At 42.5% G+C, this 71,255-nt stretch overlaps 5 protein-coding genes, 1 non-coding gene and 1 pseudogene across 6 annotated transcripts; 5 read left to right on the forward strand and 2 right to left on the reverse strand.

Moving 5' to 3' along the window:
• LOC8079990 (F-box/LRR-repeat protein At3g59190) lies at window positions 24,840-29,468 on the forward strand. Its single transcript, XM_002448834.2, has 5 exons — window positions 24,840-25,296; window positions 25,621-25,724; window positions 27,542-28,378; window positions 28,465-28,617; window positions 28,705-29,468. Exons 1-5 carry the CDS (start codon window positions 25,236-25,238, stop codon window positions 29,089-29,091), a joined length of 1,542 nt encoding a protein of 513 aa, XP_002448879.2. The 5' UTR covers window positions 24,840-25,235; the 3' UTR covers window positions 29,092-29,468.
• On the reverse strand, window positions 29,886-34,375 carry LOC8067594 (RNA-directed DNA methylation 4). The gene is made up of 10 exons (XM_002450078.2): window positions 34,193-34,375; window positions 34,005-34,106; window positions 33,619-33,713; window positions 32,784-32,855; window positions 32,313-32,354; window positions 30,972-31,120; window positions 30,772-30,890; window positions 30,508-30,589; window positions 30,353-30,423; window positions 29,886-30,261 (listed from the first exon to the last, which is right to left on the reverse strand). The coding sequence occupies exons 1-10, from the start codon at window positions 34,311-34,313 to the stop codon at window positions 30,116-30,118; spliced, it is 999 nt and encodes a 332-aa protein (XP_002450123.1). The 5' UTR covers window positions 34,314-34,375; the 3' UTR covers window positions 29,886-30,115.
• On the forward strand, window positions 34,314-35,753 carry LOC110435626. Its single transcript, XM_021461372.1, has 2 exons — window positions 34,314-34,703; window positions 35,297-35,753. Exons 1-2 carry the CDS (start codon window positions 34,314-34,316, stop codon window positions 35,432-35,434), a joined length of 528 nt encoding a protein of 175 aa, XP_021317047.1. The 3' UTR covers window positions 35,435-35,753.
• On the forward strand, window positions 35,737-36,780 carry LOC8079991 (annotated as a pseudogene).
• LOC8067595 lies at window positions 38,162-41,789 on the forward strand. The gene is made up of 6 exons (XM_002448836.2): window positions 38,162-38,773; window positions 39,055-39,123; window positions 39,213-39,317; window positions 40,874-40,993; window positions 41,213-41,302; window positions 41,402-41,789. Exons 1-6 carry the CDS (start codon window positions 38,231-38,233, stop codon window positions 41,516-41,518), a joined length of 1,044 nt encoding a protein of 347 aa, XP_002448881.1. The 5' UTR covers window positions 38,162-38,230; the 3' UTR covers window positions 41,519-41,789.
• TRNAP-CGG lies at window positions 42,303-42,374 on the reverse strand. Its single transcript has one exon. It is a non-coding gene; the product is annotated as a tRNA-Pro (tRNA).
• On the forward strand, window positions 44,908-46,439 carry LOC8067596 (transcription factor bHLH61). Its single transcript, XM_002448837.2, has 3 exons — window positions 44,908-45,065; window positions 45,370-45,507; window positions 45,812-46,439. The coding sequence occupies exons 1-3, from the start codon at window positions 45,006-45,008 to the stop codon at window positions 46,133-46,135; spliced, it is 522 nt and encodes a 173-aa protein (XP_002448882.2). The 5' UTR covers window positions 44,908-45,005; the 3' UTR covers window positions 46,136-46,439.

Here is a 71,255-nt window from a genome sequence, read left to right on the forward strand (position 1 = left end):
ATTAGAACTAGAAGGAGTCAATCTTCGATTGGTTTCCGAAAAACCCTAATACATTTACTTTTTTTTACTACCTATGAGCATTGAGTGTGGTCAAGCTGTGTAGACCCTAAGGAGCTTGTCATGCGGTTAAAATGAAGATTCACTTGCACGTTCACTCATATATGCTATTTCTACTCTGAAAGTACGCATCCACATACATCCACTCATTTTCATCTCTAGATTCACCCAAAATTATTCTACTCCTATCTAGGAAAGAACAGCCAAAAACATTATCATATCCCTGTTATTCCCTGTGAAATAAATGCTCGAGATATTTTGGTTACTACCACTTGCTACATTATTCCAGGAGGGTGAGTGCTCTGGAAAAAAGTGAATACGAGGAAATAAAAAGGGGCAAGTGCCCGGAACCTCGAAGAAAAGAAAAAGTGAGACGAGAGGCAAAAATGGACAAGTGTTTGACAGTAGAATTAGGGGTACAAGATACCCACCTGAGAGAAAAGAAAATATAGAGCATCTCATTCTCCTGAAAAAGCTTCAAAGTGCAAGGAAGGTATGTATCCCCTGAAAAGAGCAAAAGTAGAATTAGACTTTCACCATTGTTTTCACTATTGTCACCATCATCACCATACATCATTCATTCGCCACACATGCACATCTTGATATTGACTTATTGACTTGTTTCTCAAGATCTATGGTTTGACTATGCAATAAATGTCTTGTAAGTATGTATACTTTATCTCCCACCTATGAGCTCCAGATATCAAAGCCTTATTAGAGTAGGATGAGAGAGAAGGCAATGTCATTATGCCTCATACCACAAATACTACATACTTTGAGAGAAGGCATATACCATCACTGCCTTGGTAAGGATCCAGAAATACCACAAAAGAGAGAATTGAGAGAGTCATACAAGGAATCTCTGAGTTTTATTTTGAAAATCTGCAAAAACTCCAGAGCTATAGTTGATCAAAGAACAAGAGACATGGCGCTTGACTTGACCATTCTATCTTTTAACTGCTCAAGACATAAGTGACGGTTGCAAGCCCCATGGTGAAAGGTAAAATGAGTAAGTTTTAAAGTCTTAATAGCTTACTCTAACTCAGAGATGAGACCTTATTTGAAAGCATGTGTACCGTCAACATTCAAAGGCATTACAACAACTTCTGATCCATCACTGAGTCTATCCTTGCTCAGGGACGAGCAAGAGGTAAGCTTGGGGGAGTTTGTTGATAGTCCTTAAGTATCAAATTTAATCATCAAATAAATAAAGAAAAGGATCCAAATGCTACCAACACCCAAACTTAGGGTTTTATTTGACAGAATTCCACAAGTTTTGGTGTGTCTATTTCTGCAGGGGGTTATTAGGAAATATGGAGGAAAGGCCCACACGATTTGCATAGAGATATTAACGTGTGCGGCAATTTTCTATCATCTAGAAGACTCTAGAAGCCACGGGAACGAACGGGAGGCCGAGCAGGCCCGGGGGCAGGGCGCCCGCCCTCCCCCCTAGGGTGCCCGGCCTATTGTCTCGGCCAATCAGGCCCCACCTCGCGGATTATGCTCCACCGACCTAAAGGATTAAGGAAAACCGTGCGATTAAGGTCGGTTTGATCCGACGACCCACGTTCAGTTGGAAGGGCTATATAAGCAGGCCCCCTGGCCCATGGAGGAGGCATTCTCATTCTCAAACCCTAATTCATTCATTCATCCAAGGAGGAGAGTCTCTGATCAAGCCCTAGAGCCACCACATCAACTAGATCTCTAGTTTAGCATAGCTACATAGGATTAGAACTAGAAGGAGTCAATCTTCGATTGGTTTCCGGATCTGTCAAGAGGATTCTTGGTAATTCCTCTACTGTTCTTCATTTGTTCATCATTGATTTTCAATATTATGAATATGACTTTGCTCTATTTCAATATATTGATTATGACTTTGCTCTACTTGTTTATATTTGCAATTATATCGTTCTTAGTTTATCATGGTTATATACTTGGCTTAGTTAGATTAGAATTATATACATGTTTAGGATCGTATAGCATTTATCCATCGGGTCTATGGGTAAATGATAAGTATTGTGTAGGCATGGTGCCTATACCGTATTTATTTGCGATTGTACCCTATATGCCAGATCGTGGGGTAGTTCGCGGTGGTGACAGCTCCGTTGATTCTTATATAGTCCCCCTCCTGTGTATAGGGCAGACAGAGCAACATTATTACAGGGGAGTGATTGCTATGTTTCTCATCTTCCTTGATAATATCACTATGCATGATGCGTAGTCATGTCTCGCAATGATTGCCAAGTATAATTGCACTAACTATGATATGCTAGACTTTATAGTCACGGCCTCGCCGGTCCCCATATTGCTTCCTTTGCTTCCAATTGATCATGTATGTGTGCACTTTGAACTGAACTTTGGATATATTTGGTCAGGTTATCAGGTTCAACGGAGGAACTGGATCTGAGCAGGAGCAGGAACATAATTGCAGCTCTCCATCAGGTTTTACTGTCATTTTCTCCTGTTTTTCGTCTCAAGACAAACCAAGCTTTCAGAGTTGAGGGATGTTACATATTATCATTAGCTTTTTTTCTCATCGTTAGTTGCTGTCACCATTGTGGGTTGGATTATTCATGCATTGAAATAAGACTTGGATCTTAATTTGCATCATGCACAATTGTAATCATAGGACCTACCAATAACACGGTGGTAGTTTGCATCTGCAGTAAAGAACATTGTTCTTTTTCCACAGTTTGTAGTATTCTGATACACAGAAATAAACAAATCAATAAACTCATAATCTAAGATAACTTTCAGATCTAGAGATTTACCTGATAATGTGCACTGATGCACCAGTCCAATCAACAATTGTACAAAGATCAGAACTTGTAGTATCATCCTCTAACTAAGCATTCGGTAAAGGCAAGATAAAGATTAGGCAAATAACAAATTACTCCATATGAACGCTGGTTTTTAATCTGTGGTAATTTATCGTTGCTATGGTCTGTCAGGCTATTTGAGGAGATGTCGTCGTCGTCGTCATCCTTTCTCTCTGGCTCCAATAGTGCAAGTTCTGAGCTTCCTCGAATCCCTTGCAAGATCTGCAATGGGGCGGTGAAAAGTTTTTTCTCCAAACAATTAGAAAGCAAACGGAGGAGGTTCTACCGGTGCATGGCCAAGAAAGCGGTAACTGTCTCCATTTTTGCTCAATTGTGAGTTATATATTGTTTGGGAATTTGGAGGACCAGCCAAGAAAGCGGTAACTGTCTCCATTTTTCTTCTATACAGGATGGGAGGTCATGTGATTTTTTCCACTGGGAAGGGAGCTATGCTATTTTGTTAATCAAGGATGGGATTATCTCTGATCCTCCCCATGTCACTCAGTTGTTAATGATAGCACTTAATGATTATGAGCAAGCCATCGATTCTCTTACCAAATCCATCAGAGAGACGAAGGAAAACCTGGAGCTCAAGATGGTAGAGGTGGGTGCTGCATTAGAACTGATGAAGACTGAGCTGCTGGCAGCCATGGATCAACACAAGCAATCGACGGCTACTGCATTAGAACTGATGAAGACTGAGCTGCTGGCAACCGTGGATCAACATGTGGAATCGACGGCTGATTCATTGGGACTGATGAAGAATGAGCTGCGACTGATGAAGAATGAGCCTCAAAAGCTGAAAATTACAGTGAAACCTGGGAGTGTGGCACTGTGTGTTCTTTTCGCATTGATTGGGTGGTTTGTAGTGGGACATATGAATGGGGCGGATGAAGCATTCAGCCGACTTATTCTGGCCCCTTAGGCTAATGCACTTAGGATGATGGACTTCTGCTAATGAACTTAGGGAGGTGCTGAAGCCATAATATAGAGGTTGCCCATGTGTCAACCTCACTCCACCTGGTACTCTGTTTCCATGCCATCTGTCATCGAAGCTGCTCCTGTGCCTGAGTCGTCTGGTGCCTTTTGTTGGTGTAGGGTACTAATGAACTGTGTAGGGTACTAATGAACTGTGTAGAGTACTGGTATGGACTAATGAACTATTATGTGTTAGCTGAACCAAGGATCCTTCTATGAATATATGCCTGAGATGTATGCTACTATTGTAACTGCCAACCTGGTTCCAGAGTTAATTAGTTGTAGATGATGACCCTCTAAGTGGAAGCAATATTTCTTTGCAAGGCTCCACTCAACTAATTAACTTTTTTTCCCTCCCCCAAATGGATGTCTGCATAGAGTAGGTAATATTAACTGAAACTTTGTCTCCTTACAACTTATTTCATACTAAATAACGTTGAAAAAAAGCAGTCATCACACTTTACCGACGTCTCATATTTACTTTTGATATGGATACATCTATTCAGTAAGGTTTTAGCACCCCAGAGACATCGAGTGAAACCTGAAGTGCTCATCTGCTCGACGGTATAATAAAGCCGGTTTTATAAAGGAGATTTTAGTAGCCCAGAGAGAAATAGTAAAACCTGAAGTACTATCTCGCCAGAAAGCACAAAGTTCATACTTAATATTTAATGGTCTGCTCGACGACATAATAAAACCGGTTTTACGAGGAAGGTTTTAGCTTCAACAAGGGGTTTTAAAGTACTCCGTTTCGGCGGCAACCTCGAGCTAAAGAACTAGGCATTAACAAAGACGGTATTGAGGAGTTTCATGGCAACCAGCCCTCTTTCTAGATAACAGCCCTGCAGCATTGCAGCTTCAAAATATACATCTACTACCGCCAGCTACCAGCTACCAGCTACCAGCTACTGTATGTACAACCTATCATGCATTAGCAGCAGGATCACTTCTTCCTTCTTTCAGGCGTGCCTTCTTCCACTAGTTCTGCAACCAGGACAAGCTCCTGAAATCTGAATGTGAAGAAAAAAACTAGCAAGTCATGGCTTCAACGTCAACAAGTTTTAACACACACCCACAGCGGGGCAAAAGAACAGCTCAAAACACAGCAGAGGTGACACACTGACACCCTGCTGCGTCATAGCTAGGGAGCAACTTGCAGTAGCACGGGGAACTAGGCTCATCAACGTTCTTCTTACTTGTTTTTGTTTTTTTTGGCTAGCTTCTTAATTGGTGACTTAATTGGTGAAATTACATCACCGGGCTCAACAGCAGCATTGGGCTCAACAGCAGCAGCATTGAGCCTCGCGCTCCTCCTTGTTGGTAGACTAGGCGTCTTGGTAGCACGGCTTCTTGACTTGGCAGCTTTAGAAATCCCTTCTTCATGCACAGCTGTGTTGGCAGCTTCAGGCACCGCAGCAGCAGCAGCCTTCTTTGTGTTGTCAGAAATGCTGCAGGAGTCACCAACATTGCTGCAGGAAGAGCCAACTGGCTGCAATGCAATGGTCTCTTCTTCATCAGCCTTCTTTGTGCTGGTAGCTTCAGCAGCTTCAGAAATGCTGCAGGAGGCACCAACATTCCTGCAGGAAGCACCAACTGGCTGCAATGCAGATAATCCAGCTATGCATGCATCAAGATTTGCTCGGTCAACTCCAAAAGATTCAGGATTCTGCACTGAAGAAAGGATCTGAACTGCGGACTGGATAGCTTCTTGAGACTCAGGCAAAGTTACCACGGCAGAAGTCACCATAGCAGATCTTACATCTTGGGAGTCAACTGCGGACTGGATGCAAAATCTTGATGATGGCGCATAGCAGATCTCCTCTAGAGATTTCAACTGAAATGGGAAATTGAAGAGAAGATGTAAGATATGAAGCCAAGTACGGCATAGTATGCTTTCAAGATAAAGAGATGATCAATACCTCAAAGTTCTCGAAGGAGATCCTGCCATTGACCTTAGCCTTACGAATAGTATCCATCAAAGTCGCCATATCATACTCATTGAGCCGAGGACGATTCTTGTTTACACTATCCGTCAGTTTCAAATTATCGACAATAAATCCCTGACAACCGAATATACAGTTAAACAAGTTAACTGTGAAGCAGGCACATCAAATCCATATGAAGCAGGCAACTCAAGCACGATAAAAAAAAATCCAAAGATGACAGCTAGCTGGGCAGGTAAAAAAAATCCAAATCCGAATATACAGCTAGTAATTGATGAGAGCACCAGAATGCTTACCAGAACTATGATTGGGCAACCAGGCATAGTAAGTGATGCCTTGTTTTTTGCATTCTGCCTCTGCTCCTTCCAAATTTTGATAGAACCCCTGAGATGCTCATACACTATTTTACACATGTTATATTCCTTGAGGCTTGCCAAATTCCTTGTGTACATCACTGCATGTACGTTTATACTTTGTGAAGTGGTAGGCATTAGAAATCTTGAAAAGAGAATGTTGAAAAAACATTTGACCTTCAAATGTTTGTTCTCCTCTTTTTTCATAAACTTCAATATATTCGCAGTGTCCAACAACGTTTCACCCAATTCAGCCTTCAATCGAGCAAAGTCCTCATGTTGTTGCGAATTGTACTTGAGGGGGGCCTTAGTACCTTGGGGCAGCATCAAGAGATCATAGATCTCATCTGGTCTGATGTATACAATTACATCATTTTGTAGCTGCACCTTGATCGCATCCTCTTCCAGATCAACTAGCTCCATACACAGATAGGTTTCCTTGCGCTGGCTGATTGGTCCCAACTTTAGGTTTAGGAAAGCTCCATACCCAAGTTGCTTAACTTCATCTCGCTCTGCTTCATCAAGACAAGCCGCTGCTTCCATAACCTCTTGGGCCTTAAAGCCAAAGTCAATACACAAGCGCTCATCTCTTTCTCCTTGTGCGCCCAACTTCTGACTCTTCATCTGGGGACCTGCTGTCCTACAATAGAGAAAACGATAAGTTGTGTCAACTTGCAAGTCAACTATCATCAGTAGAATATGCTGAAACCAGCAGCCAATTAATTTTTAAATGTATAAAAAAATAACAATCAAGAGCAAATCGAACGATCTGCTTCAAAGCGTATCCTAGACTTGTCAAATTATGCACTGCAAGTGAATTTTTTTGTGTCTAAGATACTGTCACTAGTACACACCAACGTGACTTCAAAAAAGAAACAACCTAACTATAGATAGAACAAGATAAAAAAAACAAGATACAAATTAGAACAAATCCATATTCAGAGATAGAAATTAGGATAGATAGAAACTAACATTTACAGAAGCATCTGAATATGACCACAGAATATGACCATGACTCCTAATCTGAATACACTAGCTAGGACCATGAACTTGACGACCTTAACATTTAGATTTTCCGTGAGATGCAGATTCATCACAAAAATAACGAGTTCATGGTTCAGAATGAAATGAATCACCAAGTGCACACGTTTATAAATTAAACAAGTGCATGGATAATGCCTGGCATACATCACTAGCCAACTGAGTGCTTCATAATGTGAATGTGGACAATCTAATTGCAGATAAGTATACACAATTACTATGAGATATAGCAACCTAAAGAATTTATGCGATAACACTAGAGCTACACCATATGGGCCCTGAAATGAGGCTAGATACAGAAGTAGACGATCATACTACAGCGCACCCGGGATGTTACAGTGAATGAACTTAACACATACAAAGACATAGTAGAGACAATATAAACTAGATCTGAACGACTAACGGAGCGTCAGATATTTAAACATATAATGAAGTGTTCATAGCAAAATCCAAAGCACAGCCAGATGCACAGTACACAAGGAACGAGGGGAAAAGGGAGGAAGAAAGAGGAGACAGGGAGGAAATGCGTACCTTCCAGCTTTCCTTGGACAGCAACAGATGACCGTGCCCTTGCTCTCCTCGGACGAGACCTGCAGCGCCATATATCAGTAATGCTACAGCAATTTCAGCACCATATATCAGTAATACTATTGGACTATTTCAGCACCAGATGCATTAACACTTGAAACTATATTGGACAATATCAGAACCCTATATCAGTAATACTAACGCAAGAAAAGGACAAAAACTACCAAACAAACTATACAAATTTGATTATATTTCAGCACCATATTTCATACACGTAATTTTGAAGAAGCAACCAAGTGAACAAGCACAACAAAATTTACCACATCATCTTGAACATACTAGTTAAGTGTACAAAGTGAACAAACAACTGAAATATTGGACAATCATACCACAAGAAAGCAGGGGCGGGCCTAGGATTTTGAACATGGGTATTCAAATTTTTAAATAACAGAACATTTTTTTTATAGACGGGCTAAATTATTAATGCACAACAAAAAATCGAGTACAAACATCATCGATTAATAAAATTACTTTAAATTTGAAGATATTCAACACAACATATCAAAGCTTCAATGTCTGAAATAAATAGATGATAAAACAACCAATTTATAAGAAAATTTGCATCCTATAGATTTGAACCTAAAATGCCTTCCTTTGCAAAAAAATTGCCTCAAATCAGTAGTAGTAGCACTACTGTCTTCCTTCCTCACCTAAAATTCGTAATCACGCAACACACAAGTTGCAATCAGAAACGGATTACGGATGGAAATCAAAATTCGTAAATCACCACTAGCACTAGTGGTCTAACAGCAGGTCCAACGACTCTTATTCTATTTTTCAGATCCAAATCGGCTCACGGCTCACCTTCCTGGAGCCCAGCTCGGAGTCCTAGAGATGCACGCCGCCTTCCCGGACCTTGCTGGCCTGCCGCAGTGCCGCGCCGCGTGCCCGCGCCGCCGCCTTGCTGGGCTGCTGGCTAGTACGACCTATACACCAAGGAAACGAAATCATCCATCCTGATTTCACAATGGGGTAAGAAACAAACAGATGACCCAACGAATGAACCAACCAAAGGCATCTCGGCGAAAAACAAGTAGAGTTGCGTTTCTGAAGTAGAAAGTCAAATATCCGATCGGCCTTAGTGATGTCAAACGCGAACTTCTCTGGCTCTTTATGTCCGAAAGGACAAGACATCGGCTTCTTATTTTTCACCAATTCTGCCAAGCCGATGACTGGTTCTTCATCAGAGTCCGAACTTACAGCTTCATCCACAAATGATACCTTTTTATTCCATGCCCTCTTGGGCTCGAAAGGCCTGATATCTTGATCAGAAATTCTCTGAACCAAATGACTTAAGCTTTCAAACTCCTGAGATGCATACTTGTCCCTTATGTGCGGCAATAAACCCTGGAAAGCTAGATCGGCTAGGTGCTGATCATCCAGAACCAGGCTATAGCATTTGTTCTTGACCTCCCGGATCCTCTGCACGAAACATTCAACCGATTCATCATTGCGTTGCCTTAATTTGACCAAATCGGTGATCTTTTTCTCATGGACACCAGAAAAGAAATATTTGTGGAACTGCTTTTCTAGATCGGCCCAAGTAACTACTGAGTTGGGAGGTAATGATATAAACCAGGTGAATGCCGATCCAGACAATGATGACGAGAACAACCGAACCCTTAACTCGTCCCGGTTCGCAGCCTCTCCACATTGGATGATGTACCTATTGACATGCTCCATAGTTGACGTATCATCCTGCCCAGAAAACTTAGTAAAATCTGGCACTTTGTACCGATTTGGAAGCAGGATCAAATCATATGCCGAAGGATACGGTCTCCGATAACAGTAATTGTTGACTTTGGGTTTTATCCCAAATTGGTCCCTCATTACTTCAGCAATCTTATCGGCCCAATAAGCATCGGCACCTTGCCGATGAGGCAGTTGCGGATCTGGCACCTGTTGATAAGCTTCCACGTGTCTGTGTGGCACACGATCTGCATGGAACATGGGATTGATCATCTGGCCACCCATCTGCTGACCACCGAGCTGCTGACCACCTAGATGTTGACCACCAAATTGCGGGCCAGCGATCTGTTGGCCGAGATTCATCGGCTGATTGACTGCCCCTTGGTTCTGAAATCCCGGGTAGATTTGGCCTTGCTGATACCCTGTAGCCTGATGATGCTGTTGGGACATTTGTGGAAAGACCGGCTGCTCCATCCATCCAGAATTAGCGTTCATCGGCATAGGGCCTGCCGATGACTGGTGATTGGGCATGATCACTGAATTGCCATACCCTGGCTGAGTCACAAATCTCTGTTGCATCAGCATTGAATCTGCCGATGCATCAGGCATCCGGAACGTTGGAGCTTGAGAATTCCCAGTGTAAGGTCTTGCAGTAGTGGTCGTAGTATACTGGGACTCTGATTCATCGGCATACTTGGAGGTGCCGATGCCATAGGAGCCTTACCTCTCATATCAGCTGCCTGAGATGTGCCAGGTGTCTTCAACGCGAACTCTGGGGGCATACCATAACCCCACCAGTTAGGAGGAGGAACCTGTCCTGACATTGCCGATGCCAGCAGATCCGTAGCAAGCTTGATCCCATATGAGGTTGGTGGATTAGTTGTCATCGGCGTAGATTGCGCATTAGTGACTCCCAACGTGCTTGGAGGAACGGTGGTTTGTGTACCCGCAGCGGCTGTAGCAGCTGATGGAGCTGTGACCACCGGTGATCTTGGCTGATGATGAGAGGGGCCCACATAATCTGGTGGCAATTGTCCTTCCTTGAAAGTTCTAGCCACGGCATTGAAAACCATATTGGATAGCACACCAACTTGGTTGATCAGGGCACGGTTGATGGCACTATCGACCATCTCCTGAAGTTTACCAGGATTGGATTCAAAAGTAACCTGCCGAGGCATCGGCAGCGCATCCTTCTGGATCACTTCGCCGCTCCTGTTCATGCTGAAGGACCTCAGGCATTGTTGCTTGTAGTCCTCCATGGCTTTAGCAATAGCTTGCTTCTGCTCATCCTTAAGATTGGCTTCCGTCACGGGGATGACGTTCTCTTGATCAAACTCAGAAGTCGACATGTTGATCTTGATCTTGAATCTGGTCCCACTGGGCGTGCCAAAAGATGTGTTGATGCAAAAGCTAATCTGCAAACACAAACGGCTAATACCCGATTTAAACGTTAAGGCGTGCCAGCCGATTTGACCTTACTATCGGCAAAGGTGGTAACTCGAATACTTTGGTCCCGACAACAGCGATGCGCCCGGATGCCACGGCCAAGAGGTATTCACGTGAAACTTGAGAATACGCCGAGCTTAAGTCGACGAACTCCTAAGAACTCGTAATGAAAAAGGAAAATGTGACGAAGTCGTCGAAAAAGTAGATACTAGAATATGAGTAAAAACTGGTGTTTGATTGATTGATAGATTGATGTGATTACAAGGCCCTAGGGTCCACATTTATACCCTGCTCAAAGAGCTACAACCAGATACGACTAGAATTCGAATTCTAAATTTAACAGAATCCGTGTACAAAACAATTTAAACAACTAAGGAAAACATAAAACTATCCTGCCATGACAAACTGGGACACCACCTCGGACCAAGTAGTAACCTCCAAGTCTTTCTTCCACGCCATCGACAGACTCCCCATCGGCAACGATCAATACTGACCATTGGCATCGCCACCCACATACTTAGCCATATTCAGCTATCTCCTCGTCGGCAACCATCCTTATCGGCAACTCTCCTGCAGACCAGTCACTTCTACCCTTTCTTGCCGATCTACATCTTACCGATCCTGGGTACGTGTCCAAAAATGGTGTCAACACCTTTCCAGGATTGGAGCAAGAAGATCGGATGAATGACAAGCACAAGGTATGTCCAACCAATCATCATACAACATTGAATTAAATTCATCCAAACTTGAATTTTGCAAAATTAAAGCTTGGGGGAGTACTTTATATAAAAACATCCTTTGCCATGTTGCTATGTTGGTTCTCCCTACCTTTGAGACATGCTCAAGTTGTTAAATACTAATCACACTACTTCATCTCCACTTGAGTAGATCTCTATAAATGCTCTCATGCTACCAGGGCCGTGCACAAGGGCGTGCAGGCTATTCGACGGTACATGGCCTTAAATTTTTGGGGCCCTCAGAATTAGAGTTTATTAATAATTAATATTTTGTGCTAACTTTTTTGTGTAGAGTTCATGATAAATGCTTGTGTCAGCTATAAAATTGCTATATTATTTCTTCTTATTTGGCACCATATAGTTTCATCTAAGTCATTTGTCTGTCAGTCTGACTATCCTGATGCAACTTGCTGACTCACGTCTTCATTGACAATGGACACTAGAAGAAGGTGTGTTGGCAAGTGCCAAATTATATATTATTATGTCATGGATCCATAAAAAAATTGAGATAATTGGTACTTCGAGGCTAGAAACCAACAAGTACCCTAATTCTCTTAGACATGTCTATAATTCACGGCTTGGGTAGAAAATATTCTTAATTACTCAGTGTGATAAATTAGTGCTACATAATACTGCATATGATTATTGTTCTATTTTTTCTAGATAAATTGAGCCTATTTTAGAGGTTAGAACAGGGCCTTATTTTTCGCCGGCACGGCCCTGCATGCTACCTTTATTTGCTTTAGTATATGTCTAGGTTTGGAGTAGTTTCATTTATCTCTTAATTAAGCATGGTGCTTAGTTTAGGAATGATGATCTTATTTCCAAGGGATTTTAAATTAAGCATGATGCTTAGGTTAAAATGCCCTCCTAAATCAAATTAGACATGGTGTCTAGGTTGATCTTTGAGCCGATAGTATGCTATAGTAGATATTGGATATTTTGTTAGACTAACCCCTGCAGGAAAACTTTCAATATTGACCTGGGAAGTCCTGAGATAAACTCACATTGGAGACAAAGAGAGAGACACATAAAGTTTAACAATTTACACAAGGAAGGCATAGCTCACAAGAGATGATCCCTGGAGAGTGCCACAAACATGATGCACAACCGCAAAGAAAGGAAAGCTTCCACAAGGTGATACTGTACCATCACTCTTCAAGTAAGGTAACATCTTAAGATACTTGACTATCACTTTTATAAGTTTCTCCTTGGTTCTAGCGTTCACTTGAATAAAAGAGACAAACATGTATGATTCACAACTCTAGATTAACCAACCCAATTGATTCAACATGTTTAGTCCTTCTACCTTTGTGATCCCACACTCCTAATCATATGAGCTAAAATGATGCACACTCAATCTTTGGAAGATATATAAAAACACATAAATATAGATAGATTATCGTTCCATTAGGTCGATCGATCTGATCTGATAAATGTTTTAAATGCTACACTCATGATCTTATTATCCATCAACTTTATCTTGCTCACTATGCTTAAGGTTAGAGAAGTACAAATATACTTTTGGTTCTGTTGGTGTTTTCCACCAACAGGGCCCATGCACTTGATCTCTGCCTTGTCTCTATAAGCAGGTACACTTCAAGCAAAATATAAAGGACTTTTACAACTCCTAGACTCCACCAAGTGAAGAACCTAGATCTATGAGCACAAACACACCGGAGATACTGGATACTCAGGCAATCACTGCCCTGAGATGCTTGAGGACTTAACTACTGGAGTAACCCCATTGTGGAAGTAATTACTGACCTTCTGCCGGTCAACAGAGGCGATCTAGGACGCCCCGTCATCCCAATCTCCATCGACATGGTGGACTTCCAGAAGCACTCTGCGACTTTGGCTCCAGCGTCAACATTATGCCCAGGGTACTCTATGAAAAATTCTTTACACATCCTTTACTAGAAACAACTATGTGTTTGCAGCCTGCAGATCGGACACTAAGTTTCCCAAAGGGAATATTGAAGGACCTCTGCGTTCGAGTTGGTACCTTGTACGCTCCAGCAGACTTCTTGGTAATAGAGACTGGTACTGATGAGAGGGCATCCATCATCCTAGGGAGGCCATTCCTAAACACCCTGGGAGCTGTCATCCATGCTAGTGCTGCCAAGATCAGTTTCTACATCAAAGGGAGAAAGGAGACGTTTTCCTTCAAGAACAAGACTACACAAATCTCAGAGCAATCCCGACATGAACCAAGGAAGAGGACCAACAGGAGGAACAGGAACGAGCAAATGTGGACAAGTTAGCTAAGATGGTCACTGCAGTTCAAGGAGGTCAAGCTCGTCGACTTAAGTCATCATTCCTGACAAAAAGGACGACCCAGTCACCTATCACCTCCTATTCGGAACCATGCCCCTAAAACCGACATACATTCAACTCCAGATGGCTGATCAGACATTCCGGAAGGTTGAAGGTTATTGACATAGGAGAAGACGAGTACGATCCACCCATCATCCTTGGGAGACCGTTCCTCAGCACCGTTAAAGCAATCATCTACATTGGAACCAGAGAAGTCCACATACACTTCCCCTCTGAGAAGGACAAGAAGAAGACGACGCAACCGCAACCAGAGGAGGCAAATCATCAAGGACGGATGGGCAGACTACGAAGGAAAAGTAGTAAGGTCTGAAGCCATGCAACTTGAACAGAACTGTCCTGAGGAGACCGTAGCACCGAGTCAGGTGTGAGGAGGCGCCGCCGGAACCACCGACTACGCCATCCAGCGAATCCCAGGACGACTCAGAAAACGGAGAGTCCCGTTCGGAAGACTTAAAAACACCAAACGCCTTGCCAAGAGGTAAACTTGGTAGTTATCCTTTTTCCTTTCAAGTATTTAAAATAGTTTGCTTAGTTAATCAGGTTCATATTATCTCAAAAAGAAAATAAAAATGTTAAAAATAGTAAGCCCCATGTGAGTATGCTCATGGCATAAAATCCATAAGTACATTCACTCTGGTGGCGTAAAAATAAAATAAATATATTCCTATCCTATAAAAATAAAGTTATAAAAATAAGATTGTGATCCTACTAAAGAGAGTAATATTTATTAGAGGAGGCTCCACATGATAAAGGCTAGATACTTATGCTAACACTTAACTAGTTCCACAAACCTTTGTTGTCTATTTGAGCTCCACAGAATTCAAGGATCAAAGAAGACTAAGTAGACACATCCTAATCGCTGTCAGGGTGTTGCCGATATTCAAATACACCTCCGCCACCTGCTAGCTGCATCAGAAGGAATTACGTCAAAATCCAGCTTGGGGGAGAGCACCCCCATTTATCTAGCTAAGTATTTTACTCATGTTTATACTTTACTCAAATAATAAAAAGATACATAATCATAAAAATCCAAATAAAGATTTTGTGCTTATATATATATATATATATATATATATATATCTTTGCTTAGTTTGATAAATAAATAAAGTTTGCTATGAACCCACATGATAAGCTCTCACATGGAAATGATGAATAGTTGCTCTACCATGACTAGTTCTCAAAATTGAAATATCTCTCAAGTTTAGGCATGACTGTTATTAATTAAGATTTGCTCTAAACCTAAACTTGTGGGAAGAGTACTTGATCTAAAGTCTAAGTCGTTAACGGATACGATATGGGAAGGTTGAGCTGTTGTTTATCTGTTCCTAGAGATGCTAGAATTCTGGAGAATTTTATCTTTGAAAATCTTTAAAATGTTGCATGATGAGTTCCTGTATGATGAGAGTTTAAAATCCTACCACAGCCATATATACATGCTTATTAGACTATGAACCATACATTTACTTTTTACTGCTTATGAGCATTGAGTATGGTCAAGCTGTGCAGACCTTTAGGAGCTTGTCATGTGGTTAAATCAAGATTCACTTGCACGTTCACTCACACAAGCTGCTTCTACTCTAGAAGTACGCATCCACATATATCCATCCATTTCCATCTCCAGAACCACCCAAAAATATTCTACTCCTAATCCGGGAGAGAATAGCCAAAAACATTCTCCTATTTCTGTTTACCCCTATGAAATAAATGCTCAAGTTATTTCGGTTACTACCACTTGCTACATTATTTAAAGAGGTGAGTGCTCTAAAAAAAGAAGATACAAGGAAATAAAAAGAGGCAAGTGCCCGGAACCTCGAAAGAAAGAAAAAGTGAGACGAGAGGTAAAAATAGACAAGTGTCCGACAGTAGAATTAGGGGTACAAGATACCCACCTGAGAGGAAAGAAAAAGAAAATATAGAGCATCTCATTCTCTCCAAGTTTCAAAAGAGCAAGAAAGGTATATATCCCCTCAAAAGAGCAAAAGTAGAATTAGACTTTCACCATTGTTATCACCATCATCACCATACACCATTCATTCGCCACACATGCACATCTTGATTTGACTTATTGACTTGTTTCTCAAGATCCATGGTTTGACTATACAATAAATGTCTTGTAAGTACGTATACTCTATCTCCCACCTATTAGCTCCAGATATCAAAGCCTTATTAGAGTAGGATGAGAGAGAAGGCAATGTCACTATGCCTCATACCAAAAATACCACATACTTTGAGAGAAGGCATACACCATTACTGCCTTGGTAAGGATCTAGAAATACCAAAAAAGAGAGACTAGAGAGAGTCATACAAGGAATCTCTGAGTTTTATTTGAAAATCTGCAAAAAAACTCCAAAGCTATAGTTAATCGAAGAACAAGAGACATGGCGCTTGACTAGACCGTTCTATCTTTTAACTGCTCAAGACACAAGAGACGGTTGCAAGCCCCATGGTGGAAGATAAAATGAGTAAGTTTTAATCTTAATAGTTTACCTTAACCCAGAGATGAGATCTTGTTTGAATGCATGTGTACCTTTAAGGCATGAAACCACTGTAGAAACTCTTAAGTTCATCTTTGCTCAGGGACGAGCAAAGGTTAAGCTTGGGGGAGCTTGTTGACGGTCCTTAATGCTCACATTTAACCGTCAACTAATCATGGAAAAGGATCCAAAAGCAACCAGCACCCAGACTTAGGGTTTTATCTGAGAGAATTCCACGAGTTTTGGTGTTTGTCTATTTCTGCAGGGGGTTATCAGGAAATACGGAGGTGCCGCGCAATTTTCTATCATCTAGAAGACTCCAGAAGCCATGGGAACAAAGCGAAGGCAGAACGGGGCTTAGCCCAGGGCGCCCGCCCTAAGGACCAGGGCGCCCGCCCTCCTATAGTGTACAATTTGGACCCGTCTCGTGGATCACGCTCCACCGACCTAAAGGATCAAGGAAAACCGTGCGATTAATGTCGGTTTGATCCGACGGCCCAGATTCATCTGAAAAGACTATATAAGCAAGGCCCCCTGGCCCCTCGAGATCATACCTCTTCTACAGAATCAAAGTTAGGGTTTCAATTCTTCATCCAAGTAGAGAGGATCCCTTTAGTTCATCTAGTTCTAGTTCTAGTTCCTCTAGTTCTAGTTCTAGTTAGTTCTAGTTGTAATCTAGAAAATAAGGAGAGAGAAGAGGAGAGCGGAGGAGGAGCTGGATCTGTCGGATCTTTCTCAACATTGTACTTTTGCAGCGACGGGTTCGTTCTTCATCGTTCTCCAGGTTCTTCAATTCATAATTCCTAAGTTCTTTAATTACTTTTATTTACATTCAAGTTATTTATTGGATTCCCGCTTGCATCAAGTGCTCTAGTCTTTATAACGCTAGAGTAGTAATTAATAGATTAGACGTGGTGTTTAGTCTTGCAATTACCTGGAATTGCACCCAGTCATGCGGATTGTTGTGGTAGCCCTAGGGTAGTGACAGCCCTAACGGTCGACGTATTCCAACTCGTCCGGATTGGTGTTTGTAGGACCGTAGTCAGAGCTTCCTAGCCCCCTTCTCATCTCTTTCTGTGGTTAGTGTTTTGATGTCCCGAAATAAATAATCTTGAAGTAATTCTTGATTCTTAGATCAACTAGAGAACTCTTAGGAAACTTCCTCTCTTCCCACCAAAAATAATTATATAGTTATCCTTGGGTGATCTTGAATCTTAATTAGTAGACTCACGTTCCCTGTGGAAAATCGATACTCTGGAATACTCCCGGGTGAAGGCTACATCGGTATCCGTGCGCTTGCGGATTTTTCTGTTTGCGTTTGAAATACCCAACAACCCCCACAACAAAGGTCATAAAGGAATCTTCGGGACGATTAGTCTCCAGTCTTGGAATTATTAACGTCCTACCTTTATTGGTAGAAGGCTCCATGGTTCATTTGAACTTCTATATCTTTGATATATGGGACTTTGACCTGTTGATAGGACAACCTTTTAGAAGACTCCTTTATGAAGGTCATACTGGAAAGCTACACATTTCTTTTGGAAAAACTTTTAAATTTCCCATAATGATTTCTCACTCCTTAAATAATAAGGCCGAGTCTTATCTTTTGCCTGATCCTATGGAGGAGGTAAAGGCTGCATCTCTAGAGCTTTTAGACGAACCAGACTTAGAAGACGAAGCTCCTTTCTTCACAGAAGAAGAAGCTGAACCTTCTGAACCTAAACCCTTAGATGACTTTACAGAAACACCTAGACCTCCCATAGAGCTTAAAACTTTACGACCCGGTCTTATCTATGCTTTTCTAAACAATAATCCAGAGTTTCCTGTGATCATTAGTGATAAACTCACTCAGGAGCAAACTCTGCGATTAATGACCATTCTTGAGAAACATCACTCAGTTTTCGGCTACTCACTCCAAGATCTTACAAGAATCAGTCCTATGATTTGTACCCATCGTATTCCAACAGATCCTTCTGTTTCACCTTCTCGAGAACCCCAACGTAGACTTAACAACACGATGAGAGAGGTAGTTAAAAAGGAAGTTATAAAGTTGCTACATGCAGGGATTATATATCCTGTGCCGCACAGTGAGTGGGTAAGCCCAGTTCAAGTTGTGCCTAAAAAGGGAGGCATGACTGTCATTATGAATGAAAAGAACGAGCTAATTCCACAACGCACCGTCATAGGATGGCGGATGTGCATAGACTATAGAAAATTAAACAAAGCCACGAGAAAGGATCATTTTCCTTTACCTTTCATAGATGAGATGCTAGAGCGATTAGCGAACCATTCGTTCTTCTGTTTCTTAGATGAATATTCAGGGTATCACCAAATCCCGATCCATCCCGATGATCAAAGCAAAACCACTTTTACATGCCCATACGGAACTTATGCTTACCGTAGAATGTCTTTTGGGTTATGTAATGCACTAGCTTCTTTTCAAAGATGCATGATGTCTATATTTTCTGATATGATTGAAGAGATTATGGAAGTTTTCATGGATGATTTCTCTGTTTATGGAAAAACTTTTGATAGTTGTCTTGAAAACTTAGACAAGGTTTTGCAAAGATGTGAAGAAAAGCACTTAGTCCTTAATTGGGAAAAGATGTCATTTTATGGTTAGGGAAGGAATAGTGCTGGGACACCTAGTGTCTGAAAGAGGTATTGAGGTAGACAAAGCTAAATTGAAGTAATTGAACAACTACCTCCACCTCTGAATATAAGAGGAATTCGAAGCTTTCTTGGCCATGCTGGTTTTTATCGCAGATTCATAAAAGATTTTTCATTTATTGCTAGACCACTTACTCTCTTGCTAGCCAAGGATGCTCCTTTCGAATTTGATGATGCATGTCTAACATCTTTCAATTTATTAAAGAATGCACTCATCTCTGCACTAATCATTCAACCCCCTGATTGGTCGTTGCCTTTTGAAATTATGTGTGATGCTAGTGATTGTGCTGTGGGGGCAGTTTTGGGACAAACTAAAAATAAGAAGCATTATGCAATTGCTTATGCTAGTAAAACTTTGACAGGAGCTCAACTTAATTATGCAACCACTGAAAAAGAGCTTCTGGCTGTTGTCTTTGCCATTGATAAATTTAGATCTTATTTAGTGGGAGCTAAAATAATTGTTTACACTGATCATGCTGCACTAAAATATCTGTTCACTAAAAAAGATGCTAAACCTCGCCTAATTAGATGGATCTTATTACTTCAAGAATTTGACTTAGAAATAAAAGATAAAAAGGGAATAGAAAATTCTGTTGCTGATCACTTGTCTAGAATGTATTTTAAGAGTCCACAGGAAACCCCCATCAATGATTCACTCCGGGACGACATGCTCCACGGGATTAACAGGTCTGACCCCTGGTATGCACATATTGTTAATTTTATGGTTTCAGGGTATGTACCACCAGAAGCAAACAAGAAGAAGCTTATTCAAGAAAGTGGTTCACATATATGGGATGAGTCATACCTCTTCCGAGTATGCTCTGATGGCTTACTCAGGAGATGTGTGACCACTGAGGAAGGATGGAAGATCATCGACAGATGTCATTCATCACCATATGGAGGTCATTATGGAGCATTCCGTACACATTCAAAGATCTAGCAGTGTGGATTCTACTGGCCTACAATGTATGAAGACACAAAGCAATATATCAGAAGATGTGGGCCATGTCAAAGGCACGGAAACATAAACACAAGAGATGCCATGCCACTCACTAACAACCTTCAGATTGAGCTCTTTGATGTCTAGGGAATATACTACATGGGTCCATTTCCCCCATCAAAGAAGTGTGAGTTCATCTTGGTGGCAGATGACTACATCTCCAAGTGGGTAGAGGCATTACCTTGCAAGCATGCCGACAACATCAGTTCAAAGAGGATGTTTGAAGAAGTTATATTTCCAAGATTTGGAGTTCCTAGAGTAGTGATAAGTAATGGAGGAGCACACTTCATCGACAAACGCTTCAAGCAATATCTATCAAAACATGGAATCCGTCACAACGTCGCTATCCCCTACCATCCTCAAACAAGTGGCCAAGCAGAGACTTCCAACAAGCAAATCAAGAATATTCTTCAGAAGACTGTGAGTGAAATGGGAACGACATGGAAAGACAAGTTACCCGATGCACTCTGGGCATACCGGACAGCATACAAGACCCCGATTGGAATGTCCCCATACCAATTGGTGTACGGGAAGACTTGCCACCTACCTATTGAACTAGAGTTCAAAGCACACTGGGCCATAAGGAGATGAAATATGGACCTAGATGTCACTGGAGACCATAGAAGAATGGAACTATCAGAATTGGAAGAATGGCGAGAGAAAGCATATCACAATTCGAAGATCTATAAAGAAAGAGTCAAAAGGTGGCATGACAAGAGGATCAAGAAGAAGGAGTTTGCACCCGAAGATAAGGTATTACTTTTTAATTCGAGGGTGAAGCTTTTCGGGCATGGAAAACTCCAGAGTAAATGGGAAGGACCATTCAAGGTAATCAATTCATCATCCCACGGAGCTATCACACTTCAAAATGACGAAGGTATGTTATTCAAGGTAAATGGTCAATGTCTTAAATTATTTTTAGAGCCCAATAAAGAATTAGAAGAGATAGACGTGATCCATTTTTACCTTCCCATGGAGATTTAGAGCCCGACCTTTTTAATCTGACGTTTTAGGGCCATGTATATATTTTCCTAATAAGTTTTGCATCTAGAAGCACGCTCGAGGAAGCGGGCCCATAGAGGGCCAGGCATAGGGCGGGCGCCCTGATGAAGAGGGCGGGCGCCCAGCCCCTGCCCCCCTCTCGGTCTCGATTTCCTCCGTCACGGAAAACACATTTACGGTAAACCAAATAATCCTACAGATGGAAAGTTTCGCATGCACGGCGACGGGAGTAACCCGAACAACCCCTAGAGGCACTTTTTGACCCTTATATAAACAGACCCCTAACGTCAGTTTTTAAACACCAATCTATTCAAGCCTTCTCTCCTTTTTCAATTAGAGCTTGCTTAGCCCCTCGCTGCTCCAATGGCCGAAGAGTTCCACAACGATTGGAAAGTCGTTCCCTACGACCTCAACAAGAAGCCTAAGGAAGACCCCGACGCCCGTGCTCTCGTTCCGGCCAACACAGAGCGATAGCTAGAAGGCATGCCTTTACGTCAGCGCAGCTCCGCCCAATCCTACCATGCTCAACCAGTTCTCACCGCACCGCCGCAGCCCCTACTTCTCAAGGGACCGTTAGCCAAGAAGGAAACCACTGTCGAGGTGCCAACCGACACGAGGATCCTGCCACTTAGACCCAATGAGAGGGTCGTTGGAGTCAAGACCAACCGGAGCGGCGAGATCAGCAGCATCCGCTACACTACGGAGGAAGAGAGGCCTTACTTTGAAGGGATTAGAGCAGCCAAAGTCCGTTTCATCCCTCCGAAGGCAGCTCCAAAGCACGCCCTCAATGCTCTCGAGACACCTCCTAAGCGCCGCAAGACTATAGTAGATATTGATGAGGACGTTCGTAGGCTTGATAGGATCATCATAGAACTTCAGTCCTCGGTTAACTCTATCACTAGGCAGCTCTCTAACCACAACACCGTTATACTAGGTCTTAGGCATGATCTCGCTAGTGCCAATAATAAGATCAAGGAGTTAGAGCGCCGCTAAGTTATCTAGATTAGATCTTGAGGCAATGCATCTTAGTTATTTATCTTTAAATTCGGTTTAGATTTACTATTAGCTTCAGTTCATTACTAGTCATTTATAATAAATGCCTCAAGATTAATAAAGATTATTATTATTATTATTATTATTATTATTATTATTATTATTATTATTATTATTATTATTATTATTATTATTATTATTATTATTATTATTATTATTATTATTATTATTATTATTATGTCTTGTGTGTCTCTAATTTATTTTTATGCAAGAAAGCAGAAAACAAGTATGGGGGAGATCCCTCGACACGCAAAACACACTTCGACTACACCACTCCACGATTCAGGTACATACTCTGTACACTTTAGGCACACATATATATCTTGGATTATGCAGAATATTGTCTCCGACATCATAAATTAAAAATATTAAAATGTCTCTAATCATGATTAATCTCACTCTGTGATATTTTCTGAAAACTTGCAAATTATTATAAAATCATTTTAAAACCCTGTGCTGCTTAAGTCACTGTGGAATGTGAGATGGTAGAGTATGAGTACCTTATTCTTGATATCAATATTGCTTGGAGAATTTATTTTAAAATCTTCAAAATTCTAGCTACCATCCTCAATGTTTTATATGTCTGATAAACATGAAAATATTAATTAAGATAGTTATAAAAGCTATCTGCTCTGTATTGAGTTTGTTTAAAAAGAGTTAGACCCTTGTTGAGAGATTTATCATACTCCTAAGATCAAGACATCTATTCAGAAAGATTCACTCTTCCGAAGTATTATTGCATTAGAGGCATGGGTTGTGCAAAAATAAGGATATTTCGAGGAAATAAAAAGAAGCAAGTGCTCGACAACCTCGCAGAAAAAACGAACAAGTGTCCGGAAGTAGAATTAGGGGTACCTCGGTATCCACCTGAAAACGAAAAAAAAGAAAAGAAAGAAAATGATAGCCATGGTCCCTCTAATAAGCAATATGCCAGCAAGAGTTGACAAGTTTTTAATTTCCAAAATCTTTGATCTAAGAGTATGGCATTCTTCTCCTCGGATCCCGTTTTGATCAGGCAATAAGTGCAAGGTAAGTATGCTTGAGAATTTTTGAAAATTAAAACAGCCTCAGTGAGATATACAAAAGATAATGAGTGACCTGAGAGAACCTATGAGGATAAAGGTATGCTAAATTTTTTTTCAAAAACATACAAAAACTCCAAGTAACAGGATTGAGAAGAAAGGATCTCTACTCTTGACCATATATTTCTCTGACTACGGTACACAGTGAATTTTTACAACACCTGCAGGTATGAAGAGAATGCTTTACAATGTTTTAACCTCAGATATTTTTCTTAACCATCCTTTTCTCGAGGACGAGTAAAAGCCTAAGTATGGGGGTATTTGTTGACAGTTCTTAAGTATCAATTTTAATTATCAAATAAACAAGGGAAAGGACCAATATACAAACAACACCTAGAATTAGGGTTTGATCTGACAGAATTCCACGAGTTTTGTTGTTTATCTATTTCTGCAGGAGGTTATCAGGAAATAAGAAAGAAAGACCCACATGTCGGGATTACATAGAGATATTAACGCACCGCGCAATTTTCTACCATATAGAAGACTCTAAAAGCCATGGGAACAAACGGGAAGGCGATCGGGCCCGAGGGCAGGGCGCCCGCCCACCCCCCTAGGGCGCCCGCCCAGGAGTTGTAGCCAAACATGTCCAACTTCGCGGATCACGCTCCACCGACCTAAAGGATCAAGGATAACCGTTCAATCAATGTCGGTTTGATCCAACGGCCCACGTTTACCTGAGAGGACTATATAAGCAGACCCCCTGGCCCCTGGAGGAGAACAAGTTCATCATAGAGTTGAGAGGAGCCCTCGAAGGATAACCTCTCCTCTAAATAGACTTAGGGCTTAGCATCCAATGTGAGTAGAATTAGTTCTTCTAAGTTCTATTAGAGTGAGAGAGATAGAGTGGAGGTGTAGATCGGAGTAAGCCCGGCCTATCGGTGTCTACTCCGAGGCTGTACCTGCGGGATCAAGTTCTCCTAACCCGAAGCTTGCTCCTAGGATTCTTCAGTATTTCGACTTCTAAATTCTAGTAAGTTCTTGTTTTATTGTTCTTTGGTTTATGAGTTTACTTTAATCTCTTCGCGTAGAGTTTAGAGTAATCATCTCTAGCATAGACGTGGTGTTTGGGCTAGGATACTCATAGATATTTCCTGACTAGCTGGACCGTGGTAGTAACGAGGAACGTGACATTTTTGAGTTACCTTTGCAGACCATATCTCGTTAGCAGGAAGAATAGGGTTTATAGGTGCGGGTTGAACATATAGAAAATAAAAATAAAAAATAAAATTACTAAGAAAAAAAATAAAAACAGACATAAGTAACAAATGATAAAAAGTGCATAGAGCAAATAAAATTAATGAATAATTTAAATAAGAATAAAAATAAAATTAAAAGGAAATAAAATATAAAATAAGAATGAAGAAACATAGAAAATCTGAAAAGAAAAATGAAAAACAAATAGAAGCAAGGAAGAACAATAAAAATAAAACCAAAAGAAAAAAATAAGAGGTAAAATTAAAACAAGAAAAGAAAAAGGAAAGATAAAATCGAAAAATAAAAACTAAAAAGAAATGAAACATAGAGTATGTGGATTTTAAAATCCGTAACGACGTACTGGCGTTAACCTAGTAACCCTAATAAGCTATATACCCCCGGGTAGGGTGGGGCGGCGGCGCCGCCGACGCGAACTCTCTCTCGCCCCTCCACCTCCGTTGTTCCAGACGAAAAGGGAATGGCACCGGCAGGATTGGATTTGTACTTGCCCCCCAATCCGAATAAAACTCTTGTTTGCAGTCTGGCTGGATTCCCAATCTCAGACAAATCTCCTATCCCCTATTCCCCTCCCTCAAATAAACAGTCCTCCTTCACTAGCCGAAGGAGACGCCGGAGCCGGAGGCGGAGGCTGGAGGGGATTTGAAGCAGGCAGGAAGAGACCGCCGTGCCGTGGGTCTGGATTTTGATTGAAATTCCACTGGAGGGAGGGAGAGAGATCTAGGTCTAGGTAGGCACGGGGCTTGTGGATCTCATGTACCACATGTCCATGGAGCGGCAGCCGGACCGCCGGCGACGGCAAGCTCAAGCCACTAGTAAGCCTCTACTCTTCTCAGCTTAACTATTTTTTTTTCTTGATTTGTTGATAGAAATTCTATCTTTTTCATGTTTGGGTAGGCTTAGGTTCTCCACCCATCTCGTCCTTGTACTTTCGATGTTCGCACGGCAGAAAAAAAAAAGCTATGACAGGAGATTTCTAGAGGAATACCAATATAATCTACTAGTAGTATTCAATTAAGTTTTTGGTGTTGTTGGACAAGAGAACAAATGTTCTCCTTCGTGTGTGTTGGTGTGCTTGCTAGTTGCTGCTTTATGCCTCAAATTCTGAATTATTTGTAACAATGTATGCTGTGCTCCAGATGGATTGGTTGCTTCACAGGCCAAAACAAATGTCTTGCCCTGTCAGCAAGATGATGATTCTCAGGGTGGTGAGCGTGACATACAGATACCAAACCTTCCAGAGGTACGCTATGACATTTTGCTAATTGTAGGCTTAGTGCAAGTAAAACTCCAGTGAACCATGTGTCATGATGGCTCCTAAGCCCTCGCTTTTTGCTAATTATAGGTCCCTACTCGCTTTGTCCTAGAATACAAGGTATCCTAGGAATTCTAGGACATATTATGTGGTAACCAAATGTCCCATCTAACCTATCCTGCTTACTATATATGTGATTGTTGCCTTTTTAAACTGAGTTGGAGGCTTAGTTCGCCTAGAATCCCTTACATTTTGAAACAAAATTTTGAGTGCTTGGATGTTTTGTATTTCAGGACAGGGGGAGTATAATAATTTATAATTTAAAGACAAATGGCTGCTTAGGTCATAACTTGTGTCTTTGTGGCATCATTAAGTTCCACACTTCCACTCGCTTCAAGTCTTAACAAGTGTGGCATGTTATCTGCACTAGACCATAAGGGCAATAACATTGTAACTTAGACCTGTATATTGTAGTTATAGGATTATATTGTTTTATCTGACCTGCTCAATCCATTATCCTATAAATTCAGTTATTAAGGTTTATATCACATTTCTTAAACTATAGCTGCCAAAGTTGATCAATATTACACAATTACATGAACCTCCTGTTTGTATATGATGCACTATGGGTACCCTGTCCAGAAGTGCATTTGGCGAAGAAGCGATTAGGACTGCGCTAAACAGTACCCAGGGTACTAAATATTATTTAGTACCCGACCTCCTTCTCTCACCTGCGTGTACAATTGGATGCCGGACGCTCCACGTGCAGTCGTTTCCCAACTAGTTTTTTTTTCCTTTTTTTATTCTGATTTTGGTTGACCTGAAGGGGCCGATAATGATATGCTTTTTTTTCTTTTGGATATTTTTTTTTCAAACAAAGCAAGGCAGTCGATTGTAAAAAGCATCATTGACAAGACATCAATACAACACAAACTTCTAGATTCTCTCACACAACATTGAATCACATAGAACTAAATTCTGATTGCTCACCTCAGGGGCAGTGCTGGGCTGGAACTGGTAAATGACAGGGTTCCACATTGGCAACGATGACACCCCATTAAATTACAAGCATAACTGTTTGTTGCCGATGGTGGATTGATGAATCCTCATCTGGTTCGAGTCTGAGGCGGCGAACGAATAGGGATGGGCACCGGCGGGGGTTGGCTTGAGGATGGGTGTTGACGGGGGTAGGTTGAGGGGCAGCGCCGGCGGGGGTGGGTTGAGAAGCAGCGCCAGTGGGGGTGGGTGGAGAAGCATGGCCGGCGTCGGTTGAGGAGCTGGATGGAGTGTCTTGGAAGAGATGGCAGACACCGATGCCAGCGCCATTGTTAGGGCAAGAGGAACAGGACAAAGGGGAAAGAGAGGGGAATCGAGGATCCGAGGAGGTGGATTCGGGGTAGGGTTGGACGGAGGCAGCACTGGAGACACTACCGCCGGGGAAGAAGGAGTTGCCGTCGGGTGAGGAGACGAGCTGGATTCATGCGTCGGAGGGGGCGGCGAGCTGGGTGAAACCGCCACTTCCCCACGATTCTGGATATTATTATAGAAAAAGAAAAAAAGATATTATTCAGCTGGGGCGGCGAGCTGGGCGAAACCGACGCCAGAGGGGTGCGGTAGGGGGGACGGGGAACACGCGTGGGTTGGCTCGGGTACTCGTCATTATTCAGTACCCAGGATATAATATAGAGAAGATATATACTTTGTAGTGTCTAATCAGGTCTGGCCACTGGCAGTTTTTTGTAAGCTTCCACTTTCCTTTATTATAGTTGTGATGCTGAACTTCTTTTCCATGCTTTTGTATGCAGGACATCTGGTGTCATATACATTCCCTGATGCCAATGCGAGATGCTGCCCGAGCCGCGTGTGTCTCTCATGCTTTTCTACGATCCTGGAGGTGCCATCCAAACCTCATTTTCTGCGGTACAATATTGGGTATGAAGAAAAAGGCTTATGGAAATGATGATGAAATTGCCAGAGACTTTTGTAGCAAGGTTGACCACATCCTGAAAAAACACTCGGGCATTGGTGTCAAGAAACTTGTGATTGACATGTGTGGATGTTATGCTGCCAATGATTCTTGTTATATCAACAGTTGGCTTCTGACTGCTGTTACACCAGGAATTGAAGAACTTTTACTTGCACTGCCAGTGGGGGCAACATACAAATTCCCATGCTCACTTTTGTCTAATGGGAGAGACTCAATCCGGTATCTCCTACTTTCTGGTTGCTCCTTGCAACCCACAGCTGAACTTCCTTGGTTAAAAAGATTGACAAAAGTGGAGCTTCATGCTCTCTGTTTTACGAAGGATGAGTTAGGGTGCCTTCTATGCAATTCTTTTGCTTTGGAGCGGTTGGTAATCAGGCACTGTGATGAGATAGATTGCTTGAAGATCCCTTGCGTGCTGCAGCAGCTCAGGTACCTAGACGTTATTTGCTGTGACGATCTGCAAGTGATAGACAACAAAGCTCCAAATATATCCAGCTTCTTCTACTGCGGAGGTTGCATTCAACTGTCACTTGGAGACACATTGAAAATGGAGTACATACACTTGATGTTCTCAGGTGCACTTAATTATGCTTGTGTTGAACTTCCATCCAGCATGCCAAACCTCAAAATTGCTACTATACAATCGAGAAGTGAGGTAAAGTTTTAGCCGGGCTAGTGGTGCATATCATGATACTGCAGCAGTCATACCTTGAGTATAACTAACCTGACATCTTTATGCAGATGGTAAATACGCCAGTGCTGCGCAGCAAGTTTCTCCACCTCAAGAAGCTAACTATTTCTCTTAGCGCACCGACCTTTTCTCCGGCCTATGATTATTTTTCTCTAGTTTCCTTGGTTGGCGCTTGCCCCTCCTTGGAGACACTGGTCTTGAATGTAAGTAGCTGTTCATATTTCTGTGATTTTAATAGCTACTATCACAGTGGAAACAGTACTACAATTTTTTTTTCTTTCTCATCTTAGGTATCCCAGGAGAAAATGGAGCATGTCTCCATATTCACAGATCCCTCGGATCTGAGGAAGATGCAAGGACAGCAGCATCACAAGATGAAGAGAGTGACGATCCAAGGATTCACATCTGCAAAGAGTCTTGTCGAGCTTACTTGCCATTTTGTTGAGAGCATAACATCACTTGAACACCTTACCCTGGAAGCCTTTCAGAGTAGTATAAGGTGTTCTATGCCTGCTCGCAAACGTCGCAAGTGCTTCCCACTGCCCATTGATGTTCTCAGGGAAGCTCAACGAGGACTCTTGGCCATCAGGACATACATTGAGCCTAAAGTTCCTTCCATGGTAAAGCTACGTGTTATTGAACCTTGCTGCCGATGCCATGCTGTTGTTGAACTTTAGATGTGTAACTCATTACTCAAGTTTTGTTATCTAGTCTTTGGTGTCATTAGTTCTTCAAGTTCAAGCTATCAAGAAGTGTCCATTTTGTAGCACTAGTACTTGAGAGCGCCTGTGCTGCGGTTTCTAGTTAACTGTATCGTTTAAGTCGCGTCCAGCGTTGGGGGCAGGCACTTTTTTTGAGGAGGGAGGGGTGAGTGGATTTAGGAAGTTGATTTTTTTTTTTTTTCCGGGAGCGATTCACCGTGCCCAGGCGATATTTTTGGAGTGGAGGCTTCCCACGGCCAGGTAATAACTGCAAGCGGAGGCGAGCAATGGCAGGCTGTGGACGATTGATGAGTAAATTTTTTAGATGTAGAGAAGAGAAATGACCTTGTGCTTCTTCTTGTCTCCTCTTGAACTCAGACGCACGACCCGTACTAAAAAACATGTTACATATACATTGAAACAAATGACATGACCATCACACAAATCTCCAAGCCATAAGTCTCCTAGATGATTTGCAACGAGGTATACGTTCTCTTGTAACACATGAACAAAAATATGACCCTCTCTTTGGCGGGGCTTTAGCTTCTCCATAAATAGTAAAGCTAGGAAAAGCAACATTTTCATGGCTCCGACTTTTAGTTTTAGGCCGAAATAGCTTCGACTTCGTCATTTTTTACTTTGTTTTGGCTTCATAGCCGTTTTCAAATGTGACTGTTTAACAAAGCTTCCTAAACGAACAGAAGCCATAGGTGAAGCCTCTCTAAAAGCCTTACCAAAGACGCCCTACGCAATAACCTAACAAGAACAAATAAGAAAGCACATCCAAATATTTTTTGAATTCTTCCTTCAAGTGACGCACGCGATGTACAATGCTAACTGTTACACAGCTCCATTTCTCCTCTCTTTTTTTTTCAGCATTAGCAACAGACATTCATCAGTCAGCTCCGAACCTATCTCATCGTCAAACATTACATTCAGTTCACAGGCTAGTCTCCCCAGCATCTACAATCGCGCGCTCCATTGCAATTCCTAGTCATCATTATTCATCCTCTTCCGCTTCTACTTCTTCCTTCTCATACTCAGTGTCAGAACCTTCTTCGTCTCCAAAAGGATCCTCATCATTGCTACCATCATCCTCATCCTCGGACAATTCATCGGGATAATCAAAAAGTGGATTGTCTTCGGCTGCATATTCAATATGGAAAGAGTTTCAGATAGTTCAAGTAACTAAGGATCTCATTGATTAGTTAAGGGAGTATAATGATGGTAACATTACCATTTGAATCATCCGTGTCATATGGATAGTCATCGTCGTAACATTCATCTTCTCCATCGTCCACTTGTAGCCTTATGTAACAAGACCAGTCGTTAAGAAGACACTCACAGGAACCCAATGGAATAAGACCACGCGATACATATTTAGTTATTTACCTTGGATATGAAGCTGCTGACGTGGCCTCCATGTTTGTATCATCCACCTCCTTGACAGTATAGATATCATAAACTTCAGAATCTGCTAAACAGCAAATTTAGACTCGTCAAAACTAGTGGTGGAGCTAAACTGCTCACTGTTACTACTTGGGCACTAGTACTACTACTAGAGTTTGAAATCACTTTCTATTACAGTCAATAAAGAAAGCACCAAGAACCTTTCCAGTACTGTTGCGAGCATCTCAAGGCAAGAAGCTTCAATACCTTCTGATTGTGCCAGTGAAATTATATCTGACTCAATTTCCTCTGCAGCTGATGGCAAGTACTCCCGTATAAGCGGAAGAAAGTTGCATAGAACAGCACCCTCTTCGAAAGAGGTAATCCTGCAGGGAATACAGGAAACATGCAACTATACAACTCTACATCCCAAATGGCTTGATAAATTGTAAGAAATCAAGACTAACCGTGGTTCTGCTGGATGCTTCTCGTCATCGTGATCTACTTGGACAGCATCATAAAGATGGCATATTTCTCTCAATGAGTCATCAGCATCATTATTTTCTCCTTTTCGACTCTTCCATATTTGTGCAAAGCGAGCATTTCTACCCATATCCTAGGGTCAATGAACAAAACCATGCATAAGAGTGCATGAAAAAGAACACTATGGCATTTATAAATAAATAAATAAAAATAGATCCTATCACAATTTTCTAGAATCAGGATAATTAGGGAGTACCACTTCCCTCATGAAATCCTAATACACAATCTAACACTACAAGGCCCATGCTATAGCAACTCCTGGGGACTAGCCATGTTCTGTAATGGATTAAACCTGCTCACTTGCAACAATAAAATATGCTGCTCCTAAAGAACTGACAACCACATAATTTAAAATACTAACACAAGTAGTGTCCAGCACCATCCATCAATATACACAAGTGCACCCAGGCCTGCAGGTTTGGTAGTGTGTACCATAGAATAGTTAATTTAGCATGCAATCCTTTTACTAGCTAAATAGGCACAATAACTATTTTGGTCCCTCAACTATTACTTGAGGCTCAATTGAGCCTTGAGTGATAGTTGAGGGACTAAAATGGCTATATTCTGCCAGCTAAATATGCATATCTAGCTTCCATGTGCTTGTGGCAATGGAATGTTCACAGAGTCGAATTCCCAACCAACGACCTTATTTGGGAATTGGGATGCAACACTGTTAGCATAGATTGGTTAACATGGTCATTCCCGCAGCATTATGTTGAAATCAGGCTCAACATGGATAAGTCTGTGTGATGTGGAGCTAAAACAAATTCGCATATACTTGCAGGTGAGGTCAAACTAGAATGCAGAAGTAGCTATGATGTAAGCACTTAAAAATCCAAACTAAATCATTATTGTGGGAGCACTCCTCTACTAGTCAATAAATTATGTACCAATCAGAGTATGGGAAACAAACTTCACACTAGATTATGTGGAACAAAAAAAATTACATAATAGAAAATACAATTTTACCCTGATGAAATAGAATAGGCCAATAGGGAAATGTTTTGCAAGTTAAAAATGGTTATTAGTAAATGGCGTACTTAAAAATTTTTGAATGGAAAATGGTGTACTTAAAATCTGCATAGCAAATTACATGAACAACTTTTCCTCCTATAGATAACCTTATGCTTGGTTAGTTGGTTTACACTTTACAGCCATTTCATCATATACACCAAATATCAAATTCATTTTCTCCTTAGTACTTGCAGAAACTTGAGAAGAAGAAATTAACTGCAGTCAGAAACTCAGAATAATATGACGTGTACCTCATGCCTCTGTCTGGCTGCTGATCGTAGCTCCTCTGGTTTCTGTTTGCACAAAGAGTGTCCACTTTAGTATTTAACTAACTAAATTCATTTCAACAGCTATAAATACGAAAACACTATTTTGCTAAATGGTAAATGTTGGTGTCAACAATGTTCCAGGAGAAAATTAAAAATAATCCTAGTGGGAACTAGTGAACACAAAAAAGAATGCAGTAGACACTATCAGGCCTTGTTTAGTTTCCAAAATTTTTCAAGATTCTCCGTCACATCGAATCTTGTTGCACATGCATTAAACATTAAATATAGATAAAAACAAAAACTAATTACACAGTTTGTCTGTAAATCGCTAGACGAATCTTTTGATCCTAGTTAATCTATGATTGGACAATATTTGCCACAAACAAACGAAAGTGCTACAGTAGCGAAATCCAAAAATTTTCACGAACTGAACCAGGCCTCAGTTTTGCTTACTTTGTCTTGCTTGATTCTGTCATTCCACTCCTTTGTCTTGCTCTTTATCTCCTTGGAATTCAAGTCAGCAAGCTGCAGAAACAAATGGAGTTGTTTACATATAAGCCTTGTGCATCTGATATAGAGAACAAGTAATGCCCATCCATTGTGTAACCATGTTTTTTCTTCCAAAACAATAACAAATATAAATTGTTATGACCGGCATACCCTATGCCAGGCGCCGGCCATCTAGTGGCTAATAGGATTAGATAGATGGGCCAATGGCCCAATATTATTATTATTATTAAGAGTCTTATAAATAGGAGTTGTAATCATTGTGGACAATTTTAAGCGAGAGCAATCATAATTGCTCGGAATCCTTTAGGGAGCCGGGAGATCCTAACCTGCCCTAGCCACCCCCTTCTCTTCTTCCTCGCGACCAGCAGACTACGGCACCCCAGCACCGTAGCCGTCCTCCTCCCCCAGTCAATCACCCCTACAACTTCGCCGCATACACGGTAGGATCTGTAATCCTATCATAAATACTTAAGGTGCAAATGACAACATTTTTTTTCTATTTCAAAGACTGTTCAGTTGCAGTATTTTAACTCCAGAAATGCATAAAAGATGCCGGTAAAGATTAATCGTGATTTATATAGAGTCCACAGAGAAGAAAAATAACAAAGTCATATAACGCAGTAGTACCACTGGATACATATGAGAAATGAAATATCAACTGGATTTAGACACAGATTAAGAAATGGCTATGCTGTGCTAAATGGCAAATCTAAGTGCTAAGCCTGTATAACAAGAAGGAACTAAGAAAAAGGACAAATGAAAAGGAAAGAAGTATTACCAAAAGTGAGTGTAACACATCTTCAACAGCCTCAGAATGGTGTACTGTCTCGATGTGCTGGACAAGAAGTTTCTTAACTCGTGGTTCCTCTGAAGCTGTGAGCATGGCAAGCAAGTAAATCATATGCAGGTGAAGGAGGCACTATTCTCCCTCCCTCCCTCTTTTATTCTGGCCTATAATTGTTTGTCTGAATAAAGCAGAATTTGGTGTTATATCATGTATAGTATCAATGGAAGGTGGCAAATTTGAAGTCTTGCACCATCATCATTCAGCAGGCAGGTTACTCTCGCATTCTTGCGGGGTAACTTGCATATACAAGTTACTGACACTGTAAGAACCAACAGTACCAGTGACAAGTTAAATAATTTTCAAGGGGGCTCGTGTACCTTTAGCACTGGCGGCGGAGGAAGAGGAGGGTGGGTCGGAGATGGAGAGGCTGGAGAAATCGAGCATGGCCTTCTTCGCCGGCCTCTCATTAATCTCTAGCCCTGACAACACAGCAGCAGGGAAAAAAAAACGTCAAAACCCTCCTCCTATCGAGTGGAAATTCAAGGGGGAAGGAAAGGGAGCTCACAGAAAGCGTCCGGGCGGGTCTGCGAGGGCTTGCGCTTGACCCGCACGACGATGGGCTTCCCCTTCGCTGCGGGCTCCGAGGTGGACGCCTCGCCGGCGGGCGCCGCCGCCGAAGACGCCATATGGCCGGCGGTTGGGCAGTCACGAGGGCGGCTTTGACACCCACAAGGCCCACAAGGGAGTCCCTTGTTGCAACTTCTGCCCGTGCTTTACGATTCGTGCGCGCCGCATCCGCATCCGCGGAGGGAGACGGGAACGGGACGGGGGCCCGGCATCTCTTGCCTTGCCAGTTGCCACCCACCACCCCCGTTGGTCTTGGTCTCGGTCTCGGTCTCGTCTCGTCGGCCACCGCCACCTCCGCCGCCGATGCGGGTCCGTCTCCAGCACCTCCTTTTTTGGATTCAAATCCCAACTCCTCATTCCCTCGCCAACACTTGCCTCCTTGTTGGATTCCTCCTCGTCGATGTAGCATCGAAGCCATCACGCCTATGGAGCGGCGGCAAGCTCAACTGGTAAACCGCCGCCACCTCCTCCCTGTGGCTTCCGCAGCCTCTTCTCTCTCTGTTTTTTTTTCCCTCGAAACACCGCAGCCTCTTCTCTGATGCTATTTACTTCACCATGTGTGTGTGTTTTGTTCATAAAAAGTAGTAGGAGAAGATTGTTTGGGTGGGACTGGGAGGAGATTTCAATCCAGGGCATATCAATCTAAGTGGTCGATGGCCCATAACCGTCTTGCTGCTTCTGGCTTCATCAACCAGATTAAAAATCTTGGTGTGGACTGTAATGTGCTTGCAGAATTGTATGTTCAATTGAATTATTGAACTGCTCCCCTTCAAACTCGCGACTTGGTCTTTCTTCTTTGAAAAAAAAAACAATAATATAAGAAAACGAACTGCTAGCCTCGAGGGGAGGGAAGCTGCTAGGCTCTGCATTGAGAAAAAAAACGCTTACATGCTCAATTTGAAGTTGTTGGTATTGTTGCACTAAAAGTTGGACAAGACAAACAAATGTTCTTCTCCGTGTGTTGTTGGTGTGCCTGTTAGTTTCTGCTTTGTGTCCCCAAATTCGGAATTATTCATTCATAACAATGTGTGCTGTGCTCCAGATGGTTTGGTTGCTCCACAGGTCAAAACAAAGGTCTTGCCCTGTCAGTGACATGATGATTCTCAGGGTGGTGCCATCCGAACCTCATTTTCTGTGGTACAACATTGGGTATGAAGAAAAAGGCTTATGGAAATGGTGAAATTGCCAGAGATTTTTCTAGCAAAGTTGACCACATCCTGAAAAATCACTTGGGCATTGTTGTCAAGAAACTTGCGATTAGCATGTGTGGATATTATGCTGCCAATGATTCTTGTTATCTCAACAGTTGGCTTCTGACTGCTGTTACACCAGGAATTGAAGAACTTTCACTTATACTGCCAGTGGGGGCAACATACAATTTCCCATGCTCACTTTTGTCTAATGGGAGTGGAGACTCAATCCGGTATCCCCTACTTTGTGGTTGCTCCTTGCGACCCACAGCTGAACTTCCTTGGTTAAAAAAGCTTGACAAAAGTGGAGCTTCATGCTGTCTGTTTTACTAAGGATGAGCTAGGGTGCCTTCTATGCAATTCTTTTGCTTTGGAGCGGTTGGTACTCAGGCATTGTGATGAGATAGTTTGCTTGAAGATCCCTTGCATGCTGCGGCGGCTCAGGTACCTAGACGTTATTAGCTGTGGCAATCTGCAAGTGATAGACAACAAAGCTCCAAATATATCCAGCTTCTTCTACGCCAGAGAACGGGCTCATACTCAACTGTCACTTGGAGAAGCATTGAAAATGGAGTACATACGCTTGATCTTCTCGGGTGCACTTCATTATGCTTGTGTTGCACTTCCATCCAGCATACCAAACCTTAAATTTGCTGATATACGTTCGAGCAGTGAGGTAAACTCTTAAAAGATTTAACTGGGCTAGTGATGTGCATATCATGAATCCTACCTCAAGCAGTCTTACCTTGGAGTGTATATAACTAACCTAACATCTTTATGCAGATGGCCAATACGCCAATGCTGCACAGCAAGTTTGTCCACCTCAAGAAGCTAAGTATTGCTGTTACCGCATGGAGAAGCTTAGTCTTAGTGCAGTGACCTTTACTCCGGCCTATGATTATTTTTCTCTAGTTTCCTTTCTTGACTCTTGCCCTCCTTGGAGACACTGGTCTTGGATGTAAGTTGCTGTTCATATTTCTGTTATTTTAATAGCTATACCACAGTGGAAACAGTGCTAGATTTTTTTTATATACTTTCTCATCTTAGGTAGCCCAGGAGGAAATGGAGCATGTCTCTGTATTCACAGATCCCTCAGTTCTGTGGAAGATGCAAGGACACCAGCATCACAAGATGAAGCAAGTGAAGATCCTAGGATTCACGTCTGCAAAGAGTCTTGTTGAGCTTACTTGCCATTTTCTTGAGAGCATAACGTCACTTGAACACCTTACACTGGAGTCCATTTTGTAGGACTAGTACTTGAGAGCGCCTATTTGGGATGTGCTGAAACTATGTTGCTATAAAACTCAATAAATAGCAGGGAACCTCCTATTGATAACTTTTGCTATGTTCTTCTGAAAATGTTGAGAGATGCTGGGCACCAGTTTTTCCTTGTGTCCAGTGAAGTATAAACTGTATACCATTGGATGCTTTCTCTGTTCCCTTTTGTTGAGCCTGGTACAGGTCAGGTCAGCCACCGCTGCATCGTGTGGCCGTGCTGTGGCTCTGCTTGCTCAATGGAATATAAGGGAGGAGCTTTGAGAGGTATGCGGCATGTATAGTTGGGCGCGTTCCTCATTCTGAATGATACAGATGTAAATTGTTTTAATATTGGTGGGGTGGTTTTAGATCAAATGAAGGAATTGAACCGATTGGTTCTCACACGGTAATCGTTTCAAAAGAAGAGTTAACACATAAAGAAAAGATTGCATTGTAAACTGATGCACATTCTTGTCTCCGGTTCTAACGAACAGAAATCATGCACAGTTTTTTTTTTTGAGCAAAAGAATTCATGCACAGTTGGAAAAGCATAAAAATCCATACCGAAGTTCCATTTAAATAAGTAATTAACTGCTAGCCCAGCAACCTAAAAAATCGCACATACAGTAGGGCAAAAATAAAATAAATCTCATGACAGAGTTTGTTGAGAAAAAAGTTCATTTCACCTATTGTTGTAGTCTGATTTTTCTTCTCGAACATTAAAATCAGACATCTAACCACTGAATTTCCAAAACAATTCAAATTAACTCCCTGCACGGCTGCGCTGGTTTGGACTTTGCAATGGTTTTGAAGACGGCTTTGTTTTTTTTTAATTAAAAAATTAGTAAATAGTTGATAAGATTTGTAATCCACAAAAAGGTCTCTAAATACCAAAGAAATCTACATATACAGAATAGGATATGATAAAACCAAATAAAATATTTAGAGCTCATGATAGCATCATTAGAAACTTTAAAAAAATAGGTTTAGCTCTAGGAAAATGTGAAAAGTGTACCAAAAAAATCTCGAAAATTTTCAAACCACTAAAAGAAGATGATAAAACCACCTTCAAAGCCACTCCAAACCAGAGGGATGTAATTTGAACGGTTTTGAGAGTTTAGGGGGTAAGACACCTAATTTAGTGGTTTCCGACCATGAGAGGAAGTATTGGTATATTAGGCCAGTCTTAATGGTATTTTGTCATAGTTTCATATACATTAAAATATGCTGATGTGACACCATATTAAAAGAGAGAGAGAGGGTGGTAAGAGTTTTATGAGAGTAGAGAGAGTTTTATGGAAATACAATTCTTCTATATTATTTTTAAAATATGGATGAGTTGAAAACTGGATTATGAAACCCAGGATGGCCTTGTTACTTGTTGCACTGATTGTGTTGTTTGCTGGTTTAGGCTAATGGGCTGAATGGGCCTACCCGCGGAACGAACCAGGCGGGCATGGGTATTGGTATGTGAAGGCCTCGGGCCTCCCCGACCCCTCCGTCGATCCGCCGCAGCAGCAGCAGCAGCCATGGCGACCTCCACCACCACCACCACTCCACTCGTCGTCTCCTTCTCCCGCAGCTGCCGCTGCCCCTATCCACACCGCCACTCCCCCGGCAAGCCCAAGCCCAAGCTGCCCCCTCTCCGCTCCCTCTCCCTCTCCCTCTCCCTCCGTACCGGCCCCCTCGCCGTCCTACCGCGGCGCCGGCGCGACGTGTCGGCGGCGTACGGCGATGGCGACATGGACGACGACTTCGGCGACTTCGACCCGGACGACGCGGACGGGGTCAGCGAGGACGACGACGTCGACAACGAGCAGGACTACGACGTCGACTACGACCGCCTCCTCGCCCCCGTCGTCAAGCCGCCGTTGGGGCCAGCGGCGGCAGAGGAGGGCGACATCGCCATGGTCGCCGCCGACAGCTTCGTCTCCACCCGGGAATCCGCGTCCGATACCGTTGTTGACTACACTGTGGATGAGGACGAGTTCCACAAGATTAGGCTGCTCCACTGTGACTTCCTTATCCGCAAGGTGCCTGACCCCGACGACGACGTTTTCGACTTCAGAGAGGTATAAGTAGCCGTAACACCGTAACCCATAAGCTACCCTCCTCATTAGTCAGTACTACTACTACTACTACTGAGCTGCCTAGTGCGTTTTGTAACGACTGCCTGCGGCATTTCAATCTCACCAAATCTGCTGTCCATAATTATGCTTCTGGTTATCAAGTGCGACATTTCATCGAACACGTGCCTAGCGATGCTATCCAGCTTGACAGCATCACAGAAACGGTTCTTCTGAGTCAATTGTGCGGTGCTTATTTTACTGAACATGTCATTTCTGTGCAACAGATGTATGTCACGCCACCGGACACCGATATCTACTCCATTCCAAGGGTTCTTGCCCCAATGCCACAGAAGGTGGGAACACGCGTTTCAGCTATTTTTTCAGTCCAGATGAATGTGAATGTGCCCTGATGTGTGATTCTTGTTTCTCTTGTTGGGATCAGTATGTGAGGTGCACGAAGAAAAACTTTGGCCGTTACCACGTGAGTGAGCCACCAGTTGAGCATTTGCGTGACCCCCTGTACAAGACAGAGAGGGAGATCATGAAGGTATGCTGAGAATTTTTTCTGCTCTCTTTAGTCTTCTTTTCCCTGCCACCCCTGTTATGCTTCTTTCTGCCAAATGCCAAGATGGAATGTGCTTTGCAAGTTACTATCCATATTTAGCACTTGTGTAAGCTACTACTCATGTGAAGTTGATTTAGTCAAGCATCTTATAAAACATTCGGCAGATCTTCGAGTTCCAAATGAAGCAGATTATTTTCTGAATTTTTATATTGTTTGTTTGTCCTTGTGGCGCAAATGCTGTAGATCCTAAAACAGGAATATTTGAACAGTGAATTACCTAGGTTTCTGTTTTTACTTCGACAAAAGGCAATAGCATGATTTTGCATGTTAATTAGGAAGAAAGTGGAAACATGACATCTTCCAACAAAATGTACTATCAGGGTGCTATGAGAGATTAGCATCCTGTTAAATCAGAGAAACAAGACATATTATGGGCTAAGTTAGGGGATAACGCTATAGCAGCATTATATTGGGTAACCCAGCTTGCACCATAGTGAGAATTTACTTCTAACGGTAGTAGCAATCTAAGATTTTATGCATCTTTGTTTCTGAAAGACCCTAGATCTCGTGTCTCCTTTATTCCAGAATGTCCCAGCCCAGCCGAACTAGAGATGTCCACCCATGTTTCTATATTATCCTGCCTTGCTTACCCTTAACGAATGAGCTTCTGTTAGGTCAGTTTTAACTTGATTCTACCCTAGAATGTGAAGCGTGACTGCTAATGCATAATGCTGAGAATTTTTTCTGGTCTCTTTCGTTTTTTCCCTGCCACTGCTGTTATGTTTCTTTCTGTCAAATGCCAAGCTGGATTTGCTGGATGCTCTCTGCAAGTTACTTTTCATATAGAGCTTATGTGTAAGCAGCTGCTCATGTTAAGTTGATTTAGCGAACCATATTCATTCCAAATGTAGCCGTTTATTTTTGGAAATTTTAGATTGTTTGTTGCTCTAGTGGGCCAAATACTGTAGATATAAGTCAGGAAGAGTTGAACTGTGATGTTTCTGCCTTTACTCCGACAAAAGTCAATGGTGTGCCTTTATGTGTTAATTAGGAAGAAAGTACAAAAGCTGACCTCTTACAACAAAATTTACTATCAGGGTTTTACAAGAGATTAGCGCCCAGCAGAGAAATAAGACATACTACAGACTAGGTTAGGGGATAGCAGCATTAGATTGGATGGCCTAGCTCACTCCATAGTGAGTATTTACTTCTAACAGTAGTAGCAATCCCAGATTTTATGTATCTTTGTTTTTGAAGAACCTAGATCTCATCTATTGCAGATTGTCCTAGTCAGCTGAACTAGAGATGTCCACCTATGTTTCTGTATTATCCTGCTTTGCTTGCCCTTAGTCAGTGAGCTTCTGGTAAGTTAGTTTAACTGAGTTCTACCCAGGAATGTGAAGCTTGACTTCTAATGCATAACATGTTAAAGCTTTATTCTTATATTGTTTATGCGCATTATAGTTTGGCACTGGTATGGCCTTATGGTTTTTCATATTTAGAATATATGTTTTGTTTTGTTTTGTTTCGTATTGCAGGTTTTCTTAACCAAACACTATAGAAACAGGCGCTCTGATGACCCAGAATTTTTTCTTGATTTTGAGGAGATTTATGTTATCGACTCAAAAACAAGGTCAATCACAAGAGCTAAAGTTGTGGTAAGATATTGAAAATCTAGTTTTCTTAAGGTTTTTAAACAGTATTTGTCTTAATACATTTCAGTTCCATGAGTTGTGTTATCAAGAATTTAGGAGTATTTCTCCATCTGTTTAATGATCTTTGAGAAAATTCTACATGTCAGCAAGTACAAAAAACAAAGTAAAGAAAATACCTACTTTTGTGTTCCTAGATCACTGATATTCACCCATGTGTGACAGGTTAGTGTTCCTGAAGGAAAGAAAAGAGATAGGCGAAACGACCTACTACTGATACGTGATGGAGGAGAGTCTTTCAGAATTATCGACAAGGTAGGGTGCTTGCTTTTAATCTATAGCCTTCTGTTTTGTTGTAGTGGGCTCCAGTAGTAATTTTGAGTCTTTTGACTAATGAAATGATCACTGTACCAGACTAAAAGGGACGACGCGACCACTGTCATCCAAAGAGAAGAGTGGGCAAAGTCAAGACAAGACGTGGAGAAGCATTTTAGGAAGCTTAGAGACTTTGACTACTCGAATTGGTTCTAGAAAATGATATGCTGTGATTGTGCCGTATCTACTGTTGATTCTTTTAGAGCTAGCCACTTGTTTGATCAACTGAGAAATACAATTTTGAATTTAGATAGGTTCAGTGTAACACTAGTTATAGCAAGTACGCCATCTAGGGAGCATGTAAGCTAAAAAAAATTGTGAATCTGTTGAATGCCTTTTTTTTTCCTTTTCTTTTTTTTTCTTACGAAATGATTGCACTACTTGTTGAGTAGCGAACGAATTTGTGGCGCTTTTGAGATTGTTTCCAGGACAGTCTTTTTTCACAGTTGATGACAAGGGACGTGTTTTTGGAGCTTGCCAATCTTGCTGCAAACAAAATGTGAAAAGAGAACCTGTGTAGCGCATGAATTTTTTGTCAAGAGAGAAAAAAAATGGCTCAGAGATTTTGTTACAAAATGTGAAAAGAGAGAAAAAAGTAACGGCTCAGAAGGAAAAGAGAACCAAAAAAGGTTGCAAAATAGGAAAACACAGAGAAAAGTGTGAAAAACTGAGAGAAAAAAATGTGAAAAACTGTTCAGAAGAAAAGATAAAAAATAAGTGTTGCAAAATATGAAAACACAGAGAGAAAAATGTGAAAAACTGAGAAAAAAATGAAAAACTGTTCAGAAGAGAAGATAAAAAAATGTGAAAAACTGTTCAGAAGAAAAGATAAAAAATAAGTGTTGCAATATATGAAAACACAGAGAGAAAAATGTGAAAAACTGAGAAAAAAAAATGTGAAAAACTGTTCAGAAGAAAAGATAAAAAAAATAAAAAATTAGGGGTGTTGCGAGAATCGAACTCGCGACCTCTCGCACCCGAAGCGAGAATCATACCACTAGACCAAACACCCACTATGCTTTTGGTTCTACAGTTATAAATATAAGAACTAATATACCACCGTGGTATGTAATTATACAAGTTTTTGAATTAGACTAAAAACATAATACCTAGGTGCCAAACATGTTGTCAACATAGTTAGAGTCTATTTGGATTCCCTTCTCTAAATTCTAGAGCTCTAAAAACTTTAGAGCATTTTAGCTCACTTTTGAGGTTTAAAGCTCTAATGCCAGGTGAGACTAGAGTTTAAAGCTAACTTTGTAGATCACTTGTTTAGAGCTTTAGCTCTAAAGTTTAGAGGGGAGGATCCAAATATGCCCTTAGTTATAATTTGATATTTCTTATCTTTCGAGCCCTAATAAGCACCTTGTGGGTACAATTTAGCACCTGCGTCTTACCCTTGTTCATTCCGGACCATGATCCGATGAGACCCGTGGGTGCGCGGGTGTGATTTGGCACTTGCGCCCACACACTAGTGTGTGCGGCGTCCACGGTCGCCCACATCCGAGGGCTCAACTGCCATCCCTAATTAAAGCTGGCTACCAATGGATCAATCATGCATTTGCTGCATACTCTCTCCATCCCAAAATAAAAGCCATTTCAGTTTCCCGTTTAGTTATCTTTTTTTTTAAACTTTGACTATTTATATATAAAATAATATGAATATTTATAGTATGTAATTAGTAATCATTGAATATACTTTTATAATAAACTTATTTTGAGATATAGATATTAAATCATTGAATATACTTTTATAATAAACTTATTTTGAGATATAGATATTACACGTATTTCCTACAAATCTAGTCTAGTTAAAGTTGAGAAAGTTTGCTATAACGACTTGTGTTATGTGACGGAGGGATCGAGTATAAATCTGCGTTATTTCAGCGCTAAGTACAGCGACAGACATGGACGTACGTCTCGTTCTATATGGGAGGGACAGATAGAGGCAGCAGCATATACTGGACTGAGACATATATAGATCAGCCCGTGAGAGGCATTTTGGATGCACGTACAGCTCACGCCCCCCACGAGAGCTTGTTGTATGCATGTACTATACACCGCCTGCATTGTACGCGCTACCAGCTAGCCAAAAAAACACTCAAGCACATCCTCTAAGCAATCATCGATGAGACACACGTACGTCTATCGTGCGTGAGATGGCATTCGTTCTCGATCAGGACGCGTTTTTGTTTGCGTCACCATCAAGCTTAGGCCTTGTTTAGTTCACCCCAAAAATCAAAAACTTTTTAAGATTTTCTGCCGCATCGAATCTTGCGGCATATGCATTAAGTATTAAATATAGACGAAAATAAAAACTAATTACACAGTTTGTTTGTAAATCACAAGATGAATCTTTTGAGTCTATTTAGTTTATGACTGGACAATGTTTATGAAATAAAAACGAAAATACTACAGTACCGAAATCTAATTTTTTTTTCAGAACTAAACAAGGCCTTAATCGTCATGTGCAATACAACATGCATGCAGCTTTATTTCTATATATGTACTCCATCACTGATGTCTCTGCTAGCTAGCTTAATCGTGGTTTATTACATAGCCATCTTCTTTAAATTGGAAGCTCAATAGCTTAGCATTGGATGATTGTGAATATAGTGAAGCCGTGTTGACGCATGCATATAATTGCATACTTCACAGACAATGAAAGAAAACGACTACTGTAAAATGTTGCATGCATGTCGTTTGTATTGTCCACATCAACTTTGGCGCTGCCAAACTAAAGAGGGAAATAAAAAGATCAAGTGGTTCAAAACTTATACGAATTTAACAATCAGCCTCCGGCCAGTAATAACTCTCAGTTGAGTCTTGGACCACCCTACTAGTTGTGGAAATACTACGAATTAAACAAGATGTCATAAAATAAAAACTAAACCAAATGTGGAAACAGAAATGATCACTCAACCACTACAGCAAGATGACAGAATCATATGAGATCTACAGTATATATTTAGAATTAATGAAACATAACAATAGCATAACTAAGGACGGAAAGATACGGCGATCGAGCAATTCTGCACCCAGCAATTAACAAAGTACTATTTATTAAATTAAACAGTACAGAACAAATGGAACTAAGGACAACAAGAAGAATAAACTACTCCCTCCGTCTTATTGAAAATGTCTTTTTTTTAACTTTTGGATATCGTGTTTGATCATTCGTTTTTTTTCTTTTGCAAATTATAAAATAAATAAATTATTGTTAAAGTATTTCTAATGATAAAATAAGTCATAGCAAAATAATTAATATTTATACAAAATTTTTGAATAAGACGAACGATTAAATAGGATGACACAGAATCCAAAACATCACTTTTAATAGGACGAAGGGAGTAGAGTACAACCTCTGTGTCTTGGGATACTCCAGCATGATCATGGGCACCCCAATGATGCATGGATATGATCAGTACTCAATACAGTACAGTGATGTTGTCTACTGATCTTCAAAGAGGCAGAGAGAATATACATGCATTGTCATGTACTTAGTCCTTGTATATATATAAAACCTTGAGCGAGCTGCTGCTTCCTGAAATCCTCACTGCAGACATACTCTGCTGGGAGGGAATATATGTGTGTGAAGACTGAATAAGAGAAGAGTGTAGCAGGAGCGTGGGGAGATCGAGAGATGTCAGGAAAGGAGAAGAAACTACTCCAGCTTCTGCGCTCCGTCACAAAGTCAAGTGCGGTAAATAATTTCCTTCTACTACAAACCCTTTAATTTCTGGATTGTATCATAGTTAAATTAAAGTAGAGAAAAAAAAGATAGGAATCTTTGTAGTCTCTTTTGGTTAGAAACTTCAGTCGATCTCCGGGAGTATGTTGGTTGTTAGATCCATTCGGATTGACCATTTCTGATACATGTCGCGACTACTACTCAGTTAACTGAACCGTAGTTTTTTTTCTATTTCCTCAAAAAGAAATTTTTAAAAAAACAACGCATCAATATGCTGTTCATTTTCTGTATGGGCAATATGCAATAATGCATGCAGGCAAACGGGACGTCAATCTTAGTAGACGCGTCGAAATACATCAAGGAGCTCAAGGACAAAGTGGAAGCAGCCTCATCATCACAAGCTGACACTGACACTAGTAGTGCTTTTGGTTCAGGAAGTGCCATGCCAGCAACGGTGCGTAACGTAGTCACATTGTTAACAAACATCAGAAGTTCAGAACCCCTAGATGATGATGGTTATTGCCATCATCACATTTAGCATGCAGAGGCAGTTTTGCAAGCAACATGCTGCATATATGAATTAATGATACAACTAATTAAACCTCAACGATCTATTTCCATGCATTTTCCTTATCCTCTATCACCCTTGACGGAATTTGCTTGACGATTAATATATAGTCAAATGATAATTTCCTTGGTGGTTCTAGCATTTTCGTCCTTAATAACTTGATGGTTTTTGGCTTGTCATGTTTGCACAGGTGAGTGTCTCAGCAGTGGAGCTGGATAACAGCAGCCGAAGAAGAGGATTCAGGATCAACGTGTCGATGGAGAGGAGCCGGCCTGGGCTGCTGGTGTCCGTGCTGGAGGCCTTGGAGGACCTCGGCCTCGACGTCCTGGACGCCGACGTCTCCTGCACCGACGACACCGCCTTCCGCTTCCAAGCGCTTGGCGGATCATCAGGCCAGGGCCTGCAGCAGCAGCAGCAGCAGCAGGAGGAGGCCGGAGGAAGCGTGGACGAACAAATGGTTCAGCATGCGGTCTTGCAGGCCATCACCAAATGCATGGACGATGACGATGAGTAGCAAGACAGAAAACTGAAGAAGAGCCTGAAATTTGCCGGCTTTATTCTGGGCCTTGAAGCGCAAGCTTTACAGCCCAAGGAATTCGTGAAGTTAAATTTTACGTAGTTTTTTTTGTTGTTGCTTATTATTATTCCACAGTGAAACATTACTTCAGGTCTTGGTAATTTGTAATAGTATCTTTCCTACCCAGATTAAGTATGGGACACGAAGGGATATAGTATAAAGATACTGTACAAAGAATAAGACAGTAGCTTCAAGTACTGGAACTTCTCCATCAGTAGCTGAACATGGTTTTTTTTGCCCCTAAGGCACATGTGAATTGTTTGCAATTTGGCCCTTTTTCAATTTTTTTTGCAAAAAGACCCCTGGCGAAATAATTTTCAAAAATAGACCGTTTTTCGGCGTCATGTAACAGCACGCCGAGGGTCCGCGGGTCGGCGTTGTGTCAGTTGACGCCTAGGTAGTGCCACGTCATCGACGACCATGGTCGTCGGATACACGTGGCCGGGACCTCGGCGTCATTAGCTGGAGCCACGCCGAGGTCTGGGGCGCGAGGCTGGACGGCCCATTTTGGCCTGGCGGCCCAAAGCTCGGCGCACTGCCCTTTACCGCCGAGCCCCAGACCTCGGCGTTGAGTCGTGTGACGCTGAGGTCTGGGCTATACAGACCGCGCGCGGCCTTCTTTCTCCTCCCTCCATTTAGTCTTTCCCTCTTCCCAGCACCTCTCTCTCTCCTTACACCGCCGCCCCCTCAAACCCTAGCCACTAGGGAGTGGCTAGGGGCCCAAATCAGCCCCTTTAAGTTGCTCCCGAGGTAATACTCCTTCCCCTCTTCCATTCTATCTGTTTAGATTTTACTGCATTGCTTGTTTTCATTGGAAACCCTAGGATGAAGGTGGTTGTTGTTCATTTGGTCATGCCTCGGCCTTGTATGAGTTTGATTGAAATGTACATGCTTTGGTGTTGTGGAGAACGTTAATTAGTATGTTGTTATGTTCAAACCTTAATTGGTATGGCTTATAGCGTAGTGTTAGGGTTTCTTAGTTTTTGATATTTGTTTTTAATGAAATAGATATTTATATGATGATATATATATGACAATATTTCGATGTGTGATGGTTTTAGATGGATAAATTAGTGAGGTTGCATCATGGAGGCTGTGTTGTTAGGACAAGAGACGATAGTGTCAAATTTGAGAAAATGAGTGAGCAATTGTTGATTTTTGATGAATCGTCCACATTGACCCTATTGTTAGAGGAAGTGAAAATAAAGTTAGGTTGGAATGATGTGGATTTTGTTCAGATTCAAGGCGTGATAGATGTTGGGTCGGCAAATGGTCAACGTATCAAGCGGTTGTTGCCAATATCAAGTGAGTTAGAATGGACTTATTACAAGGCGGTTGTTTTGGCCTCTGAAGTGCGTTCTTTGGATTTAGTTGTTAGCAAGGAGTCATCTGTAAGAGTAGAATGCCGACCGTCCTCCGCTCGCGTAGATGGCGGTGCTTCTTTGGAAGAAGAATTATTTGTCACACAACCATGCTATGGTGATAGCCAAGTGTTAGTATCACAGGAGCATGATGAATATGGTGTGCTGAAGGGCTAGGTTTCCCCGAGCATGATGTTGGATGGTGTAATATCCGATTTTAAGGACAAAACCAGATATACACCATATGTGAGTTTTAAAAGCCAAATCTCACATATAGCTACAAATAAGGTGTAATATCAAAAGACAATGCATAAATATAACGTACATAGTATAAAAGAGATAACCTTTAGTAACAAACAGCGGATAGATAACTCCAACTTCAGGTATTAACTTTACTCTACAGGATCCAACTGATTGATCACAAGCCTAAACTTCTCCTGAGGTTTGGAGAAAATAGCAAGAGTGAGTCCATGTCGAACTCAACAAGTATAGCAACTAGATTGTATAGCTCCCACAATCTCATGATCAATGTGACATAAATAATGTAAAGCATTAAACAATAAACAATGAGTATATTTAACACACGAGAATCATCACCCTTAATGTAGATGTCCCCATGGCCGCTCCTGACCGTGAGCTCGGCTAGTATACTAGTTTTTAACACTCTGCAGAGGTTGTACATCTTTACCCATGAGTCATGATTTACCCTTTCGCCCGAGGTGATCAGCCTCTTAACCCACTCCCAAGGAAGGTCGGCAGGGATCACTATGAAGCCTTTTAAAAGTTCGTCTAACCTGTTACGACCGCAAGGTTTCCTTTGCGCGTAGATATAGAGCCCCCCTTCCGATGGCACAATGACTTGCAGCCTATACACATACAGACAGAGGCCACACTATACCCAAAACAGTTCAGCCCCTCCGCCCTTTCGGGTAACCTCTAACAAGCTAGAAAAGGTGTTCATACTGAGCTAAAGCCAGAGCCATTATAGCCCTCATGGTTGCACTGTTGTCCCGGGTGATCACGTACAGACAAATCATCAAGTTGCTAAAAAGTCATTTTTACCATTTATTACTTAACATTAATCTAGTCACACGATCATGGTCATAGAATTAAAACTCAAATGCTATACTTGCCTTAATCCAATTGCTCTTGCTGATCCCTTTGATTCTATTGGTCTTACTAGTTGTCCAAGGCTCTGATCTCGATCAGTGAAGTACTCTTGTTCACCACGAATTGCTCATCGTCTAATCTCTATCATCAATCACACAAACAACCGGAGACAAACATACACGAAGCAAACAAGGCTATAATTAGAACAGTACACCAATCATATAAAAACAATATGAAAAGTTTATAAAATGATTCTATGCATTGCAACGATTTCATAGACGTAAAGATCACGAAAATCAGAGTTAAAACATAGAAGTTATGAATTTTCTAAGATTTTATATAGAAAAGTAATTAATTAAATAGGATCACAAAATTAAAAGGTTTCAAACTGAGAAAACAGTGTTACTAACATGTAGAGCTCATGAAAACAAATCTAACGCAATTTGAACGGGTTAAATCGGAGTTAAAATGAATATTTTATAGCCAAAACAAGTTCAGTGGCATTTTAGTAAATACTGAAAACGTATTTTGGAAACAAGCCGGCAGACTTTACGTCTTCCAACTCAGAAAGCGTATTTCATCCTGTACGTTTTGGACCGCGGGTTTCATATATAAAAACGTCAGGGGCTCTTTAATAAAATCTACCCCGAAGGGGTATCTTCTAATCCTGGGCGTTGATTTTAAATCCGACAGTCACGAAATCGATCTGGAGGGAGGTGGGTGGCCGATGGCGGCGCGCAGTGACTCCGGCGCGGTGGTCGGCCATTGCCACCGCCGTGGAGCTCACCGGAGTTCGGCATTTGAGCGATTCTGGACACTAATCGACGCACCGAGAGCATGTGGAGATAGCGGGGGTCAACGCGAGCTTACCGAGAGCACTTTGGAGGCTCGGGGAGGGCTTGAAGGTGGTCGGCCACGCAATCCAGCGGACAACGGGGCCCTGCACGAGTTCGGCGTCGGTGTGAGAGCAACAGAACGAGGTAGAACGTTAGGGAAGGATCTTGGGAGCTTCGTTACCTCGATGCGAAGCTCGGCATATGCTCAATTTCGACGGCACGACAACGATTGACAAGAGCCTCGGTGGCGGCCTTGCTCGCGGCTTGGCAAGATCCAAGACCGCGTTTGACGATGGCTACGGCGTGATATGACCACGCCACAAAGCAAGATGTCACAAGCTCCATGTCAAGCTACACCTACTCAAGTTTCACCTACATCGACACCAGCCCAAGTCATCGATAGACCGATTACACGTAGTCGTGCAAAGAAGCTACATCAAGAGGTCCACGCGCTACTTTGTGAGATTCATTTTAACATTAATAAGAATTATATACTACCTAAGTATTGTACCTTGATTGTACTCAGGTATATAGAAGAAGAGAAGGAAGAATCGGACCATGAAGAACGGACCAGTGCGAGTTCCAGAAGAAGTCAAAAACGGACCAGTGGAAGTCAAAAACGGACCAGTGCAAAGAATCTTCATAACTTTTTACTCACAAAAGCTATGAAGGTCCATGAGCACTTGTTGGAAAGCTTGACGAGTTTACTTTCCAATGAATCTAGTGGCGACCAGTTTGGATAGTCCATATTGCCTGCAAACCAGAATTAGTACAGACTGCTCAGAAGGTCAACAGTCTGTCGTGACAGAATGTTGGTACAACTTGCCAAGTAAAACTGTACCAATCTAAAATGTTTCGTGCTGGTTGGCAAACATTGCTGGAAAGCCCTTTGAGTCTAGTTTCACACCCAAGAAACGGTTCATCATTTGGACTTCCCAATAAAAAGTTATGGTCAGTTTATTGGAAATTGCTCTGGAGGCCAACAGTCACGCGAAGCCACTTCGGGAATCCATTTCGAGGGGACCTTTCACATTGCCTTCCCTCATAAACTCTATTTTGTTTTCATACCTATCTAGCAGGGCTGTTGCTAGTATAAATACCCCCTAAGACTCATTGTAATCTCAGACTTTGATAATTGAAATACAGAACCCCTTTGTTCAGCTGCGTGCTAACAAATTCAGAGAGTGATCTCTACCCCTTTGCTCTTGTGATTTCCTCGCGGGATTACATAGGCGGCGGCTTCATCCGCTCCCAATTGGTGCTCCTACTCCCTTCAAGGTATTCCTTGATTGATTGTAGGCTGTGTTGGTTGGTTCTTTGAGAGTGTGGTTGGGCGAATCCTCGATTCAGGTTGCCGGTTAAAGACAGTGGTTGGCTTCGAGTTTTATTTGCCAGGTTGCACTAGTTATCGCTGCTTGCAGCAAGTTATTCGGCTGTTCTTCAGCTAGTTATCGGTGTTCATCCTACGTCGTGAAGATCGGGACAACGTATCGCATCATCTGGTATCAAAGCTTTCGTTACCACGGTAGGAATTTTATCCCTAGCTACATATATATTTTGCTTCGTCCTATCCACCAAAAAGCCAGAAAAATATATTGCTTAGACCTTTTGTTTCAATCTGTTATTTTAGTGAGTTCGGTTAAGTCGCAGTCCATTAGAGTCTTTGTTTTAGTTGCTGATCATTTATCCTTCGCGTGTTCTTTGTGCCTCTTTTATATCTAAAAATCCCCAAAAAAAAAATCTCTATAGCCTATATCATCCTTTGTGTTAACTTTGATCCTATCTAGCTACTGGTTGTTATTTTATTTCTGTCTTTAGTTGTGCAAGTGTTATATCTGCTCTTGTTTTTAGTTCTATATATAAAAAAAAGTGTGTTAAAAAAGAAAGAAAAGAAAGTGCAAAAAAAAGTGAAGTGAAAAAAAAAGTTGAGAAAGGTTCAGAGAGAAAGAAAGTCTGAAAGATTAGTTAGTTTATGTGCACACGTGCTGAAAGTTTCATATCATGTTCTACAACCAGTTTGCTATCTTTGTTTGGTGCAAAACTTTGGTTGGGTCTGATTGCAACACTTGCATCCCAATCATACTCCTTGTTTGCATCAATTCTGAAATTTCTTTGCGTGTGTGTGATCTATTTATACACTTCGAATCTTTTGATCAGCACTAGGCAGAGAACTTCTAGTTTGGATTGTTACTTAACTTTACAACAACTAGAATTCAGATTGCATTCCTTGTGTATTACTCCCCACCAAGCTCCACATAAAAACCATCGTAATCGGTACTCTCTGTTCTTGTATTCGCCTCGCCATCACTTTCAGTTGCCACCACATATTTGTTTTCCTTGTAATCTGCAGCAGAGGAATTCATAAGAGCTTTGGTGGTTAGAGAGGTGAGTTGTGAGAGCCACCAAATTTTCATATTCCACAAATACAAATTGTTGATATTTGGGAACGCAATAAGGAATTGATCCGCAAGCGCACGGATATCGGTGAGCACTTCACCCGGGAAATTATCCAGAGTATCGTATTTATTTTTTTACCACTAGGAGAAAGAGTGCATCTGACTAACCGGTCTATTACTACTAACCTTTAGGCACAAAGAATGTCTTTCGATGTGAGTGATAAATAGAGAAGACTGCAACCGTAGTCTCCTTCTAACCTTGGTAAGGATGATCTACTGTTCTAATGGGGAGGCTAACGGAATCTAGACACCACAGAGGATGTTCAACCCGCACCTATAAACCCTATCCTTCCTGCTAACGAGATGTGATCTACAAAGGTAGCTCGGAATTGTCACGTTCCTCACTACTACCACGGTCCAGCTAGTTAGGGAATATTTATGAGTACCCCAGCCTAAACACCACGTTTACGCCAGCAATGATTACTCTAAACTCTACGCGAAGAGATTAAAGTAAACTCATAAACCATAAGAACAATAAAACAAGAACTTACTAGAATTTAGAAGTCGAATTACTGAAAAATCCTAGGAGCAAGCTTCGGGTTAGGAGAACTTGATCCCGCAGGTACAAGCTTGGAGTAGACACCGAGAGGCCGGGCATCCTCCACTCTACACCTCCACTCTATCTCTCTCAATCTAGTAGAAACTAGAAGATCTATTTCTACCTTACATTGATTGCTAAGCCTAAAAAGAAATATTAATTAGAGAAGAGGTTTTCCTTCGAGGGCACCCCTCAGTCTCTATGATAATTTCTTCATGTCTTCTCCAGGGGCCAGGGGGGCCTTGCTTATATAGTCCTCCCCTTCTATGCGTTTTTGGGTCGATAGGCGAGGTGGTACTATGTTTTTCTTGATCCAATAGGTCGGTGGAATATCCCGAGCGAAAGAGTCCTGATTTGGCTCCAGCAGGGGGGCGGGCGCCCAGGCTTCTAGGGCGGGCGCCCTGGGCCTGGCCCAGTTTTGCCTCCGCTTCGGTCTCGTGGCTTCTGGAGTCTTCTAGATGAAGTAAAATTGCGCGGTGCGTTGATATCTCTATGTAATCCCGACATGTGGGCCTTTCTTCCTTATTTCCTGATAACCCCCTGCAGAAATAGATAAACAACAAAACTCGTGGAATTCTGTGAGATCAAACCCTAATTCTAGGTGATGGTTGCATAGTGGTCCATTCTCTTGTTTATTTGATAATTAAAATTGATACTTAAGAACCGTCAACAAATACCCCCATACTTAGGCTTTTACTCGTCCTCGAGAAAAGGATGGTTAAGAACAATATCTGGGGTAAACATTTTAAAGCATTCTCTTTATGTAATTGCAGGGTGTTAAAATTCCACTGTGTACCATAGTCAGGGAAGTTTATGATTAAGAGTAAAGATCCTTTCTTCTCGATCCTGTCACTTGGAGTTTTTGTATATTTTTGAAAGAAAGTTAGCATACCTTTTTATCCTCATAGGTTCTCTCAGATCACTCATTATCTTTTATATATATATCTCACTGAGGCTGTTTTATTTTGCAAAAATTCTCAAGCATACTTACTTTGCATTTATTGCCTGATCAAAACGGGATCCGAGGAGGGGAATGTCATACTCTTAGATCAAAGACTTTGAAAATTAAAAACTTTGTCGACTCTTGCTGGCATATTGCTTATTAGAGGGACCATGGGCTATCATTTTTTTAAGTGGATACCGAGGTACCCCTAATTCTACTGCCGGACACTTGTCCATTTTTTTTCTGTGAGGTTGTCGAGCACTTGCTCCTTTTTATTTCCTCGAAATATTTTTATTTTTGCATAGCCCATGCCTCTAATGCAATAATACTTCAGAAGAGTGAATCTTACTGAAATAGTGTCTTGATCTTGGGAGCATGATAAATCTCTCAACAAGGGTCTAACTCATTTTGAACAAACTCAATACAGAGCAGATAGCTTTTATAATCATAATTAATATTTTTATTTTTATCAGGCATATAAAACACTGAGGATGGTAGCTAGAATTTTGAATATTTTGAAATAAATTCTCCAAGCAACAATGATATCAAGAATAAGAAACTCATACTCTACCATCACATATTCCATATTGACTTAAGTAACACAGGGTTTTAAAATGATTTTATAATAATTGTAAGTTTTCAGGGAATATCACAGATTGAGATTAATCATGATTAGAAATATTTTAATCTTTTTATTTTATCATGTCAGAAACAGTAATCTGCATAATTCAAAATAAATGTTTGTATGAAGTGAAGTGTGCAGAGTGTGTACCTGAATCGTGGAGTGGTGTAGTCGGAGTGTGTTTGTCATGTTGAGGGATCTCCCCCATACTTGTTTTCTGCTTTCTTGCACAAAAATAAAGTAGAGACACACAAGACATAATAATAATAATAGTAATACTCTTTATTAATCTTGAGGCATTTATTACAAAAGACTAGTAGCAAACTGCTAACAAACTGATGATAATAGCAAACCTAAACCGAATTTAAAGATAGATGACTAAGATGTATTGCCTCAAGGTCTAATCTAGATAACTTAGCGGCGCTCTAATTCCTTGATCTTCTTGTTGGCACTGGCAAGATCCTGCCTAAGGCCTAGTATAATGGTGTTGTGGTTAGAGAGCTGCCTAGTGAGGGAGTTGATCGAGGACTGGAGGTCTATGATAACTCTATCTAGCCTGCGAACTTTCTCATCAATATCCATTATAGTCTTGCGACGCTTGGGAGGTGTCTCAAAAGCGTTGAGAGCATGCTTTGGGGCTGCCTTTGGAGGGATGAAACAGACTTTGGCTGTTCTAATCCCTTCAAAGTAAGGTATTTCCTCCTCCGTAGTGTAGCGTACGCTGCTGATCTCGCCGCTTCGGTTGGTCTTGACTCCAACGACCCTCTCATTGGGTCTAGGTGGAAGGATCCTAGTGCCGGTTGGCACCTTGATAGTGGTCTTCGTCTTGGATGATGGTCCTTTGAGGAGTAGGGGTTGTGGTGGTGCGGTGAGAACTGGTTGAGCATGGTAAGATTGGGCGGAGCTGCGTTGACGTAATGGCATGGCTTCTAGCTGATGCTCTGTGTTGGCCGGGACGAGAGCACGGGCATCGGGGTCTTCCACTGGCTCCATGTTGAGGTTGAAGGGGACGACTTCCCAATCGTCGTGGTACTTGTCGGCCATTGGAGTAGCAAGGAACTAATAAAATTTTAATTGAAGTAGAGCTAATTAAGCTCTAATTAAAGGAGAGCTAATCAAGATCTAATTGAAGGAGAGAAAGCTTGGTGGCTTGGTGTTTGAAAACTGAGGTTAGGGGTCTGTTTATATAGGGGTCAAAAGGATGCCAATATGGGTTGTTCGGGTTGCTCCCGTCGATGTGCGTGCGAAACTTTCCATCCGAGGGATTATTCGGATCACCCTAAGTGCATTTTCCATAACAGAGAAAGTCGGGACCGAGGGGGAACAGGGGCTGGGCGCCCGCCCACTTGACCTGGGCGCCCGCCCTCTCTCTGGCTCCTCTGTGGGCCCACTTCTCCGAGTGCGTTTCTAGATGCGAAATTATTTAGAAAAATATATATATGACCCAAAACCATCAGACCAAAAGTGTCGGGCTCTAATTCTCCATGGGAAGGTAAAAATGGACTACGTCTATTTCTTCAAATTCCTCATTGGGCTCTAAAAATAATTTAAGACGTTGACCATTTACCTTGAATAACGTACCTTCGCTGTTTTGAAGTGTGATAGCTCCGTGGGATGATGAATTGATTACCTTGAATGGTCCTTCCCATTTGCTCCGGAGTTTTCCATGCCCGAAAAGCTTCACCCTGGAATTAAAAAGTAATACCTTATCTCCGGGTGTGAACTCCTTCTTCTTGATTCTCTTGTCATGCCACCTCTTGACTCTTTCTTTGTAGATCTTTGAATTGTGATATGCCTTCTCTCGCCATTCTTCCAATTCTGATAATTGCATTCTTCTATAATCTCCAACAACATCTAGGTCCATATTCCATCTCTTTATGGCCCAGTGTGCTTTGAATTCTAGTTCAACAGGTAGATGGCAAGTCTTCCCATACACCAATTGGTATGGAGACATTCCAATTGGGGTCTTGTATGCTGTCCGGTATGCCCAGAGTGCATCGGGTAACTTGTCTTTCCACGCCGTTCCCATTTCATTTACTGTCTTCTGAAGAATATTCTTGATTTGTTTGCTGGAAGTCTCTGCTTGGCCACTTGTCTGAGGATGATAAGGGGTAGCGACGTTGTGACGGATTCCATGTCTTGATAGATATTGCTTGAAGCGTTTGTCGATGAAGTGTGCTCCTCCATCACTTATCACTACTCTGGGTACTCCAAATCTTGGAAATATAATTTCTTCAAACATCCTCTTTGAACTGACGTTGTCGGCATGCTTGCAAGGTAATGCTTCTACCCACTTGGAGACATAGTCAACCGCCACCAAGATGTACTCACACTTCTTTGATGGAGGAAATGGACCCATGTAGTCTATTCCCCAGACGTCAAAGAGCTCAATCTGAAGGTTGTTGGTGAGTGGCATTGCATCCCTTGTATTTATGTTTCCGTGCCTTTGACATGGCCCACATCTTCTGATATATTTCTTCGTGTCTTCATACATTGTAGGCCAATAGAATCCACACTGCCAGATCTTTGAATGTGTACGGAATGCTCCATAGTGACCTCCATATGGTGATGAATGACATCTGTCGATGATCTTCCATCCTTCCTCAGTGGTCACACATCTCCTGAGTAAGCCATCAGAGCATACTCGGAAGAGGTATGGCTCGTCCCATATATGTGAACGACTTTCTTGAATAAGCTTCTTCTTGTTTGCTCCTGGTGGTACATACCCTGAAACCATAAAATTAACAATATCTGCATACCAGGGGTCAGACCTGTTAATCCCGTAGAGCATGTCGTCTCGGAGTGAATCATTGATGGGGGTTTCCTCTGGACTCTTAAAATACATTCTAGACAAGTGATCAGCAACAGAATTTTCTACTCCTTTTTTATCTTTTATTTCTAAGTCAAATTCTTGGAGTAATAAAATCCATCTAATCAGGCGAGGTTTAGCATCTTTTTTAGTGAGCAAATATTTTAGTGCAGCATGATCAGTGTAAACAATTATTTTAGCTCCAACTAAATAAGATCTAAATTTATCAATGGCAAAGACAACAGCCAGAAGCTCTTTTTCAGTGGTTGCATAATTAAGTTGAGCTCCTGTCAAAGTTTTACTGGCATAAGCAATTGCATGATGCTTCTTATCTTTAGTTTGTCCCAATACTGCCCCCACAGCATAATCACTAGCATCACACATAATTTCAAAAGGCAACGACCAATCAGGGGGTTGAATGATTGGTGCAGAGATGAGTGCTTTCTTTAATAAATTGAAAGATGTTAAACATGCATCATCAAATTCGAAAGGAGCATCCTTGGCTAGCAAAAGAGTAAGTGGTCTAGCAATAAATGAAAAATCTTTTATGAATCTACGATAAAAACCAACATGGCCAAGAAAGCTTCGAATTCCTTTTATATTCATAGGTGGAGGTAGTTGTTCAATTACTTCAATTTTAGCTTTGTCTACCTCAATCCCTCTTTCAGACACTAAGTGTCCTAGCACTATTCCTTCCCTAACCATAAAATGACATTTTTCCCAATTAAGGATTAAGTGCTTTTCTTCACATCTTTGCAAAACCTTGTCTAAGTTTTCAAGACAACTATCAAAGGTTTTTCCATAAACAGAGAAATCATCCATGAAAACTTCCATAATCTCTTCAATCATATCAGAAAATATAGACATCATGCATCTTTGAAAAGAAGCTGGTGCATTACATAACCCAAAAGACATTCTACGGTAAGCATAAGTTCCATAAGGGCATGTAAAAGTGGTTTTGCTTTGATCATCAGGATGGATCGGGATTTGATGATACCCTGAATATCCATCTAAGAAACAGAAGAATGAATGGTTTGCTAACCGCTCTAGCATCTCATCTATAAAAGGTAAAGGAAAGTGATCTTTTCTCGTGGCTTTGTTTAGTTTTCTATAGTCTATGCACATCCGCCATCCTGTGACGGTGCGTTGCGGAATTAGCTCGTTCTTTTCATTCATAATAACTGTCATGCCTCCCTTTTTGGGCACAACTTGGACTGGGCTCACCCACTCACTGTGCGGCACATGATATATAATCCCTGCATGCAGCAACTTTATAACTTCCTTTTTAACTACCTCTCTCATAGTGTTGTTAAGTCTACGTTGGGGTTCTCGAGAGGGTGTAACAGATGGATCTGTTGGAATACGATGGGTACAAATCATAGGACTGATTCCTGTAAGATCTTGAAGTGAGTAGCCAAATACTGAGTGATGTTTCTCAAGAATGGTCATTAATCGCAGAGTTTGATCCTGAGTGAGTTTATCGCTAATGATCACAGGGAACTCTGGATTATTGTTTAGGAAAGCATAGGTAAGACCGGGTGGTAAAGTTTTAAGTTCTATGGGGGGTGTAGGTGTTTCTGCAAACTCGTCTAAGGGTTCAGGCTCAGAAGGTTCGTCTTCTTCTTCTGTGAAGAAAGGAGTTTCGTCTTCTAAGTCTGATTCATCTAAAAGCTCTAGAGATGCAGCCTTTACTTCCTCCATAGGATCAGGCAAAAGATATGACTCGGCCTTATTATTTAAGGAGTGTGAAATTATAATTGGGAATTGAAAAGTTTTTCCAAAAGAAATGTGTAGCTTTCCAGTATGACCTTCATAAAGGAGTCTTCTAAAAGGTTGTCCTATTAACAGGTCGAAGTCCCATGTATCAAAGATATAGAAGTTCAAATGAACCATGGAGCCTTCTACCGTAAGAGGTAGGACATTAATAATTCCAAGACTGGGGATTAATCGTCCCGAAGATTCCTTTATGATCTTTGTTGTGGGGGTTAAGACAAGATTTTTAAATAGTTTAAGTGCAAAATATTCAGACATAATGTTGATCCCCACAACAGGATTATAAAGAGCATTAAATCGATCAGAATTATAAGCACAACGTATAGTTATAGAGGGTGTATCCAAACGGATCACATCAGAGGAAAGCTCTGATTCCTCCAACCATTCGCTACTCATTACTGAGATAAGCTCTCTCAATTGATATTCACTTGGTAAATAAATGCTAAACTGGCCGTTTTGGGGTTTGTCAATAGAATGGTAATTTGAAATATTTCCAAAATCGGCAAAAAGATCGGATTCTATATCCAGCATGAAGTCCGGTAGTGGAATTGCTTCCTCTTGTGGCTCAAAACTTGGGATAGCTAAAGTAGATGAAGAATTTGGCAGAGTGTCTACTTCGGCTTTGTAGGTTTCATCATGAAGGGTATTATCCATCTCAGCTTCTAGGATTCTATCTAGGATCACTCTAGCTTCATCAGCAGGGATGCGAAAGAAAGAACCTCTAGACATTGTGTGTAGCATTTGTTTGTGATTTTTATGAAGACCTCGAAAATAGTGAAATAAAAGAACAGGGTCTTCAAGATTAAGGTTTGGACCAGATTCTAAAAGATCAGAAAAACGTTTCCAGGATTTTCCCAAAGTTTCATTATCTTTTTGTTTAAAAGATAGGACTTCGAGTCTAAGGTCGGCTATACGGTCAAGGGAATAGAAATCTAGACAAAAGTTGGCTCGTAAAACTCCCCATTCACCTTGTTGTTGACTTACCTTCTGACTGTACCATTGTCTAGCTTCTCCCCTTAAGGAAAAAGGAAAAAGCTTCCAACGTAAAGTCTTATCAGAAATGCCTTCAATGCGAAGACAATCACATGTTTGCTCAAAATCTCTAATATGAAGGTAAGGGTTTTCGTCTTCCTTTCCCGAAAAAGATAGGTTTTGAATCATGGCAATCAACCTAGAACTTAACTTATACTGGGATGTTTGGATAGGCTGTGATGATTCCCATGGTAAAAGGTCAGTTGCTAAAGGGATTGCAGACTCATGGATCGATTTAGAATTTTGGTTTTCCATAGGGTAAGAGTAAAGAAAATAAATAAAGGATATAAAAGATAAGAAAAGATAAAAGTATAGATACAAGCTAATAGCAAGACACAGGTTATCTCAGCAACCGTCTTTCTCCCCGGCAATGGCGCCAGAAATGCTTGTTGATATTTGGGAACGCAATAAGGAATTGATCCGCAAGCGCACGGATATCGGTGAGCACTTCACCTGGGAAATTATCCAGAGTATCGTATTTATTTTTTTACCACTAGGAGAAAGAGTGCATCTGACTAACCGGTCTATTACTACTAACCTTTAGGCACAAAGAATGTCTTTCAATGTGAGTGATAAATAGAGAAGACTGCAACCGTAGTCTCCTTCTAACCTTGGTAAGGATGATCTAGTGTTCTAATGGGGAGGCTAACGGAATCTAGACACCACAGAGGATGTTCAACCCGCACCTATAAACCCTATCCTTCCTGCTAACGAGATGTGATCTACAAAGGTAGCTCGGAATTGTCACGTTCCTCACTACTACCACGGTCCAGCTAGTCAGGGAATATTTATGAGTACCCCAGCCTAAACACCACGTTTACGCCAGCAATGATTACTCTAAACTCTACGCGAAGAGATTAAAGTAAACTCATAAACCATAAGAACAATAAAACAAGAACTTACTAGAATTTAGAAGTCGAATTACTGAAGAATCCTAGGAGCAAGCTTCGGGTTAGGAGAACTTGATCCCGCAGGTACAAGCTTAGAGTAGACACCGACAGGCCGGGCATCCTCCACTCTACACCTCCACTCTATCTCTCTCAATCTAGTAGAAACTAGAAGATCTATTTCTACCTTACATTGATTGCTAAGCCTAAAAAAAATATTAATTAGAGAAGAGGTTTTCCTTCGAGGGCACCCCTCAGTCTCTATGATAATTTCTTCATGTCTTCTCCAGGGGCCAGGGGGGCCTTGCTTATATAGTCCTCCCCTTCTATGCGTTTTTGGGTCGATAGGCGAGGTGGTACTATGTTTTTCTTGATCCAATAGGTCGGTGGAATATCCCAAGCGAAAGAGTCCTGATTTGGCTCCAGCAGGGGGGCGGGCGCCCAGGCTTCCAGGGCGGGCGCCCTGGGCCTGGCCCAGTTTTGCCTCCGCTTCGGTCTCGTGGCTTCTGGAGTCTTCTAGATGAAGTAAAATTGCGCGGTGCGTTGATATCTCTATGTAATCCCGACATGTGGGCCTTTCTTCCTTATTTCCTGATAACCCCCTGCAGAAATAGATAAACAACAAAACTCGTGGAATTCTGTGAGATCAAACCCTAATTCTAGGTGATGGTTGCATAGTGGTCCATTCTCTTGTTTATTTGATAATTAAAATTGATACTTAAGAACCGTCAACACAAATTATTTGTATTCAGCTAACCTTACAGGAAGATGGGTCAAGTGGACATCAAAGATCGTGTTACCATAGCACAATTTAACAAACTCCGACAAAGCATGGAAGAAAACCAAGATAGGTTTACACAAGATCTTCAGAATCTTATGACTGAAATCAGAAGCCATCGTCCACCTCATGATGGTGCAAGCAACCATAGTGGAGATAGAGAAGATAGTGAGGTCGGAGGAACCAGAGGGCTACACATGGTAGAGGAAGAAGACATAGTCAAAGAAATGATGATGAATCTGAAGATGAGGCTGATGACAACCGCTTCCAACTCAGTTTTGGTCGCCGATGTCATAGAAGAGGCAACCATGAAGAAAGTTTTGGCAAACTGAAATTTACCATGCCAAAATTTGTTCCTAAACCATCCACGAGGAATTTCTCTGGAGGAAGCAAAACACACAGAAAATTTGCTGCTGAACCGTCCATGGTGAAAAACTCAAGTGGAGGCTCACGATCTAATTTTCAGGGTACTTCTAGTGGAAAGAACACTGCTGTCTCAAGTTCAAAACCAGCAGCATCAACCACTACTTCAGTGGGTTCTACTTCCAAGAGTAGTGGAATTCAGTACTTCAAGTGTGGAGGCCATGGGCATATAAGTAAAGAGTGCCCAAATAACCAGGTGAACATTGTCAATGATGATGGAGAATATGAATCAGCTAGTGAAGAGGGAGTTGAGAAGGAAGCCCATGAAGATGAGGAACATACTGGCTGTGAATTTGAGCATGGAGCTGCTCTTGAGGTGACTCAAATCTTGAGTGTTCAGGCAAATGAAGCTGAAAATGGGCAGCAACACAAATTATTTCAAACTAGAGCAAAGGTGCATGATAAAGAGGTAAATGTGATTATTGATGGAGGGAGCTGCCATAATCTTGCTAGTCGTGAGATGGCTGATAAACTTGGCCTGAAGCTGCTACGACACCCTCATCCATATCATGTACAGTGGCTGAATGATTCGGGAGATATCAAGATTGGATATAAAGTAAACATTCCATTCAAGATTGGTGAATATGTTGACACAGTAGAGTGTGATGTGGCGCCTATGTCGGTGTGTCACTTGCTGCTTGGAAGGCCATGGCAATATGATCGATATAGCCAACATTGTGGGAGAACAAATCAGTTCAATATCAATCTAAAGGGGAAGAAGTTTGTTCTCAAGCCTATGACACCCCAACAATTCATGGCTGAACATTTACAAAAGAAATCTAAAATTGTTCCAGTGAGTAGAGAGGAAGGAGAGCAAAAGAAATTGAGTGCCATCCACAATTCGGTGAGTGAGTGCCACAAGCCAAATTTGAGGGAGAAAAAGAAAGGAGAGGGAGAGAATGTAGTCATGCTAGCCACAAAATCTGAAATGAGAGAAGTGAGGAATAACCCCGATCAAGTGCTCTTTGTACTTGTATACAAAGACATTTTAATTTCAGCTAACGACATGACCTCTCTTCCTAGTGTTGTGTCTCATCTTTTGCAGGACTATGGAGATGTCTTTCTAGAAGAAACACCGGCGGGACTACCTCCAATTCGTGGGATTGAGCATCAAATTGATCTCATTCCAGGGGCTGCACTACCTAATCGACCACCATACCGAACCAATCCAGAAGAAACAAAGGAGATACAAAGGCAAGTGCAAGAACTTCTTGATAAAGGTTTTGTTCGTGAAAGTTTAAGTCCTTGTGTTGTTCCTGTAATTTTAGTACCTAAAAAAGATGGTTCTTGGAGAATGTGTGTTGATTGTAGAGCTATAAATAACATCACTGTTCGCTATCGCCATCCTATCCCACGTTTAGATGACATGCTTGATGAATTAAGTGGTTCCACCATATTCACTAAAATTGATTTGAGAAGTGGATACCATCAGATAAGAATGAAAACAGGGGATGAATGGAAAACTGCATTTAAAACAAAATTTGGGCTGTATGAATGGTTAGTTATGCCTTTTGGTTTGACTAATGCTCCTAGTACTTTCATGAGATTAATGAACCATGTCTTGAGAGCTTTCATTGGAAAATTTGTTGTTGTCTACTTCGATGATATCTTAATTTACAGCAAGTCTTTTGAGGAACATGTGAATCATATCCGGCAAGTCTTGGAAGAGCTTAGAAAGGAGAAATTATTTGCTAATCTTGAGAAGTGCAGTTTTTGCACAGACCATGTTGTGTTTCTTGGCTTTGTTGTATCAGGAAAGGGCATAGAAGTGGATGAAAGCAAGGTGAAAGTCATCAAGGATTGCCAACTCCAACAAATTCTGATCATGAAGCTTTGAAGTACTTGAAAGGACAAGCAAAACTGAACCTTCGTCATGCCAAATGGGTGGAGTTCATCGAAACATTTTCATGCATTGTGAAATATAAGAAAGTGAATCGCACATTGTCAATGTTGTTGCGAACAATGGTGAAAAAGAACCTGAAGGTTTGGGAGGAATGCTTGCCACATGTGGAGTTTGCATATAACAGGGCAGTACACTCTACCACTAATATGTGTCCTTTTGAAATTGTATATGGGTTCAAACCTATTGCTCCGATAGATTTGTTGCCCCTTCCATTGCAGGAAAGAACCAATATGGAAGCCTCCAAGCGTGCTGCATACATCAAGAAGGTACACGAGAAGACCAAGGAAGCAATTGAACTCAAGGCAGGACGCAAGGCTACAAGTATGAACAAACATAGGAAGAAGGTGTTATTTGAACCCGGGGACTTGGTGTGGATACACTTGCGCAAGGATCGTTTTCCTCAGCAGCGCAAATCAAAATTGCTGCCACGAGGAGATGGTCCATTTCGTGTTGTTGAGAAGATCAATGACAATGCATACAAGATTGATCTTCCTGCAAGTTATGGTGTGAGCAACTCCTTTAATGTTGCTGATCTCTCACCATTCACAAGTGAAGACACTTTAGAGTCGAGGACGACTCCTTTTCAAGGGGGGGAGGATGATATGACCACGCCACCAAGGAAGATGTCACAAGCTCCATGTCAAGCTACACCTACTCAAGTTTCACCTACATCGACACCAGCCCAAGTCATCGATAGACCGATTACACGTAGTCGTGCAAAGAAGCTACATCAAGAGGTCCACGCGCTACTTTGTGAGATTCATTTTAACATTAATGAGAATTATATACTACCTAAGTGTTGTACCTTGATTGTACTCAGGTATATAGAAGAAGAGAAGGAAGAATCGGACCATGAAGAACGGACCAGTGCGAGTTCTAGAAGAAGTCAAAAACGGACCAGTGGAAGTCAAAAACGGACCAGTGCAAAGAATCTTCATAACGTTTTACTCACAAAAGCTATGAAGGTCCATGAGCACTTGTTGAAAAGCTTGACGAGTCTACTTTCCAATAAATCTAGTGGCGACTAGTTTGGATACTCCATATTGCCTGCAGACCAGAATTAGTACAGACTACTCAGAAGGTCAACAGTCTGTCGTGACAGAATGTTGGTACAACTTGCCAAGTAAAACTGTACCAATCTACAATGTTTCGTGCTGGTTGCCAAACATTCTGGAAAGCCCTTTGAGTCTAGTTTCACACCCAAGAAACGGTTCATCATTTGGACTTCCCAATAAAAAGTTATGGTCAGTTTATTGGAAACTGCTCTGGAGGCCAACAGTCACGCGAAGCCACTTCGGGAATCCATTTCGAGGGGACCTTTCACATTGCCTTCCCTCATAAACTCTATTTTATTTTCATACCTATCTAGCAGGGCTGTTGCTAGTATAAATACCCCCTAAGACTCATTGTAATCTCAGACTTTGATAATTGAAATACAGAACCCCTTTGTTCAGCTGCGTGCTAACAAATTCAGAGAGTGATCTCTACCCCTTTGCTCTTGTGATTTCCTCATGGGATTACATAGGCGGCGGCTTCATCCGCTCCCAATTGGTGCTCCTACTCCCTTCAAGGTATTCCTTGATTGATTGTAGGCTGTGTTGGTTGGTTCTTTGAGAGTGTGGTTGGGCAAATCCTCGATTCAGGTTGCCGGTTAAAGACGGTGGTTGGCTTCGAGTTTTATTTGCCAGGTTGCACTAGTTATCGCTGTTTGCAGCAAGTTATCCGGCTGTTCTTCAGCTAGTTATCGGTGTTCATCCTATGTCGTGAAGATCGGGACAACGTGTCGCATCACGGCGTCTCGGTGCTTGCAGACGCGGAAGAGGAATTCCAGGGGGGCCAAAAAGGCTTTATAGGGGTCCAAATGGGGCTCCTTGCATCAAATCCCGTGATTACCGGGGTTGGGGATCGGTTGCCTTCGGTGAGGAGTCCCATTTGGTCACGGCGAGGAAGAAGACGGGCGCTGCCCGGTGGGTCCCAAATGTCAGCGAGAGAGAAGGAGGGCCCGGTCGTCAGCGATGGGAGAGAGAGAGGTGGGTGTGCGTGTTGACGGTCCTTAATGCTCACATTTAACCATCAACTAATCATAGAAAAGGATCCAAATGCAACCAACACCTAGACTTAGGGTTTTATCTGACAGAATTCCACAAGTTTTGGTGTTTGTCTATTTCTGCAGGGTGTTATCAGGAAATACGGATGAAAGGCCCACAAGTCGGGTTTACGTAGAGATATTAACGTGCCGCACAATTATCTACCATCTAGAAGAGTCCAGAAGCCACGGGAGCGAACGGGAGACGTAACGGAGCCGGGCACTGGGCGCCCGCCCTCCCTTACTGGGCGCCCGCCCTCCCCCCTAGACCAATCAGGGTGAAGTTCGGGGATCATGCTCCACCGACCTAATACTTCAAGGAAAACCACACGATCAATGTCGGTTTGATCCGACGGCCCAGATTCATCTGAAAAGACTATATAAGCAAGGCCCCCTGGCCCCTGGAGATCATACCTCTTCTACAGAATCAAAGCTAGGGTTTCAATTCTTCATCCAAGTAGAGAGGATCCCTCTAGTTCTTCTAGTTCTACCTCTAGTTCATCTAGATCTAGTTCTAGTTCATCTAGTTCTAGTTCTAGTTCCTCTAGTTCTAATTCTAGTTAGTTCTAGTTGTAATCTAGAAAATAGGGAGAGAGAAGAGGAGAGCGGAGGAGGAGCCGGATCTGTCAGATCTTCCTCAACATTGTACTTTTGCAGCATCTGGTTCGTTCTTCATCGTTCTCCAGGTTCTTTAACTCATAACTCCTGAGTTCTCTAATTACTTTTATTTACATTCAAGTTATTTATTGGATTCCCGCTTGCATTGTGGGGGTATAAACCCCTATACCCTTACGGCTAGACTTGGGCCAGGAGGCTTGGCCCATTACGAGACAAGCTCAAGGTTTGATCCGACAGCTTGGAGTTTCGCGCAAGGAAACAAGACGTAGAGATCAAGCAGGATTCTAGTCGGTTAGAATAGGAATTGATATCGAACTATCTATGGCAATTGTAACCGACTAGGATTAGTTTCCAGATCTGTAACCCTGCCCTTCGGACTATATAAGGAGAGGCAAGGGACCCCCCTTAGGACATCATATTCTCTCAACACAAATCAATACAATCAGACGCAGGACGTAGGTATTACGGCAACTCGGCGGCCGAACCTGGATAAAAAGCTTGCCTGTGTCTTGCGTCACCATCGAGTTCGTAGTTTGCGCACCGTCTACCGATAAACTACTACCGTGGGTATACCCCAAGGTAGACTGCCGACTAGCTTTCGTCGACAGTGGCGCGCCAGGTAGGGGGTGTGCGTGCAACTTCTCCGGCGAACAAGATGGTTACGATCCCAGCTTCCGCGACCGTGCCTGAAGGCCTCACGTTCACCGTCGGCCGGATCACGTGGACGACGTGCAGCGGCGGCCTCACAAACACGGTTTCGAAAGAAACTCAGATCCGATCTGAAATCACGCCGTCTCCGACCACTCGCGTGGCGGCACCGAGCGCCCGACCACCGTTCCCGCTCTACAAGGGAAAGAAGATCGACTGCTCGGACCTTCTCCAAGCGCTTGATCGCGCTGACTCCAAGCTACTTGAAGCCTCCCAACTAGTAGACGGAATCCTGCGTCAGCCTAATCAAGCTGCTCCAACGGATTTTTTCAAATCCCGCCAGCCAACTCGTGTCGTTACACACGAACGGCTGGGAACGTCTCTGACGATAACCTCAACCCCCTCAGGACGATCCGTCAAGCTCAAGAAGGGAGATCATCCTTGCGGCCTGAACAACTCGGCCTCTCTTTACTCACGGCACATCCAATCCGTTTTCAGCAAAGCGGGTTGGCCGCCGAAAAGGAACGGTCGTCACTACGTCAACATGGTGGCAATCCGAGAACTACGGGACGGCCAGGCTTCCAGCACCAACTCGAGCACCGGTTCCGTCCCCACCGAAGTTATAAACACCGAAGACGAGGACTACGACCTGGATTTGCCTTCACACCCTACGGGATTTCCTCGTTTCCTGGTATTCCCCCCTCGGCGCGGAGATATTGTCTTCAACGTCAGCGCCGACAAACCGGTCGTCGATGGAGAAACGGATGAACAGAGGCAACTCCGCGAGCAGCGCAAGACCGATCGCGCCCGACGACGTGCAGACGAGCAACAACAAATTCCACCGCATAATCTCAACGACGCTTTTGACATGGTCGGGGACCAGCCAGTCTACAAGACGCCAAGCGCCAATGTGGCTGTCGCCATGGCTAATCTAGATCGGCTCCCTGATACCCCTGAGTGCCAGGGAGTCCGGACCAGCATCCGAGCACATCTGATCGCCGCAATGGGACAGACAGCCACTCTGCTCAAGAGAGTCCAGGACGTCTCTTACACGGAAGCCACCTCCGACCAGACTAATCGTAGCCGGACCTCACCGCCTCCCAGCAGGCGTCGCCGTAGCCACTCTCCCGACAACCATCGAAAAGATTCACGGCGCGACGATGGTGGTCGGGACACTGACGATCACCGTGAGCAGAACCGCAGACGCGGTCAAGAAGTAAACCAACACAGGGATCTCCGGCACAACATCCCTCCCAAAGATGCCCGGGACCGCATCAACAGGCGTGCCACAGAGAGAGCAGTCCACGAAAACCTGCGCCGTATCGAGTACGATGCAACACACGGCCCCCCGGGCCTAAGACAATTCTCCTCACACCTCCGCCAGGTCGTGTGGCCCCGCAATTTCAAGCTCGAAAAACTTAAAAAATACGATGGCAAGGAAAATCCAGAGAACTGGATCACTCTCTACGAAATCGCCATCCGATCAGCAGCGGGAGACGAGCACGTCATGGCCAACTACTTCCTCGTAGTCCTCGACCAAGCTGGTCATCAGTGGCTCCTTAGCTTGCCGAAGGACTCCTTCGACTCTTGGGAAGAGCTACGCCAGGCTTTCATCGACAACTTCATCGCCACATGCGAGCAGCCTGGAAACAAGTATGACCTCGAAAGGATAAGGGACAGGAAGAACGAACCTTTGCGCGACTACATCCGACGATTCTCGGATATGCGCCTTAAGATCCCGAAGATTTCCCACGACGAGGCCATCTCTGCCTTCATCAAGGGCCTGCGTTTCCATGAAGCGCTGAGGAACAAGCTGTTGCGTAAACGGCCAACAACGGTGGCGGAACTCCTCGCCACGGCCAAAAATTACGCCGATGCTGACGACGCAGAAAAACTAATCCGAGACGATGCGAGAGGTCCCGACCAGCCTTCCCGGCGAGACGACGGTCGCGGTCGCTACGACAGCAGGAACCACCGCCGCCTCGACAACCGCGATCACAGAGAAGGTTGGGATCGGCGGCGCGACAACCGCGATGATTTCAGAGGAAAGCGCCCCTGCGACTACGACCACGAAGTAAATACGGTCAAGCGCCCCAACGGGCGGCGGGACTACCAAGAAGACTACAACAAAACGTTGAAGGGACCGTGCCAACTACATCCAAAGTCTAATCATACCATGGAAGAGTGCCGCGTCCTCAAAAGCATCTATACACGGCGGGCCGCCCAAGACGACTCCGCCAAGAAAAACGGCAAGCGAGACGGGCACGACCACGAAGACGAGGATGAGGACCAAGATAGGGACCCCCGACACCAATACGTCAGCCCCACTGACGTGGTCCACTCCATCTTCGGGGGCAAGGTCTCCATCGAATCTAAGCGAGAAAGAAAGCTATTAAAGAGAGCCTGCCTCAACATAGACAGCACGGACGGACTGATCGCAAACCCAAAATTTCCCCCGTGGTCGTACAGAGAGATCTCATTCAGCAGGAAGGACCAGTGGGCCGCCATCCCAGAGCCTGGTCGTTTCCCTCTGATCGTGGACCCTTGCATCAACAGCATCAGATTCGAGCGCGTGCTCGTGGACGGAGGAAGCTCCATCGACATCCTCTTCCGCAACAGCCTGCCCGCTCTCAAGATATCTCCTGCACATCTAAAGCCCTACGATGCCCAATTCTGGGGGGTTTTGCCAGGTCAGAGTTCAGTGCCCCTCGGATAGATAACATTGCCTGTCCAATTCGGCACACCCGACCACTTTCGGACAGAGTTCATCAACTTCGTGGTCACGGACTTCGACGGGACCTACCACGCTATACTGGGCCGACCATCGCTGACAAAGTTCATGGCAGTCCCGCACTATTCGTACCTGGTCCTTAAGATGCCTACGGAGAAGGGTGTCCTAACCGTCAGAGGCAATGTCTACACCGCGTATACCTGCGAAGAAGAAAGCTTCAAGATCACCGAAGCAATCGACCTCTCAATCCGAATGGCAGAAACGGCAACCCAAGCCGCGCAGCTGCCTCCCGACCAGCTCCGACTACCCGAGCAGGAGACAGCCAGGAAGAATTCAAAATCCAAGGAGTACAAAGAAGTACAGCTGGTCGACGGTAGCCCCGAGAAGACGGCCCTCATCGGGGCCGATCTGGATCCAAAATAGGAAGACGCGCTCGTCAGGTTTCTAAGGGACAACGTGAGCGTTTACGCATGGAAACCCGCAGACATGCCCGGCGTCCCACGAAACCTGATCGAGCACTCCTTAAATGTCTCGAAGACCGCAAGACCAATCAAGCAAAAGCTGCGATGGTTCGCTCGTGACAAAAAGGAGGCTATTAGGACAGAAATAACACGGCTTCTAGCAGCCGGATTCATAAAAGAAGTGTATCACCCCGATTGGCTTGCCAATCCGGTTCTTGTACGCAAAAAGAATAATGAATGGAGAATGTGCGTTGATTACACTGATCTCAATAAATACTGTCCTAAAGATCCCTTTGGTCTCCCTCGCATTGACGAGGTGGTCGACTCAACGGCCGGATGCGAACTCCTCTCTTTTCTAGATTGCTACTCTGGTTATCACCAGATCTCGCTAAAGAAAGACGATCAGATAAAAACATCCTTCATTACTCCTTTTGGCGCATACTGCTACACAACCATGTCATTCGGACTCAAAAACGCCGGAGCCACTTACCAACGGGCTATCCAGCAGTGCCTCCACGACGAGATTCGTGATGACCTCGTCGAGGCCTATGTAGACGACGTGGTCGTAAAAACAAGGGACGCGAGCACCCTAATCGATAACTTAGACCGAACTTTCAAGGCGCTTAATAGGTACAAATGGAAGCTTAACCCCAAAAAGTGCATCTTTGGTGTTCCTTCTGGTCTACTGCTCGGCAACGTTGTCAGTCGTGACGACATATGACCAAATCCTTCAAAAGTAAAAGCAGTACTCGACATGCGGCCACCCAAGAACGTCAAGGATATTCAGAAGCTTACCGGATGTATGGCCGCCCTCAGTCGCTTCATCTCAAGACTAGGAGAAAAAGGCCTCCCTTTCTTCAAACTCTTAAAAGCGTCGGAAAAATTTTCTTGGATAGAGGAAGCTGACGCCGCATTCACTCAGCTTAAGACTTTTCTCACTTCACCACCTGTCCTTACAGCGCCCCAGCCCGATGAAGACCTACTCCTTTACATTGCTGCAACCGATAGGGTTGTTTCCACAGCAATAGTGGTCGAGCGAGAT

Source organism: Sorghum bicolor, chromosome 5 (genome assembly GCF_000003195.3).
Source record: "Sorghum bicolor cultivar BTx623 chromosome 5, Sorghum_bicolor_NCBIv3, whole genome shotgun sequence".
NCBI lineage: Eukaryota > Viridiplantae > Streptophyta > Magnoliopsida > Poales > Poaceae > Sorghum > Sorghum bicolor.

Excerpts from the sequence above, each read along its gene's own strand:
- LOC8079990 (XM_002448834.2), top strand. The coding sequence starts at position 25,236 with ATGTACCACATGTCCATGGAGCGGCAGCCGGACCGCCGGCGACGGCAA. Across the intron at positions 25,725-27,541 it reads AGATACCAAACCTTCCAGAG|GACATCTGGTGTCATATACA; the intron begins GTACGCTATGAC and ends TTTTGTATGCAG. Across the intron at positions 28,379-28,464 it reads CTATACAATCGAGAAGTGAG|ATGGTAAATACGCCAGTGCT; the intron begins GTAAAGTTTTAG and ends ATCTTTATGCAG.
- LOC8067596 (XM_002448837.2), top strand. The coding sequence starts at position 45,006 with ATGTCAGGAAAGGAGAAGAAACTACTCCAGCTTCTGCGCTCCGTCACA. Across the intron at positions 45,066-45,369 it reads CCGTCACAAAGTCAAGTGCG|GCAAACGGGACGTCAATCTT; the intron begins GTAAATAATTTC and ends TAATGCATGCAG. Across the intron at positions 45,508-45,811 it reads GAAGTGCCATGCCAGCAACG|GTGAGTGTCTCAGCAGTGGA; the intron begins GTGCGTAACGTA and ends ATGTTTGCACAG.
- LOC8067595 (XM_002448836.2), top strand. The coding sequence starts at position 38,231 with ATGGCGACCTCCACCACCACCACCACTCCACTCGTCGTCTCCTTCTCC. Across the intron at positions 39,124-39,212 it reads TTGCCCCAATGCCACAGAAG|TATGTGAGGTGCACGAAGAA; the intron begins GTGGGAACACGC and ends TGTTGGGATCAG. Across the intron at positions 41,303-41,401 it reads CTTTCAGAATTATCGACAAG|ACTAAAAGGGACGACGCGAC; the intron begins GTAGGGTGCTTG and ends TCACTGTACCAG.
- LOC8067594 (XM_002450078.2), bottom strand. The coding sequence starts at position 34,313 with ATGGCGTCTTCGGCGGCGGCGCCCGCCGGCGAGGCGTCCACCTCGGAG. Across the intron at positions 32,355-32,783 it reads ACAGAATCAAGCAAGACAAA|AAACCAGAGGAGCTACGATC; the intron begins GTAAGCAAAACT and ends TTGTGCAAACAG. Across the intron at positions 30,590-30,771 it reads TTCACTGGCACAATCAGAAG|ATTCTGAAGTTTATGATATC; the intron begins GTATTGAAGCTT and ends GCTGTTTAGCAG.
- LOC110435626 (XM_021461372.1), top strand. The coding sequence starts at position 34,314 with ATGGCCGGCGGTTGGGCAGTCACGAGGGCGGCTTTGACACCCACAAGG. Across the intron at positions 34,704-35,296 it reads AGCGGCGGCAAGCTCAACTG|ATGGTTTGGTTGCTCCACAG; the intron begins GTAAACCGCCGC and ends GCTGTGCTCCAG.